General features: G+C 27.2%; 3 protein-coding genes across 8 annotated transcripts in view; 1 reads left to right on the forward strand and 2 right to left on the reverse strand.

The window, feature by feature from the left end:
- Positions 1 to 10,509: 10,509 nt before the first annotated feature.
- Positions 10,510 to 30,647, reverse strand: LOC107436514 (nuclear factor Y-box B). 2 transcript variants are annotated; one of them, XM_071186060.1, is made up of 10 exons: positions 30,421 to 30,647; positions 28,806 to 28,912; positions 27,690 to 27,775; positions 24,118 to 24,183; positions 21,771 to 21,839; positions 21,340 to 21,468; positions 19,595 to 19,673; positions 14,987 to 15,069; positions 13,156 to 13,201; positions 10,510 to 10,688 (listed from the first exon to the last, which is right to left on the reverse strand). In XM_071186060.1, the coding sequence occupies exons 2-9, from the start codon at positions 28,885 to 28,887 to the stop codon at positions 13,166 to 13,168; spliced, it is 630 nt and encodes a 209-aa protein (XP_071042161.1). In that variant the 5' UTR covers positions 28,888 to 28,912; positions 30,421 to 30,647; the 3' UTR covers positions 10,510 to 10,688; positions 13,156 to 13,165. The 2 variants fall into 2 exon arrangements, with proteins under 2 accessions (XP_071042161.1, XP_071042162.1); XM_071186061.1 differs by having other exon boundaries at positions 27,702 to 27,775; positions 30,421 to 30,636.
- Positions 30,648 to 33,924: 3,277 nt separating this feature from the next.
- Positions 33,925 to 48,559, forward strand: LOC107436516 (Secretion-associated Ras-related 1). 4 transcript variants are annotated; one of them, XM_016048264.3, is made up of 7 exons: positions 33,925 to 34,342; positions 36,801 to 36,854; positions 38,068 to 38,187; positions 40,106 to 40,171; positions 42,014 to 42,117; positions 45,476 to 45,607; positions 48,039 to 48,559. In XM_016048264.3, exons 2-7 carry the CDS (start codon positions 36,812 to 36,814, stop codon positions 48,150 to 48,152), a joined length of 579 nt encoding a protein of 192 aa, XP_015903750.1. In that variant the 5' UTR covers positions 33,925 to 34,342; positions 36,801 to 36,811; the 3' UTR covers positions 48,153 to 48,559. The 4 variants fall into 4 exon arrangements, with proteins under 4 accessions (XP_015903750.1, XP_015903751.1, XP_015903752.1 ...); XM_016048265.3 differs by having other exon boundaries at positions 34,176 to 34,332; XM_016048266.4 differs by having other exon boundaries at positions 34,264 to 34,354.
- Positions 48,560 to 70,681: 22,122 nt separating this feature from the next.
- LOC107436508 (potassium voltage-gated channel protein Shal-like) overlaps positions 70,682 to 72,089 on the reverse strand; it is a 262,174-nt gene continuing 260,766 nt past the window's right edge. For both annotated transcript variants that reach the window (XM_021146537.3, XM_043047653.2), the window contains one exon: positions 70,682 to 71,586. In XM_021146537.3, the coding sequence (XP_021002196.1) occupies positions 71,290 to 71,586 (297 nt within the window). In that variant the 3' untranslated portion in view covers positions 70,682 to 71,289. The remainder of the gene's footprint in view (positions 71,587 to 72,089) is intronic.

The raw sequence follows: 72,089 nt of genomic DNA on the forward strand, positions 1-72,089 counted from the left end.
AACGCGGAACCCCCAGTGTTTAGTTCCCAAGCATGCTTGGTACTCATTTATCGACCCACTGAAGGGATGAACGGCTGAGTCAACCTTGACCCGCCCGAGGATTGAACCAGGGACCTGTGGCACGACAGCGCGATGCCAACCACCGGGCGTCAAGTAAAGAAACATAGCTTCGATTATATTGCGTTTTAAGTTTTGCTATCAATAATCCATATAAATGTATTAAATTTTACTACTAACTATAATTCAGGGGGCCGGGATAGCCTGGTCGGTAGGGCGCTGGGCCCATATCCAAGAGGTCGTGGGTTCGATCCTCGCCGGCCGAAGACTCCCCGTGTAGTAAATGGTGACTGATGCACGTTAAATCTGTCGAGTCTCAAAGTCCTCCATGTTCCCACAACAAATCAATACCTCTTTGGGTACTGATCCAGGAGTTTCCTTGTCTTCTAGATTGGTTCAAAATTACAAGGCTACGGAGTTGAACGTAAGTAGTCGTAAACCCATGAAATTGGGTCGGCTGTTCAACGACGGTTATAAAATAAAATAACTATAATTCAGCAATACCAGGTCCATAAGATGATTCTTAATTTTCAGCAGTCTGAAATGCTAGTTCAATCCTCTTCCTCGTCGATCTACTATCATGTGACACCTCGTGTGATTTAAAGTAGCAGTCAAATTCTGCAGTCATTTTTATAATGATCATATTGCTCAACAACGATCTTGAGCTGGGCTTCTGAGTCTGCAGTTATTTCTAATTGTTTCACAATTGTCAATAACACTTTGCAACTATCATAAAAAATTATTAGAGCTAAATACGTTGCAATTTCAACTATTTATATTGAAAGTACCATTAATTCTTTTTCTTACACAATTTAAACAAATTATTTCAATAAAATAGTTAAAATAATAGTACTTCATTAAAATGTTTTGATAGGAGTGAGCAAATCCATTAATCAACTATGCGCGTTAGTTTACATGATCATAACACGTCACAGCGCTTCCTCCGTCTCTCACTACTCTCAACATATTATGCAGTATGTACTTTTGCAAAAATCAATTCAATATTTTGATACAAAAAGCCTAAAAGAATAAACTATCCAAAAATGCAATAATTTTCTTATCATTTTTTGAAACTTTTACTGCGTTATTCTCCCTTAAAGTAATTAAACATTCATTCTAATTAAATTAGATATTTTTTACAAAAACAAACTTAAGAACAAGTATAAATTTAAAGTTTATGGAAGAATCTGTACGCATTTCATACTATTTAACAAAAGTTTAGGAATCTTAAGCCGCTCCAAACATTTTCTGAATTCCAAAAATTACACTATTTGTGTCCAAATAATACTTTGTCAACAAGTAATTTTTATTAAAAAATTTTTTATTAAAATAAATTGTCGCATAAATTTTGGCAATATTTTTAATTTATCGCAAAATTAACCTCCTGTGAAACTATTGTTTATTGTTACATTATACAGGGTGTTTATAAAGTCCCGGACCCATTTTGATGCTTAATAACTCATAAAATATTAAAGACAGATTAAAATTAATAACATAAATGGTTAGATAGACTCAAACCGCAATAGCCTCTGTGGATGCCGACATGTTTACCGCTACCTGGCGTGAAATTGACTATCGACTTGATATTCTCCGTGCGCCGAAGGGGGCACACGTGGAAGTTCACTGACAAGGATCATGAAACTTTTTGAGTCTATCTAACCATTTATGTTATTAATTTTAATCTATCTTTAATTATTTTATGAGTTATTAAACATCAAAATGGGTCCGGGACTTTATAAACACCCTGTATATTAACGCTATTAAGCATATTATCTAATTGTATAATGAATTATTAAGAAAATTCAGAATATGCATTGAAAGCTTGTTTCCGCAATCTACAAACTTTTTAAAAAATGATTCTATTTATATTCGAATAAATATTTAATTATATTGAATTGATGTTTGACAGCCTGAATCAAATCAGTCATTAAATTCGTGTAATTGTTAAAGTAGTGCTTTTTCTCCTGATGCTTTTATCTAATGATATTCTTCCTTGCTTTTTTTCTAAAACTTTCTTCTCCTAGCGCTTATTTTTCTGTGGTTCTAGTATAAAGCTTCACTCATTGCAAAGAAATTCCAGTATTCCATTAAAATTAACAGTATTCCATTAAAATTAATAAAATTTAAAAAGTTTTCATTTAAATAGTATTAAATGAAAAAACTGTGTTCCATGAAAATAAATTTTTGTCAATAATTAAAAACCTGACGTGATAAAGCAAAATGGTTTTTAGAATAAAAATCAGCAAAACAAAACTATAATAGAAAAGTTACCAAATACCTATATCTTGTTTATAAGTGTTACAGCTACGTTGAATTAAGAACTACTTAAGAATGTGAAATAGAAATAATTACATATTTGATTTAGTTGGGCGAAAGAAATCATAAAAAGCCAAAATACAAAAATTTGGATTGTAAAAAGAAAAACAATTGTGTAGTAAATATTTAATATAGTACTTATTAGTAATAAAAAAAATTTTATTGCAAAACAAACAAGTTGTTTAAAATAATTTATTACGTTTTATTTAACTTCTTCACTTCAGTCTTATATAATTAACTTCTTATTAAAAAACACTCAAATACGTATTATCTTAATTCAGCTTCAAATTTAGTTCTGTACAGTTAAAACAAATCTGCTTATATTGCTTACTTTCCACAAATACTGCCGCGCAATTGAAAAAACAACGTAAGGGATTCTCGATAGATTTCGAGACAAGTAGCTAGGCATCTACTGCTAATGTTATGGACGCTAGAATAAAATTTCTGAAAACTAATTAAACAAAATTTATTTTTAAGGAAAAAAAATATTTTGTACTATGTAGCTTATTATACAAAAATGCCAAATATTTAAAAATTTCAATTTTAAATTTTTTGTTATGAATCTAATGTTGATTTTTCTATTGCATGGTAGAATACAGATAATTTCTTCACCAATCTGATACATATTTACAAAAACATCACACTAAATTCCGGCTATGAAACTATATGATTTATAAAAGCTCGATGTGACGAATATGGTAGATTATAAGAAGTCAGCTATTACATCAAATTTCCAAGTAATCATCAAAATTCTAATGTTGGAGATACAGAAATTATATATTTATAACAATTCAAAAATTACTAGCTTTTTATTGCTTCAGTGTTTCTTAAAGAGAAATGCATTTTTTCTGTCGTTTAAGTGAGCAACACTATATTTTATATATATATTATTTATTTATGGCATCAATGCAGACAGGTTCGTTTAGGAAAATCGTAGGGTCAGCAAAGAAGGGAACAACCCAGAATTGAGATGGACAGACGCAGTTTAGAGCTATTTTGGAATCCTAAAGATACTGGAACTGGTGGATTCAAAGGATTGCTAGAAAATATTTTGAAAGGAAAGACTTAGTCCACCCTAGGCTGTCATGCTGATGATCAATGCAGGAAAGAGAAAAAGGAACATCATATAACTTTATCTTCTTCTTACTGTCATAACCATTTATGTTTAGAAAGCAAACATATGTGTGCAACCATCGGCTAAGTTATCTTCCTTTGTAAGAAAGAAAAAATATTTTGCTACTTTTAGAAATCCTGCTGCTCTCTTCCAAATATAATTTTTGTTAAACACATATTAATCATAGCTCCTTATTTCCCTTCTTTACAGCTTACTTTTGAAGTCCATATCCATTGTCATTAACATCATCATTGCACTTCGTTTTTTCATATTTTGCAAAATGTGTAGAAATTTGTTTCTTTTCAACGCTATAAAGACATTTCATTGTGAATAGACGTTGTAACGGATTTTTATAAAACATAACAATTTCTTTTGAATTCTGGCTATTTGGCATATATTAGCACATTCATATGATCAAATGTTTCCGCAAAATTTTGCTGTCAAAATCTTGACACAAAGAAACTTTTAAAATTTTTTTTATTTTTTTTGGAATTTTTTTTTCCTTGCTTAGAAAACGTTTCTAAATATTTTGACACAATACCTGTAATATTCTATCGAAATTCATTGAAAAAGAAATCGTCTCAACAGATTTGAAAATATCTTTAATTTTTAAAAAGTTCAAGGACATACAAGTAATGAAATTGATGTGTTTGCTAATGCGAATTAATGGTTTACATGCTAGGTTTGTCATTGCCGGAAATGAGGTGAAGTTTTAATGTACAGTGTATTACATTAATTTCTGAACGACTTCAATGGCATGGAAATCTTCTCTAAAACTAAAGAAATCTAACTTAAATTTAATACCAAATTTCAAAACAAGTTTTTAATTTCTACAGGTTGATCGAGTATTATAACATTTGAAGACTAGAAATGAAAAACGACCTAAATACAGAAAAAAATCGAAAGTCTTTTTTTTTTACGGAAAAATGTCCTGATGACCAAGCTAAACAAAGTAGATAACGCCTGAAGTGCGAACTCCAGAAATAATAGTTCAAAAATTTCTCAAGAGATCACGCTGGTTGAATGTACCATGCGCAATGAAATGGAGAACGTTCCAAGTGCACTATCTTTTCCATATCGAAAATCTTAGCACCCATAAGACATTTTCAAGCATGTGGGAAATTGATAAGAAAAGAAAATTGGTTAAGTATGTAAATTTTTACGATAAAAAATAACAGGTAATGTAAGTGTGTGGTGCAATACGTAAGGCGTTGGCTACGAACGCGAATCAGTGAAATGGAGAACGCGCCAAGTACCAGATATAAGTGTTTTCTATTTTTCGGCTCTTCTGAAAAATTTTCTTTTTTGGATTTAGGTCGTTTTCTTTTTTTAGTCCTTATTTGTTTTAATTGATCGAAAAAATCTTTAATGAACTATAGTGATAGTGGGTAAAATCAGAATAATTGTTCCCAATTTTATCTTATGCAATATTATAAAAATGTTTCTACAAAATGTATTATTTGTTTAAATTTCGATAAAAGAAAGTCCAGGTCATAAGTATTCATAAACAAAATTTTACAGGTGAGAATAGTTATAATAATTTTATTCCAGCACAAAAACTATGTTCAATGCTATTAAAATCCTAAAATATAAATAAAATATTTACGTAATTATTTCGCAAAAAAATAATTAATATTTAGGGGAAAAAATTTTAATTATACAAGGCATCTTTCCTCAGATTATATAGAATAAGTCTTTCATTTTGCTTATTCTTTAAGTAATAAGAAGAAGAATTTTGTTGAAATGACTTTGATAAATTCTCCTCAGTTGAAAAACACTAAAAACTAACACTGAATGCTCTCATCAATTATTAAATCAGGAATATTTTATTCCTTAAAAATAATTATTTCTTAACTAGATATGTTTTAATTCTTACCTGTAATAAATCGACTGGAATTGCTCATTTTTCCAAGTACCGGAAGACTTCGAAATTCATCTTTGACTACTGTCTTTCAAATAACCAATAAATGAAAATGGAAAGGAAATTTCACAGTTCAAGTTCCATTCACAATAGATGGTACGCCCTTAAGGTGTCTTATACTTATTCCATGGAAATATCAGATCATTTGTTGCGATATATCATAAATCAAATTTAACAACTCGTAAAAATGTTACAATTCAATGTTAATGAGAAAAAAGTAGAGTTCTTTAAAAGAATTTCATGATTTTGTCAAAATGGTTTTGATAAACTCTGCTCACTTGAAGAACATTAAATGCTTCCATCAAAATTAATATCAAATCAGATTTATTTTATTCTCTAAAAATAATTATTTCTTAACTAGATATTTTTAACAAAAAAAAGTCAAAAAAGCACTTACTCACAATTAAAAAAACAATCGTTTGCTTTGTCTCAAAATTTATGCAAGTAAAATTTATTTTAGAGTGAGAAGAATCGTTTGCAAAAAATATTTAGGTTATTCTCTAAGAGTCTAATTTATTTAATTTATTATTATTTTTTAATAACCAAAGGTTCTATTCTTATCTCATATACGCTTATTCACTCTAAAGATAAGAATGCCATCATGATTCAGTGAGTCTCATGAAATAAAACGACTTCGATTTTGTGACATAACTGAGCGCAAAGAAAATCAATGAAAACCTATCATGTATATTATGAAAATCCGAGTCCAAAGACACATTAACAAGAAGTATCTACTACTCATCAATTGGGTATACTATAGCCTACGTCACAGATCGTGTTATTCCTACTAAATTTAACTAGTAAACAGCATTTTCTGCGAACCTGATTTCTAGCAACAAGTAAAAGCATCAAACGAAGTGTCTTGTTATAAGTCGCTCCTCGCCAGGTTAGAATTGTATTAGTCTAGTTCCTTTGGAAATAATTTATATTGTTGTTTTACCGAAGTTTATGAATTTAGTAAGCATATTTAAAACTCAGTTTATTAATTAAACTAAAAGGTAAATGTTATTCCTAGTAAGTGGAAGTAGTTGTGCTTTTTTCATATTGTACCCAATTACTTCATTTTATACATAGAGTACAAGCATTTTGCGTCATAAAAAAATTAAACTGCATCTTAATTTAATGAATAAAAAAAAACAACCTATCCACAAGAAAAGGAGAGTAGGAAAAAATATTTGATGGCTTAAGCAGTATTCCGTGCTATTACATTGAAACTAGAAAAAAAGATATTTACACAGCAAAGTAAAAACTCATTGATTCTATGGGAAAACTTCAGTTATAGTGCCGCACATAGGATACTATAATTAGCAAATGATGCTAGAAACACATTGTCATTTGTAGAGAAAAATGGTGGCGCAAGTTAGATATTCCAGCAGAACAAGGCCTCAGTTTACGTTGAAAAATCTTCAGACTTAATGTTTTTCGGAAAATATAGTGCGTATAATAAATAGTCTGCCCTTTCCTTCCCAATTCAATATCCAAGAAAACGAGAAGGGCTTTCCTCGGTAAAATTATTTTTACCAAAACGAAGCAGTTTCAGTTTGTGGCAGAATTGAAGGCTGTCACCATTGAAACCTGGAGAAATATTGATACTAATATCATCCAGGCTTTAGCAAATGATACGCAACATCATAAATTTCAGATCATGTATAAACATGGTCGATATATTTGCTATTAACCCTTAGCGATTTGGAAGTATTTGAAGTTTACTTCCCACCAGGTATAATTATAATGATAAATTATAAGAACTTATTATAGTAAATTATAATAGTTAGATAAAATTAAATTGGTTTAAAATATGACTACAATGAGTATGATAAAAAAATGATTTTAGCCATCGTCTGCGTGGTATTGGACTAATATGTAATAGTCATTGGTCCGTAAAGGGTTAACAGCAGTGCATTTATTTCTGCGAGACACTTTTTTTGCGCAATTTACATACTTTACCTATTTTTTTTTCTTTTCAATTTCCCGCATGCTTGAAAATGTCTTATGGTTGCTAGTATTTTTGATATGGAAAAGATATGGCACTTGGAACGTTCTCCACTTCATTGTGCATGGCACATTCGACCAGCGTGATCTTTTGAGAAATTTTTGAACTATTATTTCTGCGGGACACACTCCAGAACATTCTTCTTATGTCTGAGGCTGATATATTCAGCTCCACAACTGAGCTTCCTGTTAGATCAAGGATCTGTTTTTCTGTTAGTTTAACTGACACACACGACTGGATGCTGGGTTTAAAAGACCCTCTCTGCTAGACGTCTACATACTGTTAGGGTAGAAATTCTTAATCCAGGCGCAGCAGCAAGGTCCCGAGCAAGTACAACGTGCACAGGCACGTCATGGAATCAATTCCAAACAGTAGAACTTGTTTGGAATCGATTCCACAACTTGAACACCAACAGATCTCCATTTCAAGAAATCATCAATATGACTATGAGAACTCAATCTCACTGCAAGCCGGCTAACATGTTTGTTTTAATGTAATAATCATAAAACTGCATGCAAAAGTCCCAGATGCTTAAACTGTCTAATTCCAGTAGAGCTACAAAAACTACCCCAAAACAACTTCCTTGTCAAAGATTAATACTGTACTACTCGTTCTTAAGAATACAAAAAATGCAACTTCGATCAATTTACTAGTAGCAATTTAGAATTATCTTGAAAAACATGCTGGTGGCATTAATTTTGGATAACAATGAATTATATTCACAAACACACACAGCTCTGATGTTATACATTGACTATGCATTCGGTAACATGGCTCTAAATCCATGACATTGTGCTTTTTAAGTGCAAATTGAAAACATTAAAATCACTCACAGAATCACCACCTGGTGGCTCCCTGATAAGGATATATACCCCTAATTACGTCGCCGAACATTTTACATCAATGCGCAATATATTATAGACTAATATATAAGTTTTACTGATTGCAATCGTAGCTGTCATTTTGAAATGTCTAATTATATAATCCTCTGGCATTTTTTAATTTAACTTTATTTTGGACCATCTCAATTTTTTTAAAAATACTTTATCAATGTAAAAACACGTTATCAATTTGAAAATACATCAATTTAAAAACATTACTATCATTTGATTAATAATATTTTAAGATTAATAAATAGATGATGAAGTTAAAGAAACTTAACTTCGATAGATTTTACTTATATTTTGAAAATATTAGGCTTTCCTTTTAGATGTTTTGTGTCAAAATCCTGTATTTATAAGTTAACCCTTATTTTACATTGCAAAGTAGAGGACTTTGCATACATTTGTTGTATAAATGGATACTTGAATTCACACTTTATAACAGCTCCAAAACCAGTTACGATGATATTGTAAGAATGTCTGAAACTAACACAGTTGTGACTGCTCGCATTTCTCAAATTAATAGTATGCCACTTTATAAGATGAACTGTTTCAGTTCTAAAAAATAATATTTTTGTAATACAGAGAAATCTCGGCTAAGCAGACATACTTGGAGTAGAAAAAATTTACCATTCATGAAAGTTGTCCATTTACGGGAAGGATACATGATAATAGAGGGAACACCATAAATTATTTTTTAAATAAATGCTTTGATATACAAATAATTAAATTAATTACTATTGACATTGATATTTATTTAAACTTAACAAAATTAGAGTTAAAAAGAAGACATGAAGAAATTTGATCCATATACATGCCATTATTTTATATTTATTCAGTTGGAAAAGAAAGATGTCATAGAAGTGTCTTTTAAGCATCTGCAACAAACCATATTTTCAAGTTACAGTTATAAATCATTTAGCATTTTGTCACCTATTTAACATTATTTTTGAATAGAAAAAATATCTCAGATCTAAAATACTAGTTTGATACAAGTCTGACCCCAATACAATTGATTATCCATTTCTTCATGATCACTCTGGACATCATTATTTGCTGTTCTAATCAATAGGTTTACAACCCCTAACATCTCTCCACCACTTTATAGGAAACATAACTATAAGGCCTTGAAAGTAAACCTTCTGTGATGCATAGAAAAAAGAATGTACAAATATCTACTTATTACAGGCCTCCTCGTTGGTGCACTCTGGGTTACGTAAAATCTGCTACAGCTTTGCCGCTTGCTGATGGCTCCTAACGCTATTGGCAAGCATGAAGTTTAATGGCCTAAAGGCTAATGTAACTGACATTTCACAAATAAAATATCTACTTATTAGGCACTAGGCCATATGGAGTTATTTTCATAATGAATCATTTCTCAAGAGTTTGATTAAATGTTTGATTTATATAAACACCTCTAAGACTTGATTTATGTTCCCTTTCTTTAGCTGTGTTAAGTACAAGGGGTTAAATTGATTTGAAGAAAGAAGGAATCTTTAATGGAGAAAGCCATTGAAAGTATTTAATGCATCATTTCTACTAGGAGAGTCTCATAACTTGTGCTGTCCAGATGAAAAGATCAATAGATGCCATTGTCCAAAATATTACAAATGAGCAGTATTATCACTCCTTTCTTTGCAAAGATAAAAGAAGATGACAGGAGACTGATTTATTCTTTGATAATAAATTAGTTAAACAATATTTTGAGTTAAGGATAAGACAAAAAATTTACATGCCTAAAAAATTGTAAATATATATATCTATATAAAATTGCTAAAGAAAAAGAGTCGCTAAAGAGAAAGACGACAATGCTTTTGAGCATAGCTGACTGTCCATGTCCAGCTACATGAGCTTCTGCTTTGTAGAGAGGGTGCATAATGGTTTATTCAAAGTAGAAGTGGTTTATTCAAAGGAAAAAATATCAGTCTGAAATGAGATCCATCCGTTTTGTAGGAGTGTTGGTAAAGAGAGATTTCACTACTTTAAATTTATTATTCCTTTTTAATTGAATAACTTTTCATGTCTTAGTATATTTATCTTACAGATTAGGTATATTTTTAAGACAAGCCTTTTTTAATATGTTTCAGGGAAAAAATCTTAGCTTAATGTATTAACACTGTATAAGTTGACCCTCAACAATCATTGCAATTTAGGAGTCAACTCCTGCAAAATGAGGTAGCATTTAAACTCAGACAAGTAAACTTAATAGAAAACTCCAACACTTGCAAAAATTATAATATTAATTTATTACAGCTTATTTTTAAATTCAATATGTTTTACTATGTTACACAGGTATTCAAATAATAAATATGTTGACCACTCAGATAAAGAACAATGAGATGCAATGATAAAGGTCCAACTGCATAATTTGGTATGTATCAGCAATGATGATGCAAGATGAAAACTCTGTAAAATAAAAATTAATAAAATAAACTACTACAGTACTTATACATTGATTTAAAGGATAGAGAGGGAAGTGAATACTTTTGAAATGTTTAATGAATATTGGTTTATTTATTTAAATAATTCAAGAAGACTGGGAAAACTATGGATAAATTATATTCCTGTTAAAAAAATAACATATTATTGGCTAAAAAGCTTGCACTAGAATAGTCTAAACACTATTATGACAGAGTTAACATGCAAGTAAAAATTTACTTATTTACCTGTTTATACCTTTTTATTATGTGACAAAACACATAAAATAAATACAGAGAGTATAAGAAAGAAAATTTTTTTTCAATAAAATAGTAAAGATTTATAATGGAACCCGTTATCAGCGACGTTTTTTTCCCCCAGGGAGATAAAAAAAAAAAACATGAAAGCTCTAACAAAATGGCACGTTAGCTTGATTGTAACTTTTGAAATTTATCTTTCTAATGAAACATTTTTTGAGGCGAAAAAAAAAAAGAATATTGCAGTGGAACTTTGATTTCAATAAAATTTTATAAAACTATGTCAACAAATGAGAGAGGAAAAAAAAACAATTTTAAAAATAAATCAAAATTGTAATAAAAAAGTTTAAAAAATTAAATCTAATGTAAATGAAATTAAATTAAATGAAGCCAAATGTAAATTAAAACGAAGTTAGGTATAACTGGTTAGTTTTTAATGTCTTTTTTTTACTTTATTTTTTACTGAATTATTCTTGTATAACTAAAAAAATAAAAAAGAAAGAAAGAAAACAATCTTTAAAGAAAAGCTTAGCCACCTTCTTCGAATGAACATAATAAAATTAGGATAAAATTTATCACCATTTTTACATTTTAACAAAACTATAAATAATATATTTTTGGTACAATTTCAATCAATTATAAGTTCAACTAAAAATTTAATAATTTGCAATTACAAGTTGCCAAAAGAATTAATTAAATTAAATTCCTATCTGATACATCAATATCTAAACATAGTATTTCAGTTTATAGTACAGTAGAGCACCGGTTATCCAAACCCTTATTATCCGAACGTCCAATTATCCGAACTATGTCCGAATTCGCTTTTTTTTTTTTTTTTGTTAAGTTTAGTATACTTCTTAACTTATCGACAATTTTTCTAAATTTAGAAGAATAAAAAATATCCACAACATCTGAAGACCATATTTAATTTACAATCTTTTTCAGAAGTTTTCTTATAGTAGCCATACATACATGTACTGTTATACAGTTTAAACTACATACCCCTTTAGCCCTCTTCAACTGAAAATTATCTTCCAAGAATACAAGCCTCATTTTGACAATCTACAATGGTTGGAATGCGGAAGGTGCTTATGAATAGATAAGTGCTGAAGTTCTACAATTGGAGGATGGGTAGTTGTCACTTATGGTTAATGAGTAGTGCTTGAAATCTTAATTCTTGGAATAAAATTCTTAAGAGAAAAACAAACGAAACTGAAGTTTCTGAATCAGTAGATCTTTCGGGGTGAAAAGACGCCAGGTTATACAGCAGAAGAAATAGAAGACTGGTGTCAAGACACTGAAAACGATTCAGGATTTCAAATTTTAAATGATGATGAAATTGTTGCTGAAATTTTGAATGAAAATCGGAACTCCACAGGCTAAGAGGAAGAAGTAGGTGATCAAGTTCAAGATAGTGGACCTTCTCATATAGAAGCATGCAATTCATTAGATATTGCAATGAATTGGCTAGAACGTCAAAATGATGTTGATCCAGTTCAGTTGATTTATTTAAAAAGAATAGGGGATATAGCTGTGCAAAAAAGAGCATCTTCTTTGAAACAAAAGTTTTTGTTAGATATCTTTTGCAATGGAAAATAAAGAAAAATGTGGCAAAAATCAGTAATTGACAAAAAAATTATAAAAAAGCTGAAATATGATAAAAATAATTCAAATTGAAAAAAAAGTAATAAAAAAATATTAAAAATTTGAAGAAAAAAAAGGTTTTAAACACGGCAGAGCTATTTTAGATAATACTGCCAGTCCTAAGCCTAGAAAAAGTGTAAAGGGAAGCTAGTGCATAAATAATAATCATTTAAACTAGATTTTAAACAACTTTCCAACTATCCGAACTTTTCATTATCCGAACCACGTTCAGTCCCGAGCAATTCGGATAATCGGCGCTCTACTGTACTTTAGATTTTTTTTAGCTGTTTTAATAAACAATCTTTACTAAAATTGTAAAAATCAGAATAAAAATTAGAAAAATGCAAAAAAGATTAAAATTTACAAAACATTTGTTGTCAATAGTATTGCAGCTTCAAACTAATGTTTGAAACAAATATTATGCATGATTATTTTTATAAATAGAGGAATTTAAATTTAATAAGGAACAGAGAAATTTCATTTTGTGCATATAGGGAGAAAAAAACATTATATACAGGAAATAATGACATACAGTAAATTTTTATAATACTTACAATATTGCCACTAAGATGTGTTATTGTACAGCAAAAGATTCAAATCCTGCAAAAATAAATGGCAATAAAATACTAATATGTATAATGTATCAATAAGCAAAAATTCAGATGCAAAATGATTTGTGGAAAATCTTTAACACAAATGTGCCATGCACTTTAAATAAGTTTTTAGTACTAAACAGCTTTTCTTCGTGTGATGTTTGAATTTTGTTGGCTGAGTTGATGCTAAAAAGCACTTGTAAGCACTCACTGTTGTTATGAGCATAATTTAGCTCTATTTTTTAAATGAAACTTAAGGAAAAACTTTCTCTTTTACACAGAGAGGAAACCGGTGTCACTGTTAATGAAAATTCAGGGTGAACACTTTTACTTTAAAAAAAATTGTTTAAGTAGAAAATTGTAAAACTTTTTATACTTCACAGTTACTTAAGAAATATTTCAATTCTAGCTCTTACTACCTATAAATTTTTAAGGAATAATCACAACAGTCCCACGTAATTATTTCAATGACAAAAGTTATGTATGTACCATCAGAACAAACAAAAATCATAAATAGAATATAAAAAACAAATGAAGTTAAAACATACACATAAAAGATCATTTTACCATTTTAAAAATAAGTACCGCAAAACTTAAAAAAAGTGGATGAAAATATGTTGATCTTTAAATGAATCAATACAATTAAAAATTTGAATATTAATTATAATTATAAGTGGGTGATAACTCTCCATATTATTTTATTGAGGAATATGTTAGCACAGTATAAATTAGGGTTGCACAACCAGTGACCTCGCAGCTCTTGAAGTGCAGCCCGTGGCAGCACTTGAACATAATGAAAAAAAAATTATAAAAATTTTTTTTTTTAATATTTATTTTGAAAAGAAAAAAAAGTCAGAAATTTCGAATTGGGTATTTAAGTCATCACTTTTAAACAAGCTCAAATTGCACAGATTCTATCATTAATATGTGTTTTAACTTAATTACTCAATTTTTATAGCTTCAAAAACTGTTTAAGATTACATATTCATAAAATTTCTTATAATTCACTTAATATAAAGCCCTAACGTTAAAAATATGTTCCCAAGTAAATTTTTAATCTTATTTCCAGCTATTATACATTTGTTTTAGCTTTTATTTTAGACAACCATAAAATTTCTTAAATTAAAGTATTCAATTAACATTTAAATTATTCAATAAAATATTTATTTTACATTTATTCCATTTATGAATTAATTTATTTATTAATTTATTTATTTATTTATTTATTTATTTATTATTATGAATTTATTTTTAAATAAACCTTTGTAATATGTGATGTGATAGAAAAAAAGCCATTGCTTTTACTCCATTTTAGTGGGGGGGTTTTTTTCAATAAATCTACTTTTTGATAAGATGAAGAAAAAATTTTTTGTTAAAGTATCAATTTGGTATTCTCCAGTTTTGAATGAATTTTATATTTTTAAGTAATTAATTTTTTTGACTGTTGAAATAATTTAATATTTAAAATTGATGTTTGTATAAAAATTACCATAATTCCCATCAACATGTATAAATACTTTGGCATGCAGCCCGTTGTTGGTCATGCTGAAGGAGAGGTCCTTCACTCTAAATGGTCGTACATTCCACCTTATTATAAACAGTTTCTCTCGCTAGTAAAGTAGTTTTGTTATAATATGTATACAGATTGAAAAGTGATTTTCTATGCACAAAATTCCAAAAAGGTATTTTTTCTTTTTTTTAAAAAAAAAGGCATATGCTTATTTCTGAAAAATCTTTTTTCTTTAAATTAAGAACTCTTTTGAGGGAAAAAAAAGGGAAATAAGAAAATTACCTGAGCAGGATATGCAGTTGTATAAATAACATTTTGCTGTCCAGACTGATCAGTTAACATAGCTGCTGTAAGAGTCTGGGAAGCTAAATAAATAACAATTAATAGCCGTTATTATACAATAAAAATATACAATATGCAGTACATATGTGCAGTGCTTACGCTAAGCATTCGCTGCCTGGTCAGATGCAATAAAATCCTAAATTTGGTAAAACAAATTGCATTTTTACAAATAAATTTTTTACAAAAAAGAAAAATATACATTCCCTTTGATTCTAAAAATTACAAAAATATGAATTTTTCTCTGAACAAATCTCGTATTTTTTATTCAATTAAAATAATTTCGCATAACTAAGTGTTCATTCCTTAGTTTATTGCATAACTAATTAGAATTTATATTAAGTCCAGATAATGTAAGCAACAAGAGAGATTATGTAAGCATCCTTTTGATTATATTTTTTTGTTAAGTTTTCTTTTATTTGGGTAATTTACTGGCTAGAAATTTGAAGTCATTAGCGTGAGCCCTGTATGTGTGGTATTAAAATACGAATAACAACTTGTGAGAGAAATCTGTTATTACATAGCAAGAATTTGGAAGCACATGAATAAAATATTTTTTAAGTAAATAATGATTAAAAAAAATTGTAAATAAATAAAACCCCTTTGGCAATGAACAGCAATTGTATATGGCCAATTTTATCAGAAATTAAATATATTTGTTTCAAAGTGAAATAGAAACAAAAAAAATTATGTTTAATTTATTAAACTTTTTTTAAAAATATGTAATTTAACTTAAATTAATTCAACATGTTATTGAAAACATGAAAGAAAGAGGAAAAATCATTGAAAAACATTCTTAAAAGAAAAGAAAATGGAAAAATTAAATCCTTTTATTATTAGTATACGATATTATGTAAAATGAATTTTATATATTTTAATAAATAATCATTTTTTTAAAAAAATACAACTTTTTATAGTAAAAGGGTACCAACAAGATACAAATTAAGCAACTTAAACTTCAGCTGGTTGATACTAATAATCTTTAAAAAAAAAGTTAATCAATTGTTTAAAAAAAATGATCTAACAATAAAATTTTAAATCATTCACTACAAAATTATTATAACTTTATAAAAATTTCAATAGTTTTAAGCGTTTTTTCAGAATATGAATTAATTTACATGGTCCAAAAATTGTTTAGAGTAGCTGTTCATATCTAATATAGGAAGTTACAGTTTTATACAATCAAGATCAAAACAAAAATAGATATGAGAACAAAATTCTAAAAAAATAGATCAGATAACAAGCCCGCGAATAGTTGATTTTAATATTGAAAGTATTACATAAATTAAATTTTGCAAATAATAAAAAAAATAATCAACATAATAATAGACATGTAAAACAGTCACTAACAAATATTGAGTAAAATTAGGTACACTGCTTTAGACTTTTATCTAACTTTAGAAACATTTTTTGATGAACTACAGCTTATAAAGATGCATGAATTAAGATATTCCAGCCCAATAGACAACATAATAAATCAGCACAAGAATAGAAAATCTCCATCACTTGGAACCAAATACTTTGTGAATTTTAGGATTCATTAGTTCAGAATTTTTCTTTTTCAATTTCTATCCATTTGTATAAGAAATCAATGACATAATAATAATTAAAAATTTTGTATTAAAATAAATTAAGAAAATTAATTATTTTTATATAGCTTAGAAGCATAAATTTTACTGTAATTTGTTTCAAATGATTGCATTTATTTTTATTCCATTTATAAAAGTTTTTTTACTGTAAGTTTGGAAAAAGCTATAACTGCTATTTCAAAATAATGCTAAAACTTAAAATAAAGGAAGGCTATTTTTCCCCCCACCATTCAATTAAGATTATTCTATTAGGATTTTGATCAAACCCTTCATAATGGCAATGTTTTAAAAACATTGTAAATATATATATATATATATCATGAAAGATAAATATAAGAAGGACAAAAAGTAAAAAAAACAAAGAAAATTAAGAAAAACAATAAGTTTTATTTACTGCGCATAAGCTGCAAGTAAATAGAACTCATAAAATATGTTCAAAATGTAGAGAAAACATGGGAAAATTACAGAACAATGAAAAAAGGGAAAAAGAAAAATAGTAATAAAAATAATAAAAAAAATCTGGGGAAAAAAATACGAAAAAAGGAGAAAAAAATTAATAAAAATCCGGAAAATAAAAGATATAATCTTTTCATTAGCTCACATGATTATATCACGCAATTATAGGCGGATATAATCGTGTGAGCTGATGAAAGGATTATATCTTTTATTTTCCGGATTTTTATAAAATTTTTTTCTTTTTTCTGAATTTTTTTCCCCTCCGGATTTTTTTAATTATTTTTCTTTTTCCCTTTTTTCATAGTTCTGTGATTTTTCTATGTTTTCTCTACATTTTGAACTTATAAATGTGTATATATATATATATATATATATAAAAAAAGATGAAAATCATTTTTTATCATTTAATGATAATAATGATAATGTTCATCATTTTTATCATTAAAATGATAATATATGATAAAAAATCAAATGGTTTAAAGAAAGTAAGAAGTAAAATTTCACTGAGCATATTAAAAAAGCATAAAAACAATGATTTATTTAAATATAAAACAATAAATATTAAAAATTTGCAAAGAAATTATGAAAAAAAATCCTGAATTTAAATAAAATTAGAAAAAAGTGAATAAATTTGATATTATTCGAACATTCCTCACTCATTAAGTCATTTATACTTTCTGAGAAGAAAATAATAACACCAAAAAAGATTTTATGAATATAAAGTAGAATGAATGAATACAAAAGTTTCTACTCTGCCCATTTGTCAAACATTTGACTGAAGAATTGAAACTTATTAAGCAGATGTTAAATTAAGTAAAAGTTAGGAATTGAAAACATTTGCATTTGCCTTTATGACCAAGTTAAAAACCTTAAAAATATGATGGTCTTTTTTATTAGTTTAAAACGAAAGTAATGCTTGAAATTGAGAGGACTTTTTAAATTTTTCAATTAACAAAAAATGCACACATAATTTTTTTTAAATGCAACTGGCAGTTTTTTGTTTACATTTTAAAAACATGGTGGATTTTTTATGATTGCAAATTTCAGGCAAGAAGATTTTAAAGAATCTACGGTAGAGGGAAAAACAGCTCATAAACTATGAAAAAATCAAGTTCAAAATTTAAACTTAATATATTTATGATATGATTAGAAATTTCACACACAATGTTCAAAGAATATTTCTCTGGCAAAGAAAATTAAATGCTTAAAATCACAATAAATTAACAAACAATAAATTAAATTAAATTAAATGATAACAAAGAGAGAATTTCACAGATAACAGTTAATACAGGGCTCGAGAAACCGCCCATCCGCCCGTCCTCGGCGGTCAAAAATTCCCCGCGGACAACAAATTTCTCGAATCCAGCGTCCGCGCGGACGGCCATTTTCCCGTTAATGTTCGTGATGCATTTTCAATTTTTGTTATCTTACAAGAGTCTAGCGCCTCACTTCTAAAATGACCCTCTAATCTCGAAATACAGCAACATACTGCGCATGGTGGAATTGATGTTTTCTCTGTCTGGGAGTACTGCAGCGGTTGAAAGGGGCTTTTCAGCAATGAACTTACAAAAAAACACATTACTTACTGGTCTTAAACAAGAAGCGTTAAACGCATTTATGAACATCTACCTAAATGGAAAACCTCTTTCAGATTTCTGTGCAGAAACCTCTGTAAATCATTGGCTTGATTGTGGAACTGGCAAACGTCATATTTGATTCATTTAAAAAACGCAGTACCATCGGATAAATTGACATGATAATTGACAGATAACTTGACCTTTGTTATTTAAATTATTTTATCAAAGAAATAAATTGTTTCATAATAGAAATACTAGGTTTTACTATTAGTAACCTAGTATTTCTTTTATTACTGTATAATGTAATCCTAGTATTTGTAATCCAAGTAACCATCAATTCATTGTACAATTTATATAAATGTTTGTAATAAATAAGACGCATTAAACGCATTTATGAACATCTACCTAAATGGAAAACCTCTTTCAGATTTCTGTGCAGAAACATCTGTAAATCATTGGCTTGATTGTGGAACTGGCAAACGTCATATTTGATTCATTTAAAAAACGCAGTACCATCGGATAAATTGACATGATAATTGACAGATAACTTGACCTTTGTTATTTAAATTATTTTATCAAAGAAATAAATTGTTTCATAATAGAAATACTAGGTTTTACTATTAGTAACCTAGTATTTCTTTTATTACTGTATAATGTAATCTTAGTATTTGTAATCCAAGTAACCATCAATTCATTGTACAATTTATATAAATGTTTGTAATAAATAAGAGAAAATTATATTTCTATATATTTAGAAGCAACGAGTTAGTTTCAAAGGAGGTAGGGTACATTGTTGGACAAGCCGTCCTCGGGGACAGGTAAAATTTCTGAGTTTTTTCGAGCCCTGAGTTAATAAATAAACATTTCAAAATGTAAGATTAATATGACAGATAAGTAAATCCTATGTAAAAGAAGATAAGACTACTCACAATAAGATCCATCATCAAGTTCATCCATAGATGAGTCAGTTGCAGTAGCTGTACTTATAGTTTTTTCACCTTTCATGGACTAAATTAAAAAATTATTATTATAATAATGAATTAGAAAATAAACAAAAGTTAAAAGATCTTTTCACATGCACACAGTATTTTTTTTTCTTAAGCAAAGAAACAATTTTTATTATTTATAATTAGTACTAACTTAATTAAAATTTAAATTACTATTAGAAATGATTGGGTAGCATGCTGAAAATGAACAATTAGAAAATAAAATGTTATATTAATTCTATTTTCTCTAGTAAGAGACTATATTTATTAATTTAATTTCAAATGTGTTCTGTCATTAAAAGTTCTTTTTTTAAAAAAATTATTAAGGTAAAACTAATTTAAATTTGAGAACATTTATTGAATATTATACATTAGCAACATTTTAACAAAGAATAAAAATAGATCTGCTAGCTGTTCATTTTTTTCCCTAAATATAAATTTTATACAAATTCTTTATGCAACAATTCCCTTTTAAGGAACTTTAAAATTCTAAGCAATAATTGATAAAAAAACACAGGGAGCACAGGGGAAAACATTTTGTTTGTCACAATTAAATACATAATATAAATTACATATCATTGCTAATTTATTTAAAGGATTATTGAAACAGGTTTAGTACATAATTATATGAAACATTTCTCTTTACTTTGTATGAAATTTCAAAATTTAGCTTAAAAAATAATTATTTTTTATTCATTTTATTTATTTACTTATTAGTAATTTTCAGTAATGCACTCAAACTAAAGCACAATATATAAATAACAAAAATTTAAATCTAATAAAATCATAAATTTTTTTTAGTCTAATTATTATATACTGTTTAATTTAGATGAATGAATAATTGATATTCAATAGGGAGTCTAAATTACTCTTCCAACAAATAAAGAAAACAGAGCTAATCAAAAGAACAAAGATTACGTGCACATTGAATTTGATAAAAGTCAACAAATTAAAAAAACAATAATTTTCCTTAAGGACACTAAAAAAAGTAAATAAAAAATTGAGAAAAAAAATTTAGTTATCTAAGTCTAAAGGAAAAAATTTAAAACTAAAAATTAAAAATATGAGCCTTTTTATAGAGCCTTAAAACAGTTTTACACATTAAAAATGTTTAAAGGAATTTATGAACCCATATAACTCTTAGATTAACTGCAAAACTCAGCTCTTATTTTGCTGCATAATAAAGCAATTCTTTTTAAGCAATGCAACTAAATAATTTTTGCTAACAATGGTAATTATAAAATTAAACTTCAGGGATACAAATTAACTACATCAATAAAATTTTTAAAAAATAAATCTTGCACTCTAAGAAATACACTTCAAAATAACAGAACTTGTAATTTTCAATAAATTTAAACTGTTTCAAAAACTACAACTGATTTCATGGTTAGATCTTGGCTGATTTGACATAAATTTTGTTTTGGTTAAAAATATCCCGCTTGATTAAAGAGCTAAAAAGGAAAAAAAATTTATAGATAAATTTGTTTTATCGCACCACTAAAGTGATTTACAAATATTTCTAATCTTAAATTGTTAAAATGAAATAATGCAAGATTTTTATGTAACCAACTTACAAGGAAAAAAAAATTTTATATAAAGAATTTTTCAGAAAATAATTAAATAAAGCAAAATAAATTTAAGAACATTTAATGAATATTAAACACTAGCAACATATAAAACAAACCTACCTCTCTATATTTTTGTAAATACAACTTTAAAGGCTCAACATAATTATCAAAGCCTAATGTTGACATTGCAAACAAAATATCTTCTCCATTTATGGTTTTTCGTTTTTCTTGATGGCAACGATCACTAGCCATGTGAAAAAGTTAAGAAAAGCACAGAAAAATTAAAGTTGCACAAGATAATGGTTAACCACATTGAAAAAATACATAAGATTTTAAAAACACATGTTACTGAAAAACATATTAAAAATAAAGCTTAATTACAAATGCTTCTAAGCTAAGAAATAGACTTTATATTAAGCTAAAAAAGCTTATTAGAATTAACTTTTAACAAGTTCTTGCTAAATATATATACAGTAATAATGTTTTAGTTAAATGCATAAATATTAAAAGAAAGAAAATATTCTTTAAAGAAAAAATTGTGGAAAAGGATACTCGCTAGTAATAAAGCTGACAAACTCTGAGACACACTCTTGGACACACTCTTTAGCATCTTTAGCAATCTGGAAAATAATAAAATTACAATTGCGTAAATGAAAAAAATAGATATTTTCAAAAAATATCTAATTCTAAATATAAAATCATAATAAATGACCCAAAAATTATAAGAATAAACACTGAGTGGATCTTCCCAAATCATAATCAAATCTGGTATAGTGATAAGTTACTCATTCAATTCACAAAATTAAGAAAAAACATTAATGATGAAAAGAGAATCACAAATTTCTAACGTTACACTTCAAATGTGAAGTGAGCTATATGCCTGCAGAAATAAGGCTGACTCTTTACAGTTTAGTAGTAAAACAACTATAATACTTTTGTTATGTTTTTGTATCAGAAAAACATTTATATACTTAACTATGTGCTAGTAGCAGAAAATTTACTAGTTTTTCAACAGTTAATATTGTAATTTTATAGAATAATGATCTTTTAGAAATAGTTTAGAATTAAATAAATCAGTTTATTACTTTACTACTACCAGTTTCACAGTATAACTTCTTTTAAATAAATTATTACAGTAATAAATTTAGACAAATGGATAAGAGATTAAGTGAAGATTTATGTTACTTAAATTGTACAAAATACATCAATACAATATCTTTAAATGCATTAAATACTATACACCCTTCTATTAAATCAGACACTTTTTCAACCAGGCATTAATCTCTTCTAAACAAGGGAAAGATGGAATGCCAAAATTCTAAGAATTATTGTTATCTTTTATTTCCGGTAAGAATTTCAGATCCTCAGCTCCCAACTTTGGCATTAGACTTCACAGAAAATGTTAGAAGGCATTTATCACAATAGAATCATACTAAAGAGTGCAACACAGGCGTGCATGAGCCCATATAACAAGTGACCCAGTAAAGTAACAAACACCAGTCACACAGCGACAAAAGCTGTTCTCACTTAGATATGATATCTGTGCTTTGGTTGATGGTGACGCATGGAGACCTTTATAAACTCATGTTAGCAGATTTATTGACAATGACAAAAATGCATTGTGTCTACTTGGAGTTACTTTGAGGGTGAATATTGCTATTATTTTCCACTTTTCTGTCACATTTGTTTCTTGCTCGTAGTCACAAAACTTTTTAGACACAACTTGTATGTTGGTAATTTATACCTGAATTCATTTCGATACAACATGCTATTATGAATGTGGAAATATTCGCAATTTAACCTAATTCACAAATATTTTGAACAAAAGACAAAATTTGATTTTGAATTTATAAATTATGCTCATTTAAACCTGACTTTATTAGCATTGATATTAATATTATATTATTATTAAATTATAGTTATGATTGATAATATTATGGCATATTTTGCTTAGACTTAATGTCAAAAGAATATTTTAGTTCTCAAGATTAGATAAAAAGCTTGAAATCCATGTATCCAATATTTGATTTTTTTATCTTCAATCATTACTAAACAGTCAAAAGATTAGACTTTAAGAAAATTTGAATTATATAATACAGTGAGTTGAAAAGTCAATGATCATCTTAAAAAAATAATTTTTAAGAAGAGGATGCTTGAATAATGCAAAAACGTGTGATGAGTAGGGCTCTTCGATGATCAAAAGTTCATGCTTCAAGTTTTTTTCTACAAGTGTATGGCTTAATGCTCCACTCAAAACCTATTTTAAGCTATATATTTTTCAAGGGAAAGGAAATTTTTTTATAAATTTGAAAGCTCACAACAAATAAAGGATTATAAAAAATGCTACAAAGAGCTATGGTCTGGTAGAGGAAGGTTCAGTTTTAAGTTATTTTAGTATATACTTTTTTTGAACAATCTTAGCCAGGCACTTTATTACTTTTTAATAAAAATTAAACTAATAAATAAAATAATAGTATAACCATAAAATTATGATAACCTTAATACCTTGAATTTTAATTAATAAATGTATCTGAAGATTTCATTAAGTTTAAAAAAAATTTAAACTTAATTAAATTTAAATTAACTTCATTAAATTATAAATTCAATTATTTATTAAGCATTGCTTTTGCTCCACTCCAGAATAAGAAGAAAAAAAACATCCTCGTCCTCTGAGGATCTGATGGAAAATGTGTGGCTTATTGTATTATTGTATAACTGAATAATCATATGTGTATAAAAATTGAATGAAGCTAAATCTTCTGTTGTGTGGTTACTTATTAATGGTGGTAAGAGTTATTGTTTGTTGTCCATCAGCAACATTGCACAGGTAATGTAATATATCAACATTGTAATAGCGTATGTAAAGTGGCTTCATTAAACAGAATGTTTAATACTTACTTTGCCTGATTTAGGAATAGCATTTTTCATGATCCTAGCAACATTTGCTATAGGTAAAAAACGGTCCTAGAAGAAAAGACATTAATGTAAATTAATAACTTGATTATACTAAGTATTAAATATATATAAAAATTCTACTAAATGATATTATTAAAAGAAAAATACAGCTAAGTAGAACTGTAAGTAGTATAACTGTAGTTTTCTAATAAAACCTAGCGTTTCTGTTTAGAATATGTATTAAAAATGCACAATGAGTGAGCCATCGGGTCACTGAATTACAATTTGTAATTTGCACATTTAGGGCAAGCCGCTTTTGAGCTTCTGCTTATCAGTCGCCTACATCTGTTTGTCGGCCTATTGGATGTGCGAATTTGTCAGTGCTTCAGTTTTTATTAGTAAAAGACACTTTTACTAATAAAAATCTGGTTTTAGTATTTAATTTGGGCAGAAATAGGCCTTCTAAAAACTTAAAATTTGCTGTCAAAGACAAGCTCCGTATAAAAACCAACCGAAGATTTCCTTCACCCCGAATACAGAATGTTACTTTCAACCTTCTTCAAACTTTTGTTTTCCTTGCTTCTCCAATTCAGGTACCTTAAGCTGTTGCTTCACCACCGCCTAATGTTCCTCTTTACACTAAACGTCTTGTAATTGTATTCCTCAACATGTGCATCAGCATGATGAAAACTTAATCATTCAAAAAAGGGTACGAGCTTTCCCACGTATAACGGTTACTCATTGAATGTCTGTCGAATCCTGCGACTGGTCTTCTAATATTGAATTCATTGAAAAACTGATGAGAATTTTGAGGTGCCAGCAGTGAACCATTTTGTCCATATTCCTTTTGACGATCTTCTGAGAGCACTTCATCCTTCCCAACATTTAGATGTCTCTTTCAAATGACTCATGATCTCCTCCAAAAATGATGAAACTCAATAAAAAGCTATTTCTATCGGACTATCTTTGTTGACAATTTTCCATTGATGAGATATCTGGTTACTTTCAGCTAAGTTTTACAGGTTGTATATCTTTATGCTATTTCTTTTAAATACTAATTGTAAACAATTAATGTAATAGGTTACTTCTACCACAATACTTCTAAGTAAATAACAATGCATCTCATAATGAATGAAGTGAATTTTTCCACCCAAAAGAGAATGAGTATTGCACATTTTGCACAAAGAAAAGGAACTTGGTGGGTTGGATTCTTTTGACTAGATAAGCTACAGTTAAAATCAAGTACTATAATTTTACTTTTATCAAATTTTCAAGATTAGAGCTGTTATTAAAAATACAGATAAGAGACAATCTAAATCTGTCTCGATAATTTTAAATAATATTTTTAAATAGAAAATTAGGATTTAATTTGAAAACTTTTTCTTCTTCTTCTTTCTGTATCTATGGACATCGTAACATATAGCAATAATAAATTCGAATTGACTGATTTAATAAAAAAAAAATTTCACAAAAACTGATTTTGTCTGAAATATTTCTAAAACATAAAAGATTTAAATTAAAATAATAATTTCTATAGTAAAGCAATGAAAATGAATTAGAATAGCAAAGCAAAAGGGAGGTAGGAATTTTTTTTCTCTCTGTTATGATGAATTCAAGATATATGCTGTTGTACAGTCCTCTTAATTACAAATCAGATAAATAAAATTTATGGGAATAAATATATGTTGTATATACTCTTATGTAAATAAAATTTATGAAGAAAAAATAATTAGAATTCTTCAAAATTATAAACTTTTTGTATAGTTTTTGGTTCAATTAAAAAATCAATCTAAAATCTTTGTTTAACTTTAATTTAAATCATTTACTTTTTAAACATCTGATTCTTTGTCTGAAAAACAATCTAAATTAACAATCCAGCTCTAGAAATGAATCTGAATAATCTCAAATTACTTTGACAATTCTGCAGCGCCGGCTGTAGTGCTACAAAGATATTACTTGAAAACATATGGAAAAAAAAGAATTTACAAAATCCAAACCATTAACATCTTTTAAGCCAACGTGACATTTTCATATATACTGCAAATAAAAAATAAGGTTAGATTTTGATAATAAATACAAATCAAGATTATTTAAAAGGCACATCATATCAGCAATCTGCATGTTTTTATCACATATCTTTGCAATGCTTTGAAAAAAAAAAGTTCAGAGTTTCTTTATTTGTTTGTTAGAAATCATAATATGTTATGTTTGTATAAATTTGTGAGGAAGAAAAAAAAATTGTAAATTGTGTTATTTACATTAGAAAGATTTTTTTTCAACTCTTATTACTCATCTCTAAAAAAAACATGAAAATTAATCTTATTAATTTGCATCATTTTTTTTTTTTTAAAAAATCAGACGCTTAAAATTATGAGAGAATCACATCAGGTATGTAGCTATCATCTTTACTTGTGACTAAGAACCAAATTAATTTATATAGTAAGCTTAGCTTTTAAATTAATCTTTACTAACCTATTGAATAACATTATTGAACTGAAAATATGGTAGATATAAGAAAAAAAATTGAAAAAAAATTATAAAAAACAAAAAAAATCTTTGGTAGAAATTTAGATACTAATTTTAATAAATATATGAAGATTTAACCATGTTCCTGAAGAATTGTTACAAGAAATAATCATAATATCTTAAACCTGACTGTGTTACTCTGAATTTTAAGATTTTTTTTTTTTTTTTAGGCTTGATGTACTTCTAAGTTTTGGCTTAATGCACTATTGTATGTGAAAAAAACCGAATCCCCTAAGCAACTGCAAACTTTATAATCTTATGGGAGTCCTGTTCAATCATTGACTGAATGATATACATTAGATTAATGTGATAACTGTAATTGAAATGTTGAAATTATAATTTTATCTATTTTCCTTCTTCTTTATTTGCACAAATTTCTAAGAAATTCTATTTTAGTGCAAGCGTTGAACCCAGTGCTATAAACAAAACTTGTAAACCAAAAGGATTACAATCTGATATTCTGAGAAGGCTGTTGATGTCTAGGCTTGTAGCTTATTGTAATGGAACATGGCTGAAAAAAAAAAAGTTTTTTTTATTAATACTTCTTTTTACTTTTTTTTTTTAAATATTAGATTAATGTGATAGCTGTGATTGAAATTTTGAAAGTATAATTTTATTTATCTATTTTCAAAACTTTCTACTAGTATTTTCTTTCGAGATTATTTGCACAGATTTGTAAGAAATTCTATTTCAGTTCACACATTGAGCCTGTGCTTATAAACAAAACACGTCAACCGAAATTATTACACTCTGATATTCCGAGAAGGCTGCAATTTCTAGGCTTGTATTATTGCAATAGAACATGGCTTAATAAAAAAAAAAATTCTTATTGATACTTCCTTTTATCTTTTTTTTTTAACTATTAAAACAGTTCACATGAAAATTTAAAAGGCCTTATATGCTAGGAATGACCCACAATGTCAGCATCACTGTTTTAAATTTATTTGAACATAATCACAAAATAATAAATAATAATAATAAATTAGAAAAAGAATAAATTAGAAAAAGAATAAAAAATAAAATTACTAAAATTGAAACTCTTAGAATACCTGTTCTCTTACCTGTTCTCTCAGGGGTTCCCCATCTTTATCACCAGCATCCATGCTGTCACCTGATATACCTAATTCATCTGGATCTAGAAAATAAATAAAAACTTTTGTTGAGTTTACTAAGTCACAGAATAATAACACAAGGAATATTTGAATTCGAAAATGAAACTCTACAATAAAAAACATTGTTTGTAAGAAGTTTTCAATTGCTGCTTTGACAAACATATTACACAATTACATAATTTATTCAACTTTGATACTTTTAATAGGATGTCTATATATGCAAGCAAATATTGGACTTCAGTAACTACTTTTTGACGTCCTCTATATAATGGGAGAAAAAACCCACCAACTTTATCAGATAAGCAATTTAATCGGCATTTAAAAGAAAAAAACGAAAAACCCATGCTGTATTGGAGCAACAAAGAAAAATGACTTTGGGAACAATTTTAACTGAAGTAGTATTTTTCGCTCAATGATTATTATTTGAGTTTTTGAGCAACTTGCCACCGGTAAAAAAACTGCAGTTTGGTGCAAGTTCACAGAAATTTTGTTTTGGGGCACATTGGTGCAATTTGAGCAGCTGTTACAACCCTGAAAATAGAATCACAGCTTCTATCATATAAAATTTGGAAATCTAAAAACTATTTAAGGTGCAAGTCAGCATTACATTTGTTACTATACAAAGGTTTGAATGAGCAGGACATTTAATAATATTAGATGCCAGTTGACCCACTAAGAAAATCTTCTTGACTAAACTATCTAGTAGATGAAAAAAAAGAAAAAAAGACCAAAATTTACATAGGTTGACGGTCTAAAAAAAGATCTGATAACCAATAGGATAACAAACTGGTAAACCTTAGCCAAAAATAGGACAGCAGAGAATGTGCTACAGAATGTGCACAGACTACAGTGCAAGTGAAGAAGAGATAAAATAGTTAATCCATTAGACTGTTTCTCAGCTTGAAAACTGTAATATGAAGTGTCCACTTATAAGGTGTGTCAATAAAGTGAAGTTTCCCTGGATTATGTAAAAATGTAAAGAATAAAAAATATTTAAGAAAAATAATGTTAAAAACATGTTATTTTATAAAAGAGTTGAGTATGAATGCATACCTTCAGTTTGGACAATAAATTGCCCACCTGGTGTCATATAAGGATCATTTAAACCACTTGCTCCATTATCACCATTATCCATCTTGTTTAGACCCAAATATTTAAAACTAGAAAAAAAAAAAGTCATTAAAAATATTAAATTCTTAATTACAATTTATCATAAAAAAACAATAAATTTAAAATATAAAATAAAATATTTTAAAGAACATTGTTTTTCTTTGTATTTGCGAACAAATACAAACTATTCTATTATTGATTCTATTAATGAAACTATAATGGATATTAATAAAACTATCACTAAAGTCAAAATTTCACAAATATATTTTTAAAATTATGTTCAATATATTTAGAAACGAAAGTAAATTATAAGAAAGAAGTTTAAGCAAAAAGGTGCGCTTCAACGAGCAAAATCACAGGATTAGTTATTCAAAGCAATGACCCTAGTTTATCACTACTTCTCTACATTTTAATAGCAGAATATTAATTCCACATAGAATAGATTACTAATCTTTAACAGTAATCAAACACTCCATCTATTTATTTCAATTCCTTTAAAGAATGAAGTGGCTTGAATCATTGATGGAAAAAAATATTAGTCAGGAAGAATAATTTCTGCACAATGCAACTGGAGAGCATTTTTTAGAAGTTTGAATTACAAAAGCAAATCTTCTTTCTCACTTGATTTTTATTTGTATGACTGCAAACTTTCCGACTAATCCCATGACTTTGAAATGTAATTGCATAGTAGGCTGAATCTATTTTTAAAAAAAATGAATTTTTTCTTGTATTCACAAGAAATTAGCCTTTATTCAATGAAGCCTAAAATTTCACATTTTCAAATGTTTCTGGCTTTCTGATATGTTCCTAATTTTCTATTTCTAAATCTCTACTTTTGAACTTAATTTCAGATTTAAATTGATGATAAATGCCCCTACGAGCTTCAAACAGTAGCTGATGACCATCATTTAATTTTTTCTTTAAATAGAAAAGAAACATTTATTTTAGAATTGAATTAATATTCTTGATGTTACTATACAAATACCTTTAAACATATTTTAAAATTTCAATAAAAAAGACAATTGCTCTTTGAATGAAATATTTGCTCAATCATAAACAACCTAAACAGTCAACAAGTGCACACGCACAAATCAAACGCCAAGATCAGTAGCAATAACCCATATGTTTGTTTAATGAAAGAATACAACGTCTTCCGTTGTAGAAATCACCATGGATTTTATTAGGTCTTCGAAAAATTATTAAATGTAATAAACATGTCACTCAAATTTCGACAATATTTGTTAAAAGAAATACATAGCTTATATTGTTACACAAGGGATTTGAGACACCCACCAAACTCATGATTAATTTCATAATAGAATTTCTATTGGATAATACAAATACACAAATGTATTATAATCTTCTATATGATAAATTAATGAACATTCAAAAGTAACTTTCAAAATAGTCAAGTTTTGTTATTCCTAGATAGTAATCTAACACTTAGATCTATAAAATAATTTTTATAATTGCCTTGAATTAAATTATGATAGCTGTTGTAGAGATGAAAGTTATAATAAATTGTAATATGTTTATAAGAAAAGGTATCCTACTTTACCTAATGAAATTAGAACAGCAAAAAAAGAAATAAACAACTAGGTTAGGTTACGTGATCACACTATAAGATATATAATTGTTAATTACAATAGTGCATTAAATTAAAACTATAAGAGAAGTTCACAGGGGCAAGTGAAAATATAAACAAACAAAATAGGAGCTTCTTCTTCCAGAAAATAGACAACTGATAAATTGATAAATGATCACTCAGGATGATTGATCAGATTGATTTCGGCCTTGGAGTTGAGTTGTATGAAGAGTTTCACTATGGCGTGTTTGTCAAAAATATTGAATAATGCCTTGAATTTAAAAATTGAGTTTTAGATTTCCATTTTAAAATCCCTCAGGTCTTTGTTTACAAATTCTTTGAGTCCCACAGTGGACTGATCATTAAGACACGGTTCCCAGCAAATCACCGAACTCAAGCATCACTGGTTACGGTCAGCGTGCGGGTGGGTGACCACTTGAATCAGTCTGCGTAGGGACCGAGGGTGTGTGGTATTGGTCCTCGTTAAACTGTTCTACAGTGAAGAGCTCGACTTCGCTTGCAGGTCGTCGGGCTACCGAAGCGGGGGTGCCATCCCCTCTGAAGAGGATCAAAATTGTGATGGCATGTCTTCGGATCATCCTCAGGGGTGTTTCCCAGACCGTCGCCAATAGCCCATCGTGCAGCTCTAGTGAGAAGTAAATTAACTACAACAACAAATTCTTTGAAAAATGGTAAATAATCAAAAAATCAGTATTGAACAACACTGCGAAATACCTTCTTGGGGGCTTTACGTTATTAAATTAGGCAAAAACGTTTTTTGCAGTTCATCACATCAAAATAGAAATTAACTCTTTTCGTCATTACTCACTTGGCAAGATGCTATTGCTCACAATCAACTCATAATTGTCCTATTTTATCTCTCTCAAGCAATTTTCTCCAATATGTATCTCTTTCGAGGAGCCTTAAAACACTTATTTTCACAGTATCGTTATTGGTATCAGTACTGCTCAATATTGGAACAGTTTTGATAATTACCAAATATATCAATAAAATACTTTATACAGTATCATTAGTATCAGTGGCGTTTATAGGCTTAGGTGAATCCCTCTACAAGTTTTATAAATGCGCACAGCAATAAACATAAAACAATTTAACAATTTTATTAATTTATTTAAAAATTTAAAATTATAATATGAACCTTTAGGTGTTTATAATCATTCAGTTTAATTCAATTTAGATTAATTTCTATATTTTAATTTAAACTATTTTATTTTACATTATTTTAATTTAAATTATTTTAATTTAAATTATTTTAATTTAAATTATTTTAATTTAAATTATTTTAATTTAAATTATTTTAATTTAAATTATATTTTAATATTAATTAATAAAAAATTTAATAATTGTGATGGAAATGCGAAATAAAGAAAAAGCATTAAATTGGAAAGGTGTAATCACTTAACAAATTGAATGAAATTTATCATAAAAATATGAGAAAATAACTCACTATCTTTCAATAGTTATATTCAAAGTTTACTTAAAGGTTATTTTTATAGGTAAAATTAATTAAAAATCTTATACATGAAAAAAAAAATGTTAGTAATTCATATAGTAGGATGCAACAATCTTTTTAAATTAAGGGCTGCGTGCCCAAGTATTTAAACATTATGATGGCAATTAAGATAATTTTCATGTAATCATCATTGTTTCAGATACTATTCCTTTTGTCAGTCAACTTAGTAATATATTTTCAAGAAATTAAATTCTTTTAAATATTATAATTCTTTTGTTTTATCATCTCAATTCTTTTAATTATTCCTTTTCTTATCAGTCGAATTTAGTAATATATTTGCATAAAATTAAATTCTTTTCAGTATTATGATTCCTTCAAAGTCGCAGAATACCAAAGTGATACTTTTCAAAATAAAATTTTTTCATTTTCTATTAAAAAATAGATTTATGAGGAAAAAGTATTACATAAAGAAAAAGTGAGGGTTTTTTATGGCATCACAAAAGTGCGTTTTAAAAGAAATTAACCGAAATGTTCTTAAGCTAAAATAAAAAATAAAAAAAAAAGATGAATATTTAATTGCACAATATAAATGTGAATGAAAGAAATTATATGGATCTAAAATCGATCAAACTAAAACAGCGCATTATAGCATATAAGAGTATATTTTTAAATTTAGGACATTTATATTTAGTGATTTCATAAGACTTTTAATGTATGTTAAGTCTTAAAATGGTTTCTTAAACCCTTTTATAAACTACAATAAATGAGAAGCAAATTTTAAAAACAATAAACAAATATCACATAATTATTTTTATTACGTAAAAATGAAATAACAGTCGATATCACACAAAATGTATAAATATAATTTTTACTTGTGTTGAAAAGTGCAGTTGGTGGTAATATTTGCTACAATTTTTTTTTTTTTTTTTTTTTTTTTTAAATAAAAATAAATGAACGTCTGATAAAGCAAAGTGATTGGGAATATTTCAAATAAAAAAACTTTTTCCGCTTGTACAAAGGAGGGAACAGAATACGTGAACAAATCATAACGACTTACTGTTTTAAGTTCTTATAAGCTATACTTATTTAACTTCCAAATTGTAGTCTTTATAAAATAATTTTAATCTTTTTAATTTTAATTGTCCAGTGTAACCAACGTTGTAGTTCATTTACGTTGCACTAGAGCTGCACAATGGGCTATTGGCAACGGTCTGGGAAACATCCATGAGGATGATCCGAAGACATGTCATCACAATTTTGATCCTCTGCAGAGGAGATGACGCCCCCACTTCAGTAACTCGACGACCTGCACGCGAAGTCGAGCACTTTACGGTAGAACAGTTTAACGAGGACCAATACCACACACCTTCGGTTTCTACGTAGACCAAGTGGTCACCCACCCGCACACTGACCGCAGCTAGTGATGCTTGGTTTCGGTGATCTGCTGAGAACCGTGTCTTAACGATCAGTTCACTGCGGGAGCCCAGTGTAACCAGCAGTTTTTTTAGTAGGTATGAATGGTGCTCTGACCTATAAATGGACACTCCCGATTGATGCTATTAATACATTTGGACTTTAATGTTATGAATGAAAGATAAAGCCCATAAGCGGCTTTCTATGTATCTAGACTCTAACTTATAGCCATTCATCCTGTGAAAGAAAGAAAACCAATCAAAAAGTTTAATCCTAGTTTACGTTAATAGATTTAGCTATACAAATATTAATTATTTGAATGTCTTTAAATCAATGAAATTTTATAGAGAATAATACAATACCAGTTTAAGTGCCAATTTTGCATTGCGATCTTAAAGTAATTTGTTTTTAGTAATCTTAATTTCGACTTGACTTCTGAAAATTATGTTTCACTAAATATTTCTAACTGTGAAAATTGAGATAGATGAGATACAGCTAAATAATTGTTGCTTAAATAAAAATTTTACTATTTTTGTTGTTTTCGGAAATGGAGAGTGTAAATTTGGAAGGGGGGAGAGGACCTGTTCATCAGTCCTGGGGCGACAGATACCCCTTTGCTATGTAAATATTTGAAGCCTCATGTTCAAAGATGACTGAAAAAACTAATTTGAGAAGTAATTCTTGCTTCCCAAACAAAGAATTAAGAGGCTAAATGGAGTAACCTGCTTCAAGGATCAATTGATAACGATACCAGTTAATGCAAACGATGATAATTTTAGCCAATCAAGTTAGTCTATGAAATTTAGAAGTCGTTCTGCCAAGCAATTGCCTTCTATCAAATGTTGTGTTGTGCCCTCTACTGGCTTTGATTGAGATGACAAATAATCAAATTTTAATAAGCATGACGTGTTTATTTTAAACTAGACAGATGAGCAGTAGCATTATTATTATTTGATGAAGTCTTTTCTATCAACATATTGCCGTGAGAATTTCATGTGGTATAGAAACGTCAGTTTTCTTGAAACTTTTTTTGCTTATTGAATAAAAACTTAAGTGCATATTTTTATTCCGAATCCCAGCCTTTGTTAAATTCCTTAAAATTCTTAAATATGTTCATTGATCATTTAATTTTTCTTTTTATTTCTAATGTATTAAATGTTTATCGTGAATAATTTTTTTAATAGATAAATTTTTTTTGTTCTTTACTTATATTTTGCAATTGCTATTTAATTTAATTTAATTGTAAATTATCTAGCATAAGGTAATATTGTTACTTTTTACTGTAAGGGTTTTGTTTTGATAGTTTCCCTTTGTGTGTTTTTTATAGTTATGCCTGAATTTTGCAAAAGCTAATTTTAAACTTTTGGTGTTTTATTAAATTTTTTTTTTCATTGAAAGTGTTCTGAATGCTCATTTATAAAGATATTAAAATTTGCCAATAAGTTATTGTGAAACCATGCAAGTGATAAATGTTTTAATCGGTCATAAATAAGCAGAGAAGTTGCACATTAAAGATTTAGAAAGAAAAAAAAAATCTTAAATGTTTTGCATTTGGATATATTTTTTTTTTTTTTTCGGGCAGGCCCTAAAATGTCTTTATAAATAAAACTTCTTTTTATAAAAAAAGCAGTTACTAATAATTAACTTTATTTAATATTTATTGCATATATATGTTAAAATACATTTTAGCTTTGTTATATCTGTTTCATGCACTGTTAGTTTGCATTCAAATATTTGTGTGCATCAGAGTTAGATAATTAACTTTTACCCTGTCTCTTATAATGGGGAGAAGAAATAAAAAATTTTAGGCTATGTTTTAAGGGATATTATCATATTGTATCTGTTTGTTGCATCTACAAAAAATATTTTAAACCTGCTATAAATAAAAAAGAATTATATATTGAGGTTTGTCCGAGAATGGCTACAAGTCATACCCTTGGAATTTGTTTTCTTCTGGGACATGTTTTTTTTATTATATAGATTTTTGTGGGTCATTGCTTTTAAGTTCCAAAACTTGGTGATTATTTTGGTATTGATGCCGATACAGATCTTCCAAAATTTGGACATATTTTCCTTTCATGTTTGTTAGATTTTACATATATTTATTTTATTTTACAATTAAGTTCTCTGTTATACCGAAGCACAGCAGTGCATGTGCATGGAACAGCAATAAACAAAGGTATATACGTTTGTTTATTGTTGTTCTGTGCACTCGTAGTGTGTCTACCACTACAAAAATAAAATTTAATTCACTAGTATGTAAGACATGTTAACTAGATTCTATGTTGGGGTACCTGTTCATAGATGAAGGTTGACATTGTTGATAACAATTCTCCCCACATTGGTCGCCTTTGGACGTGTTGTGAACATGCCTACCTTGACAAATACTCACATTTCAATATGAACACGCCTATCTTGACAGTAAGACTCACTTCGATTTGATTACTTCGATGGATGGTAAACAGTTGAGTTGCTACTTGTAACTGCGACATTGTCCACCTCCTTGCATTGTTGCTACTCGGTGTCTATCACACACAACGTAAAATGTATACACTCAACTGCTAAAGGCAACATAGGAGCGACCATGATCGTGAACTTAATGCAGCTCACACGATCAGCACTTAGAAGTAGGGTGATCTTAATACAGCTCTACCAGCTTCTCACAAAACAGCAATGTATCAACTAGTAGTAACCGTTCATTGAATTCTATCACAGCTATAATTCTGGTGGGCGAGTACTGTAGTTTGTTTACCACTACAAAATTCCAATTCACTAGTATATAAGACAAGTTAACTCTATTCTATGTTGGGGTACCTTTTCATAGATGAAGGTTGACATTGTCGATAACTGTCCCCACACTCTGTTAGTTTTCTTTGAAATGTTTTTGTATGTCTGTGTTAGTCAGATAATATTTTGTCACCTTGTATATTGTGTAGGTATCTGATATTAATATCTTGATTGACCGCGAGATTGGAAGGAAGTTTTAAGCTAAACTTTGATGTCTTTTTCCTCTCTTTTTAACTTTGATTATTAGTTAAAAATTCTATATGCGACTATTTATTGATTTGCAGAAGGAGTTTAATATTTAAATGGCTTTTCTTATTAAATTAGGTCTAGAATAAGTTAAATATTATAGTAGATATATTTCAATTTCGGTATCCTTTTTCGCATTTGTTAAGGAGCCAAAATGTTTTTGTTCTTGCAAAAAATTTAAAAAAAAAAAACTGATTGACTGTAGTGGCTGCAAACTTTATCCTTTCCCTGTAGTTAACCTCTTCTGCGATGTTTCTTTTTTAGTTTTTCTCATGCCTTTGCCTAGTTCTTTCCAAGATTTAGCAGTTATCTTTCCATAGATGTAAATCTTCATTTATGTAAATCTTCATTTATGTAAATCTTCATTTATAATGTCTTACTTATTTATTGCCCTTACTGTTTGACTAATAGACCTTTTTTTCTTTGAATTTAGAATAATTCAAAATGTTTATTGTGGATTGGATGACTGGAGTTCTTAACTTCTTAGGTAAGTGTTGATAAGATTTAATGCCTATTGTTATTTTCTTCAATGCTTCACTGTAAGCAAAGTTTTAATTTTTATAACGGGTGGATGAAGTTGAGAATTGCGTGATTTTTATTCAAAAGTAAATTATATAATATCTGTGTATACTTTTTATGAAAAGGGCTACTAGAAGCAAAACTAATTTTGCTTTTGTAGACTATGATGATCATAATGAATTCAATTTTTGTACCATTTTATAATTTAATTATTTTTAATATTAAATATTATTAACTTAATAGTAATAAGAACAATATCAATTTGTTTTGTACTAAAAGGCAACATACAATAAATTATATTTGATTTTTAGAAAGTATTGCATACTATTATCAAAGTCTGATGGTCTTTAAAACATTTCAAAGCGTTTTAGAACGTTTGATGCTCTTTTTTAAAAAATGTAAACTGTAGCTGACTTTTAGTGTTCATAGTAAGAAAATTCATTTTAATATTCTTTATGCTGTTTATAATTATTGAATTTTTAAACATTTGCTTTGAAAATGCTGTTCAAGGAATTTTCATTAAAAAATTTATTAAAATTTTTTGGCACATTAAATGGTCATAACATAATTAGAAAGAACTTATTTTAATTTTTAAAGTGTGACATTCTTCAACCAATTTTAATTTTTTTATTAATAACTTTTGATTTCAAGCATGCCTGCTAGACAAGCCATTGTTAAATATAAGTTTTTAAATGTAAGAATATTACAATTATATTGTTCTTAGCTTAAGGTTAAAGTGACAATTAATTTTAATACATATATATTTTTTTAAAGTAAGCTACCATGAGTGTATTTCTCAATATTTGTGCCATTGCTGGAAGGTTAAAACAATATTTCTTGAATGTTCTCTTTTGCACAACATAAAAGTAAATTGATTTATGCTATAATGCAACTATGTTCCAATTTTGAACCTATTTGAGGCACTCTAGTTAAGAAATTAAATTTATGTAAAGCTTTGTGGCCTTTCAGTCCTAAAAATAATTATTAAATTGGTAAATTGTTAGGTCAAAGAGCTTATTTGTCTTATGATGTCTCAAAATCAGAAAAAGAAAATATTTGGTTTAGTAAAATTTTAATTTTTTCGAAGGATTTTTTTTAACTTTGTTATTTAGATAGTTAAAAAGTTTTATAAGAAATGTATGTTTTTGTAATTTTATAATTTATTTCAATTGTATTTTTAGGCTTATGGAAAAAGAGTGGTAAGCTGTTATTTTTAGGCTTAGATAATGCAGGAAAAACAACTCTTTTACACATGCTTAAAGATGATCGCATGGCTCAACATGTACCAACTCTTCACCCAAGTATGCACTTTTCATTTGTTTGATTAGTTTTTTTTTCATTTTAAAAATGTTTTATATTTCTTTAATTTATTTTTTTTAAAAGTTTCTTTATTAAAAATAGATGATTAAAATTAATATAATAGAATTAATTTTAATTTTCTAATTAAAAGTTTAAGTTAATTAATTTTAATTAATTTTAATTAATTTATAATTAATAGACAAAAAATGACTTAGTAAATCATTCTCCCCTTCTCAAAATAGGATGAATAGAAGCAAACGTTGAATTTAAAGAGTTTTGCAATGATTGAAAACATCTTTTCACTCTTTTTGGGATTATTTATTAAGAATAATGTAGTGTTTGACTAAGTGGTTTTTAGGGTAAAGCAAGCAAAGCATTTGCCCAAGGTCTCCACATTTTTAGGATATTCAAATTTCAATATTTCTAAATGTTTTCATTTTTTAAAAAAAATTTTAATATCATAAACTTGAAATTGTTCTCTGTTATTTGAATCATTAGATAATTTAAGCATATAAGCTATTCATTTTAATCAAAATCACAGAAATGGGAAGAGATATATTTAAACATTTTTAGATTATTTTAATGGGTTTCTTAAATGCAAAATTTTTAATTTCTGAAAGTCCCAATCCTGATATATTATTGATAAAAATTAATGTTTAAGATATTAGGAAAATAAAAAAAAAAGAAAAAAAAATAAAGAATGTTAAATTGTTATTCTTAAGAATGCATCACAAATTTAGTCTAGAGGCTTACTGTAGTAAGTGAATATTTAGTAGATGTTGTAATTTGTTTTCTCAGACACCTTCCAATGTCCAAGATTTTGGATCTGTGCTGCAAAATTACTGTACAATTAAATTTTTTTTTAATGCTGTTTATAACTAATCATTTAGAGTTTTATTAAAATTGTTATACTTTAGAAGTAACATTGCAAGTAATTATTAAGGAATGTTGGATAAATAGGTCTGAGGTAATTGTAAAGATATGATAAATTAAGTCTGAAATGTATGATCAGTTGGCCATTTTATTAATTTTGTTATAGGGATCTTAAAGCTGTCTCATGTACTAAAATTTATAATTTGAGAGTAGTAAAAATGTTTTATTCTATTTTATCTTTACTGATATGTCGAATTTTTTTCATTATTACTTCTCGGCGATACAAAAAAAAAAAAGGAACAACTTGCAGAATATTCACTTATTTAATGATTAAAAATGAAACTATTTTTTTTATGTTATATATTCTGCACTCAATTCTTGTATTTATAATCGAAATATATGTTGAAATTTTTCTAAAAGTGTTCATCTGAAAAACACCGAAATATCTAACACACCGAATCGGAAGAAACTTTTATCCTAGCAAAATTTTAATAAATTTATGCTTCCCTTTAATTTAAAAAGTTTTGTAAATATTTGTTTTACATAAGTTCAGTCAGAAATTATTAAATTATAAATTTAGTGTGTTTAAACAAAATTGCAGTTTTCATTCTTAAATAAACATTGATTGCATTTTCATTACTTATTATGGCGTTCTTTGAATATGTTCCTTATTATTTAATATTATGCAAATGTTATAAATAATAATTTTCAAAATCACTCGGAGAATGTTTGTTGATCTATTTTAATAAATTACTTTGAAAAATACTTCAACTCTCTAAAATTTAAATCCATTGACAAATTTTTACGACATGTATAAAAAATTGTTCTAAATTTCCAATTTAAAAAACGAGAAATGTCAAGTCAAAAACTCAGGGATAGCTAGATGGAGAGGCGTTCATTGATTGGATAAAACATTGTTGTTTTGATAAGATTTTAAATCATCAAAAGTTACTTAGAAACTTTGTTGATACTTTATTGTTTTGCTATTTTAAAATGCAGTTATAATGAGTTATTTTTATTTCTAATTAATTAATTTTAAATTTTTAGCATCTGAAGAATTATCAATAGGAAGTATGAGATTTACTACTTTTGACTTGGGTGGACATAGCCAAGGTTTGTTTCATTCAAGTGCTGTTTTTATAATATTTTAATTTTTGTATCTTTAAGCAATATTTCTCAGTAAAATATGTTAAGTCGGACTTCTATATAACGAACTTCCATTTTGCGCATTGCTCTATTTCGAGGAACCAAAAACATTTTGGAAATTTCTTTGTAAAATAGCTTCCAAATAGCAAAGTGAATTTTTTATTTAACAAACATTTCTTTGCGACCCACTTCCCTTCTTTCCCAAAATATTGTAGAACATTTCAAACTTGTTAACGCATTTTATAGGGGAAATGACCTTGAATTGATTTTCGCAGCCACTTAACTTTTAGAGAAATCAATAAAATCCCTTTTTCTTTGCATTTCATACAGGAATTCATGCTAAAAATCAATTTACGAGAAACCATAACAGAAATTTCTAAAGCATGGAACTGAGATGTTACAGATCTTACTATTCGTAACAGTTTTTCTGAAGCTGGATTCTTAGTCAGCTCGGAGAATTCGGAAGTGCAAAGGATTAGGATGATATTCCTCTAGAAGAACTTAAAAAAATCTGGGTACAGCTAAGAGAGAACCACAAAATTAATGATGTACTGATTAATGATTTTCTGTTTATTGATTCTGCAGCTACAATCACAGAAACATTAACTGAATCTGATATTTTGGACAGTGTGAAAAATAAAAACAATACAGCATTAAATTGTGAGGAAGATGACGACTGTGTTTTATCGTGATTCTTAGTCAGTTCGGAGAATTCGGAAAGTGCAAAGGATTAGGATTATATTCCTTTAGAAGAACTTAAAAAAATGTGGGTACAGCTAAGAGAGAACCACAAAATTAATGATGATGTACTGATTAATGATTCTCTTTTTATTGATTCTCTTTTTATTGATTCTGAAGCTACAATCACAGAAACATTAACTGAATCTGATATTTTGGACAGTGTGAAAAATTAAAACAATACAGCATTAAATTGTGAGGAAGATGAAGACTGTGTTTTGTACACACACAAGTAAACCTAGACACAAAGAAACAAGAGCACCACACTTCACGACGACATGGGCTGTATTTATTAAAAAAAGAGAAGTAAAAATGTATATATATTTTAACAGCGCCATCTATTATTAAGTAACAAGGCAAGGCGCTAACAGACGGATGTGATGGAGAGATCACCGAACCTTCGTATGATGAAATTTTGAAATCATTTGACACAATTCGATAGTAGATAATAATTTACAAGATAAGGGTGAATCAATTGCTTTTTTAATTATGTCTAGTGTTTATAAATTTAAAACCTGTTTTGTGCTTAAGTATTTCAAATGGGGATTTTCTATTTAGCGAATTTTTCATATAAGAAACTTTTTATCGGGATTTAGCTATTTCGTTACATGGAGGTCTGACTGTATTTTTATTATTTAATAATATAGTTTGCTTAGAATACTCACAAGGAATAAAAAAAATATGCATTTAAATAATATATATATATATTTAAAAAATTGGTTGAATATCAATACTGTTCCTTGTCTCCAATACTCATTTCCAAAATTTTAAGTAATTTACTATTGTATAAAAGTATTTCAGAGATAAATACATACATATTCTGATATGGAATGACTGTTTACTCGAATATGCATAATCATAGTGCTTAGAACAATTTGTATGTTTTGTTCTACACTTTTTGTATTTGTTCCTAATGTTTGTGCATGGTCTTTTGTGATGGTCTCTGTGGGGTTTCTTCTTATAGTAAAACATATTATTGGTATTTTCTTCTGTAAAGTTTTAATGATATCATTCTTAGCTTGAAATAAATCATGTATTCTTTATAATTTTTATATATATTTTTGTTTTCAGCTCGCAGGGTGTGGAAAGATTATTTCCCTGCTGTTGATGCTATTGTTTTTCTAATTGATGCAGAAGACAGAGAAAGGTTTCCAGAATCTCTGGTTGAATTAAATGTATATTGATTTGTTTTATTTCCTTTTCTTAGAAATTTAATTTATTGCAATTAATATTGCAGTGGTTTCCAACTCACCTTGACTCATTCCCCATTAAAAAACTCAAAAGCATTTATGCATTGTATTTAGTCAGTGTTAGATTTTTCTTAACATGTTTTAAAATGTAAACAAAGGCAAAGAAAATTTTGAACAAATTTATTATTATTTTTTTAAAGTTTGCAAGTTATTTAAGCAAAATAAATTAAAAATTCAGATGGTTTGACTTCCTAGAAAAGGATGTTTCTACACAAAAATTTCAGACTTCTGTCTTAAATTTAAATTTTGAAACTTTTGCTAAATCCTGTTAACAAGACATTTACATGCATGTGATTCTTCCCAATTTTGAATGTTTTGAAGTCAGCGGAATCCTCTAGTGTTGAGATTTTAATGTAAAACATAGATTTCCATATTTACTTGATTTAAAAGTTACATGTTGGCTTTCATATTCACATGGTTAAAAAAATCGTGCACCTCGATTAATATTAACGCAAATTTAAAGTTGAATATCATGAGTTGTATTTTTGAGTTTTTAAAATCTAATATGGTAATTCATAATTGGGCGATTTTAATAATCTCTTGATATTTTTCATTGGTAGATAATTTAAGTATTGGTCTTATTTCTAAAAAATTATGTTAAACATGAAACAAGTATGGTATATAAATGGATGTTGAGTTTTTACACATGAAATTTTCTGGGTGTTTCTCTTTGTATCACAATCACCTATGTCCCAGCTGAGCCCCCTGAAAGCATTTCTTTCTTTTAGTATAATTTAGTGACAGGTTAGTTTTAGTCGCCCTATCTCCTTCTTAGCACCTGGAGCCATGGTCGGCACCATTAGTGTTGCGTCATTCTGAGAATGTGCCCAACTCGTGTTCATTTGTGTTTAACTGTTGATTTTGTGTTTTTACTGTTCATTTATTTGGAGTTAAATACTTTAGTTGGACAGTAAATTTTTAAGATTTTTCTATTGTATTTTATTTGAAATGTGTTGATTTCCTTTTGTCAATTTCAAGATACTGTTGCCATACAATAGAACTGCCATTATTGTTGAGCTGAAAATTTGTAGCTATAATTTTCTTAACTTAGCTTTGACTTTCTGATCAAAACATCTATTAAAATTTTGCTGCTGTTTCTTAAAACTCCTGACTAAAATAAATGCACTAATCTTACAGCTAAATCAAGGTTGAATAAGTTTAAATTAACAGTCAACTCAATTAGATATAAATTTACGTGTGAAAGATGCCATCAACTGAATTTTTTTTAAACAAAACTTTCATTGCTTATACTCACAAGCATTTTGAAACATTTTTATTGCCAATGAACTTGGAAACATTTTCTCTTCAAAATGAATAACTTACGCTACACCTGTTGTTCAGTGAAATGAATAAGTTAATAAAGTATGTTGTGAATTAGTTCATACCAGACTTGTTATTGCCAAGAAAGGCACAGATTTAAGTTATTTAAAAGTTGATAATAACAATTTTATAACTACTATTGAAATTAGTATGTCACACAAAAGTTTTTAAAAATTATGACAGTATAATAAAAGGAATATTTTCCTGAATGTTAGTTCTGCACTATTTAGAACTGTAAATTGTTTAATATGAATATTAAAAGAAGATAATCTTAAAAAATAATAAGTTCAAATGATGATAGAAACATTGGAAAAGGAAAGTTAGTGTAGATTAGTGAAAGTTGAAAATTAAGAAGATTGACATAAAGATTGAGTTAAAAGGAACTAGTTGTAGGCTTTATATAGGACAGAACAGAAAGAATGATAAAAGTTACTGTTGCTTATAATATCTGAAAGAACTGATCATGTGCAAAATTTGAAAACAATATTGAGACCTATTGTGTGTGAGTCTAGAACTCAATTCCAACCTTAAAGATAAATTCTAATTGGATACTTGTGTTATCGAAATAAATTAAATCTGGTATAGTAGAATTAGTAAATTTAATAACAGAAATGACTTGAACCTGTGAATTTTTTTGGGGGGGGGGGAAAGTGTCTGAAAATTAAATGTTTTTCAATTTTACTATAGTTTCAAATGCCAATTGTTTATTTGAGAGTTAATTGAAAAGTTTTTTCTTTTGTTTTAAAAATTGTTTTAAGATAAAATTCAGATAGTGTATAGGACAATAGATTTGTAACTAAAATGTTTGGAAAATGTAAATTACCCTAAAAGTTTAAATTCGAATACTACTTCTGTCCTGTATTTGTACTATCAATACAAATGAAAACAATCCCCTGATGGAACTTTCTGCAACTCTGGTATGCTGTTGACCAAATTTTTGGGACTAATTTCTCTTCAAACATGTCTTTAATATAGAAATCTATTTTAAGAGTGGCTTGAAGTTTTTCAATATATTAAAGCTACTGACGAATTTCTTAGTCTTAACACCTAATTCTGGGAAGTATTCCAGACTTTTCATTTTCTGAAAATACTGCCAGATTTGCAGGAAGTCAATCTAACATCGATTTTCCTTTTAACATAAAAATTTTCCCCTAGTTTGAAACCACTGGAATGTTGAATTTTTGTTTTCAAATTAGTTTGAAAAAAAAAAAATTTCTTTGGTATTTCATATTTGGAATTTCTTTGGTATTTGGAATTTCATGTTTTATGAGTTTCTAGCTGTGTGCATTGAAAGCAAGTTAAATCTCCTAAAAATGTTTCTTTTATGTCAGTGTTTACAAATAAATTTGTTTAATATTTACTCAACTCAGCCCTATCTTTAAAAAAAAGTAATATATTATGTCATCGCTTAATCAGAATTTGGCACGATGTTAACTGGGGCTATTCTAGAAATATTTTAATTTTTTTCTGGCAAAATTTGCTCAATTCAATTACTTCATAAAATTTTTGGCTTTAAAAATACTTTTTAAAAGTAATTTAATTAAAATAGAAATTCTATATAATCCAAATCAGTTTTCATTAGTTGGAATTAAAATATCAAACTTTTAAAAAATCTAAAAGCAGATACAAGTACAATATTAAATAACCAATAAAATTACTAATTTTATATTCTGTTCCTTTCTTTAAATCTATGGCGATACTGCCTTTTAATCAAATAAAATCCAAAACTGTTTTCCTAATATTTTTAAAGGTATTGTACTGTTAAATGATTAACTATCGTCAAAAGTTGGTAAATGCAAGACAATGAGAAAATCAAAATTGAAAATTTAACTTCTAATTCAAGCAGGATAGTGAGAGCCTGCAAGGAAAGGTTTAGTGCCATAAATACTTTGTTTTAGTTCTTAAGTATAATCTTGAATTGTTTAAAATAATGTATAGATGTATTTCTTTTTTCACTTTCTAGAGTCTTTTAACAGATGAGCAACTTTCAAACTGTCCAGTGTTAATTCTGGGTAATAAAATTGACAAGCCTGGTGCAGCAAGTGAAGATGAAATGAGAGCTTATTTTAATTTATATGGACAGACTACTGGAAAAGTATGTATTTTGAAACTTTTTTAAAAATCACATTTATTCCTTCATTTTTATTGTATAGAAATATCTATTCATAAAAGCTTGCATATAGAATTTATTTTGTTTTAAAAAGTTTACTAATTTAGGGGATCAAAAATGCATCAGGTTCTTTAAGTAGTCTTTGTTTCAATGGATCTTGACATTAACTAAGTCATAGGAAACAGTTTTTTTCTCCAAAGTTCAGTATTATAAGTACATTGCTTTGATTTTATGAAGATATCTATAAGAATTTATTCTTATCCATTTGTATCTTGCATATAGAATTGAGTTTACATCAAAATGCTAACTGTTTCAGAAGATTAAATGTGCATTAGGTTTCTTCTGTTTAACTGGTTCTTTATATCAACAGGGTCATAATATTTTTCTAAATTAACTACATTGCTCTGATTTTATAAAAATTTCGATTTACAAGAATTTGTTCTCAACCATTTGTATTTTGTTGCTTTAAAGAGTTGAATATTTTATTAGATTAAAAGAGTATTAGACTCCTTCTAACCAGTTTTTATTTAACTGCATCTTATAGAGAAGAATAAGTAATAGAAATTAAAGTGAAAAAGTAAAAAATAACGTAAAAATTAGAAATTAAAATGCTGTAAATAGTTATAAAAAGAATACGCTGTTCAGTAGCAAACACAGGATACATATTAATTATCATAGTTACAAGGTCAGAAGTGTCAAATCTAGTCAGACAACTTAAATGCAATTGTATAATTTTCCCCATATTCTTAGCTTCTACAATAGGAAGCATTTTACCCAATGTATAAATGGATAGTAATGAAGACTATACATTGGGTAACACATTGGGTAAAATGCTTCCCATTTGTTTTGCTTTTTGTCATTTTCTATTCATTTGGTTTTTGTTACTGTTACAAAAAAAGTAGAATGTTGCCAACATTTATTAAAGTGCTTCAGGTTGTGGTTGGCATTAACAAATTTATAATATAGGCACAGGCAAAGATATTGTTTTACCTGTTTTACCTTACTAACAAAAGTGGGGCTTTTATTGCATAGAAGCCAGAACATTTCCAGCCAGGTAAAACATTTTCTTTGTTTTGTCTGAGGTACCATTTGTTTTATAGTGAAAGTTGTCCTCAGATTTTCTAATTTGAAAAAGTTGTCCCAAAATTTTAGCTTTTGTCCTAATTTTTGTAAAAAATATGAATTTTTTTCATTTAAAACAAAATTAATAATTCCGGTGTTCATAGTTGTCTCCATATACCTGATTTTTGTGTGCGATCAGAACATCCCATTTTCTGCAAAAAAAAAAAAAAAGAAAAAGAAAAGTGTATTTTAAAATCTATTTGAAGAGTCAAAAAATGGATTTTGGATCGAACACCTTTTTAATTTAATAAAAATCACAAGACTTGTTGGCTCAAACTTTGGGACCGTCCACTAATTACATGCATAGTTCAAAACATGTAACCTTACCCACAGGATTGAGATTTTTGTAAATTCAATCATTTTAGGAAAAAGAATACTCAATTAAAAATTCTAAAATATCAAATTTATATGGCAAGGAATTCAGTGGTTAGATACTTATTTATTAATTTCAGCAAATGCTGTAAGAATTATTGTAGGGTTAAGTAGTTTCATAATTGATTCAACTAGAGCACAATTTATAAAAAAAAATAACCTTAATTTATTGAACCACTATTGAGGAGGTCAAAGTTTAAAGTACCAACCTGTTTGATTGTGCTAAGAAACAAAGAAATAGTCAATTGAATATTAGAAATACTTTCAAATTTCCTCTATCAATCAAGCAAGTTTAGATTTTTTCAGTCCAGTTTTAATCAGTTATTCTTTGGATTTTGATACTTTTGTTTTTTTTTCTTGCTTTATGCCTGATTGTTTACTTTCTGACAAGCATTCTAAAAATACATACTTAGGATGGTGGTTAAAGTTATTTAGTTCTTACCCTACTTATTGCTTGCTCAGTGTCCCACAGTGGACTAATTGTAAAGATACGGGTCCCAGTAGAACACCGGAGTCAAGCACCACTGGGTGCAGTTAGTTAGCGGGTGGGTGACCACTTTGATCAGTCTGCAAAGGGACCGAGGGTGTGGGGTATTGGTCCTTGTTAAACTGTTATACCATAAAGTGCTAGACTTCGTGCGCAGGTAGTCTGGCTATCAAAAGAGGGGAGCCATCCCATCCCTTCTGCAGAGGATCAAAATTGTGATGGCATATCTTCGGATCATCCTCAGGGATGTTTCCCAGACCGTTGCCAATAGCCCATTGTGCACTTCTAGTGTGAAGTAAACAAAGTACCAACCTATCTTGCTTGCTCAGTAAAAGTTATTTAGTTTTGTCTACATTATTTTATAACTGAACTAGCCCACATTATTTTATAGCTCAACTTTGTTTTGTTTTCCTAAATAGTGTAATTCTTTTTCAGAGTAAAATCCCAAGATCAGAAATACCAGGCCGTCCATTAGAATTGTTTATGTGCAGTGTACTAAAAAAGCAGGGTTATGGTGAAGGATTTCGCTGGTTAGCTGAATACATATAAAACTGACTTGAGTTTTAAAATCTGTTTAAAGGGAAAAGAATGTTCATTTTATTTAATTGGTCCACATATTTTATTTCTTCAGCATCTGATATATAAGCATGTTCCAGTATACCTATTCAGAAGTTGCATTTAAAACTTTTCGGCATTCCATCTATTACATTTGATAAATATTGTACTTGAAAGGAAATTTTATGCTTGATAAAATCTTGTATTTGTTAACAAGTAATTTTTCATGTTGTATTTATATATCTGGGTCAAACTCCTCTATTTATTTATTTATTTGTTTGGATTTTATTCAAATTGTTTTTTTTTTTTTTAAATATAGTTCAAACATTTGCTGTAATTTTAAATGTTATAGTATTGCGAAACTAATCATGAATATGTTGAAATAAAGACACTTATTTGTATGTTTTTAGCCTTTTTTTTTTAATCACTTAACATTGAACAGCTTTTTCATATGGCAGGAAATGGGAAAATGTGAGTAAAATGAGAAGTTTGGAAGCTAGCATTAGAGTTGCTTTTTAGTTGATAAATGCTGTAGTTTACAGAGCATTAAGATAATATTTCTGTTTAATTTATGGCATCTGCTTGTGAAATTTTTATTTTATATTGTAAAGTTGTTATTTAATATGAAAGTAAAGTAAAACATTGTAAATAAACTATAACAAATTTTATTTATGCTGAATGAAATAAAATAAAATTTTGGAATGTCTTATATCGTCCTGGGTTCATAGATTGAAATAGGTAATGCAAGTGCAATGACGATTTAACACCCATCAACAATGTTTTAATATAATATTCTACTCCATTCCTTATATATTCTTTTTTTATTCATTTGAAACTTACGAATTAAAAACAAAACTCTATATTTTCTTAAACTAATGTTGAATGCAATGAGCTCGTTATTTAAAGATAAAAACTGGTATAATTATTTCATGATTACTTTTTATCATTTAATGATGAAAAGCAAATTGGATAGTGTTATAGTATTGGGGATCACTGTGATAAATAATATAATGTATGTGGGATTGCTGTGATAGATAATATAAGACTTTGAATTTTTAATTACGAGGTTAATTATTTTTAAGGATTAAGTGGTACCTAACATAAAGGTATTCTTAATATACACATTAATAATAATTAACGTATAATAATTATCATTCCTTTCATATAGGAATTTCTATATCAATAAAAAGGAGGGGAATAGGGCTTTGGTAGGCATTTAACAGACAGGAACTTTTATTTTCAAATTTTTACTCCTTGCTAAGTCAACTTTTTATGACAGGATGTTTTTATTAAAAAGGTAAGTAATGTTATTAACAGGGTGCATAGCGTTTTTAAAAAGTGCTTATTTTTGATTTACATTTTTAAAAGCCTTTAAGGGTGTTTTTTTTAAATTCAGGGTTTATAAAAGTGTTTTCTATCTTTTAAAAAAAATTTTTTTTCTTTGCTGTGTCGATTGTCGCTCCAAATTACAAAAACTGAATGATTTTCACAATTTTCTCTGCACTTTTTTTTAAAAGCTAGTTATTTTATCATGATTATGTGAAGTTTGTGAAAATATTATTGATTTTACGTTCATAAATTAAGAATAATAAGAACGATAAAATAAGAACGATCGAAAAAAATAGTTTTTATTACTACTATTTTTTTGGAAAGCGATTAAATATATTTTTTGAGTTCTTAAAAAGTACTTAAAAGGTGCTAATTTTTTGTTGAAAAATCTGGCTACGCCCCTTGTATTAACACGATTTTATGATTTATGTTCATCTTGGTTAAGCAAATCGTCTGTATTCTTCAGAAAATATTTGTAATGAAATCTTTCATATATATATGAAATTATGTGGCTAATTTTTAATTTTAACTGATAGCCAATATTCACTTAATTTAAATGTAAACGTATAACTACTTTTTAAATGGAAGCATTGTTCATGTGGCTTCAGTATTGAAATTCAGGGGTTAATGTGCGGAATACAAACGGAATTTAATATTTTAAAATATGTTACTTTTACAATTGATATATTGTGGATTCTAACTTTTTCATTAAAGATATCACCCATATACTATGTTTTGTTTTTATAAGTGCCTATCCTATATACATCTTCATTTTATTTATTTTAATATTATTATTATTATAAATCTCCATCTACAGAAATTTAAACATCACACAACTCTCTCGATCGTTGCTAATTTCAGATTTAGAGGATTAATTCAAAATATCACATACTCATTTATCAATAATTAAATGAACTTTCAGATAAGTAGAAGTTTTTAATATCAGGATTAAATAGAAATGTTTCTAGCAAATTTTCAAACATTTCACATTAAGAAGTAGATCAAGCTACATAAAGAGAAAATCTCTAATACATTTTAAATATGTATGTAAATATCTGAACTTAATTTATGTTGAACAGGGGCATTATGTTGAGCACAATTTAATATAGCGGAGATTAATGAATTTGTCCACTTATGCATTTTCTCTAGTCTTTTATTAAAACATTTCTCTTTATTTGCTGTTTGAGTCTTATTTTTACATCCTATTCATAGTTTTACTCTGCAATTTTATTCTTATATATTGGATTGTGCCGTAATGATTATTACGCCAGTGTAGCATCAAAACTTGCATGGATTTTATTAATTCTGTATACTTGTGATATGTTTCTGTTTCTTACGTACCGCTCACCTGGGAAGTCATGGAAAATCATGAATTTCAGTATTGAACAAAATTCGTCATGAAATGTCATGATTTTAACTATTTTTTAAAAAAAAATCATGGAAAGTCATTGATTTAGGTCTCCGAAAAATCTAATTTTTAAAATGGAATTTACCCCCCAAACCCCAATTTCACAGTGTTCCGAATATCTGAATTTGTAACAAAATCCTCACTCAGTCATATTTTATTAAAATATAAAATGTTTTTATCCTGTTCTTTAAAAATTATGGTGTTCTTTAAAAAAATGAAAGAAAAAACATAATTTCTAGAGCGAATTATCTTTTAAACTTCTGTGATTTCAGAATTTTTATTATTATTTACTTTTTTGATTTTATCAATTTAAAATTCTAGCTGAAGCAAGCCTGTCATTAGCAATTTTTTTTTTAAATTCCGAAATGAGAACAGAAAAATCAGGACTATTTTTTTCCTTTTTGATGAACAAGAAAAGTATATTTAGAATATAATTCTGCAGAAAAAAACGGAAAAAAAAATTTGCTTTTGTATTTTTTCCAGCTATTTTATTGTTTCAAGTTTTTTTTACGCTGTTTTTTAAATTTAAAATCTATTAATATGAAGATGAAGAGTATAACAGTTTTGGTTGTACCTATCATTTCAATTAATGTTATTATAATGCTTTTTTAAATTTATTGTTGTGTTTTTGTTGGAGAAAATAGTAAGTTCGTTAAGTCATGAAAAGTTCTTGGAATTAGTCATGGAAAGTCATGAACTTGAAAATCTGAAATGTAGCAGGTACCCTGTAACTTACTATTCACACATTTTTCTTTTTAATATTCTTTCATTAGTAATGTTACGTAAAGTATAAACAAAATACTTTTCCAAAGTAATTTTTCTAACATTTTGTCGAGGCTTTGATACTTTTGTAATTATTTTATCAACTTTCCTTTTATACCTATCGTAAAGTTCTTGACTTTGTGCACAGGTTGTTGGGCTAACAAAGCAAGGGAGCCACCTCCTCTGCAAAGGATCAAACTTGCGATTTGTATGTCTTCGGATCATCCTCAGGGATGTTTCCCACACTTTTGCCACTATCCCATTGTGCAACTTTAGTACCTACCTATTTCTTATAAATGAGTGTGAATTATTATTTTAGATGCATGTGAAAAGAAGAAAAAAATGCACTAGGGTAAAGAAAATTGAATAAGGTTTTATTTTGCATAGAATTTGAAGCAAAGTACTGAAATTTATACTTTGATTATTTATTTTACATAGAAGTTCTTGAGAAAAAATACAATATAAGGAAAAAGGGATCCAATATTTTACAAGGGATTTTATGAGAGTAATTAATTCAATGAAACTTTCGCTGAAGAAACATTCGTTCATAAATATCAAATTTTATTCTCAGCTTTTCGAATTCTTTCAATTACGTTATGAAAAATTTTTTAATCTTTTTTTATTTTTTATTAATATTTATAGTGGCAAGTATATTTAAAACTATGCTTATATTATGCAATTTTATTGTAATTTAGATACACGTTTAACTGGAAAGTAAATGAAAACTCTTATTTTTCACTGCTTTTAAATTACATACTGCTTATTTTTGTAAATGAGTGTTCTTACTCTGTGTTTCAGAAAATTTTGCTTAAGAAATCAGGCTCAATAGACATAGCATAATTTTGTATAGCTTACCATCATTGTATGGAATGCCGGCATAGTATAAAATGCTTGGTGTTTTTAGGTAAAGTATGAAATAGAATTATTATATTTACTTTGCTTAGTCATTGTACTGAATGTCTGTAGGTTTTTCTTTAGTCATTCTGTAAAATGCCTAAGCAAGGTTTAAAATGTTAATAATTTTATACTTATCTCGACAATTCTAAGCATTTTATACAAGTCTATGCTTTCTATAGAATACCAGATACCATATATTGACGGTAACATATTCAATTAAATATCCCATTTAAAACAAAAACACATTTTTAAGCTTCTGGGAGAGATAATTTCCCATATTTGTTGTAGACAAATCGGAATATTTTGAATTTTTTTTATTATTATTTGAAATCAGACTAATGTCTTTTGAAATATCAAGTAAGACCTATCAAAGTAAGATTTTCTTAAAAGCATAACCTGATGGAAACAAGGATTATCATCTGATGCTGATACTTATGCACTGTTTACATTTTTTTTCTCTTCATATGGATTCCATTTGCAATCTAAGAATTTTTCGGTTTGTAGAAAATTTCCTCGATTAATAAATTTTGATATTGAATTTACACGTTTTCTTAATCCTGTTTACGCTTTTTATTTATAATTTCAGGAATTATTTTTGTTAAATGGTTGCTAATGCCGTAGCTTTATGTTACTAAAAAATGCAGCCAATATTTAAAATCAATTCTTGCTGATTGAACAGGTCATTATTGTTCATTAGCTTGTGCTGTGAGAAATTCATATGGATCTTAAATTGAAAATTCGGAAATGTTACTGCATTTTTATTCGCCGAATAATAGGTTTTAATATTTTTATAATCTGGATTTCCAATTTGTTTAAAAACTTTAAAAAAAAGAAGAAAAAAAAAACAATTATAGGCTGTCCAATTTTGTTATTCGTTGGAAATTTCTAGAGCTTACAGCTAGATTCTCAATAGTAGTGCTACTCGTAATTTTTATTGGTTTTGTTCTTAAATTTTTCTTTCTTCACAACCAAAGTTAGCTGCAAAAAAGTAGCTCCATTTTTATTCTTATACTGTTTATCTTTAAAATTTTTATTATGACTCTCTTGCACTTGTTAAGCAATGTATCCAGCTTAATAACTTTTATACACCAATCGTTTTAGCAGTTTCATTGTCACTGAAATAAGTGTTAAATATCGACAAAAGTGTTAAATATCGACTGCTATAACACTAGGTCATAACTTAATTGTGAAAATGGGGTTCCCCCCCTTTTGTCTTTGTTTTTGAAGCAAACAAATAAATTGTTAAAGCAATATCTAACCAAAACATTTAGAAAGTAAACTTGCAAATAATTTTTAATGCTTTTTTATTTGTAACATTTAGCTGTGACTTAGGAAGCAGCGACTTCTTAAGGCACAAATTTGTGTACCATTGCCTGGTCAGTGAAAATCTCATAATCGCACTATCGTAAAATAATCGAAATAGTTTTTATGTATCTGACGTCATTTTTATTTTTTAAAATGTAATACCTGATACGAGAATTAGGCCTTTAGTTTCTGACAATTGAATTAAGTAGTAGGTTCTGACTATTGAACTTGATTTAAATTACAGGTAATTCAACTTCAATAGTGAAGTTGAATTAAATTGTTTTCATGATTAAAATGGAATTGAATATTAGCTTTTGACAATGGGAGTTATATTCAATCGTTTCTGACAGTTGAATTCAATAATAGTTTCTGACAATTGAAGTTGAATTCAATAATAGTTTCTGACAATAGAAGTTGAATTAAATTATAGTTTTTTTTTAATTTTAAGTTCATTTAAATAATTGTTTTTGATAATTGAAGTTAAATTCAATTACTGTTTCTGAAATTTAAATTTGAATTCTATGATAGTTTCTAGGTATTAAATTTGAATGGAATAATAGTTACTATAAATACATTTAATAACAGTTTTGATAATCGAATTAAATTTTATTTTTCGATTTTCATTGTCTTATTTCAGTTTAGACTAAAATTATGAAGGGAAACTTTTAAGACGTTTGTTGTATTTAGTGAGTTTATACTATTATGGCTGTGAACGGTGTTGGAAAAAATTTTAAGATTCGAACATTATTCGTAAGCAGTTTGTATTATACAAGTTTAGCGAAGCTAATGTAAAGTGCATGACGAAAATTCGTAAATATGATTTTGAATATGAATATGCAGATTTTGTATACTATCATATGTATATTAGCCAAGTATATATTCATGTATTCTTTATATGCTGCCATGTTTATAAATATTTAGCGAAATCAGCTATTATATTAAGCAAAGCGCGTGTAATTATGTTTAAATTTGCCATGATAGTGTATTAATGTATTTATATGATAACATAAAGAATTATGAAAAATTCTTTGTAGTGAAGATACTATTTTTTATCGTTTTTTATACTTACTGAAAGCTTTTAGTTCCTAGTTATCGTTAAAACTATTTTTTTCATACATAATGACTAAATTTTGCCTTATAAAAAATGAAATTTCGTTGAAAATTTATTTAAAATTTATTTAATTTAAATTTATTTAATTTAAAAAAGGTTTTTTGAAAGTACGAAAACTAATTTTTGAGACAAAATTTCATATTATTTCTTATTTCTGAAATGAAGAAATAAGCTTATAAGAGTCATTTTTATCAGTTGCGTTTTCAGTTTTATTTTTATCAGAATATTTCTAATAAAATTCGTATTAGGTTTTACCATAGAACAGATTAATATTTTGATTATTCATAATTAAACTACTGTAATTTTTAAAAAAATTCGTTTATAGCGCATGAATTAATGTACTTTCATTGTAAAATATATTTTAAAAAGGAAAGTAGGTGATAGATAGTAAATTCTTATTCTAATACGTGTTATTGAAGTAAAGGAATTTTGGTAAACCTAAATTTAAAGTCTTATTACTTTTTAAACTGTATTGACTGTATATTATCGGTATTTAACTCGCCAAATAGTCGTATTCGTAAATTTAAATTAAATGAATTTTTATCGTTCGTATTCATACATTTAGTATATATATAGATATAATATTTTTTTTTAATTAGGTAAAATATTATCTATCAGATATCTTTCAAACAGACAATATTTGAATGTTTCTTCAGTTTATTTTATAAAAATTCAATAAATAACGACAAATAAATGTATTCCTTACTGTATTGCTTTGGAATATAATATGCATTCATCATTTGCAAGATATGTATGACATAGATCTAAATAAGGACAATCTATTTCGTGCTACAGTTTTTTGTCGTACCCAGTACAGAATTTTCATTTATGTGAAAAAAGCAGTGCTGGATGCTGTAACAATAAATGTAAGGGCAGTGCTTTTTGAATTAGATGGGACATTAATTTTATTATTTTTGATTCTCAAGTATATTGAAATAAAAGCTTCAGAGCTTGGATATTAAATATTCAGAGATGTCAACCTGTATAGAAGCATTTCCATAGTCACGGAGATCTGTAAAAATGGAGATAATTTGCATAGTAATGGACATATTTTCCATTCTAAATGAAATAGTTTTTTTTTTATAGATATACTAAAATACAAAATGAAGCATAGCCTTGATAACTTGTAATTATTTAGGTATCGGAAAATAAGTATCGGAATAATAAAGGTATCGGAAAAACAAATATCCGAATAAAGATTAAGGAAAATAAATATCGAATTTAATAAAGATATCGGAAAATAAGTGTCGGAATGATAAAGGTGACGGAAAAACAAATATCCGAATAATAAAGGTTTAGGATAACAAATATCGGAAAATAAGTGTCGGAATAATAAAGGTATCGGAGAAACAAATATCGGATTTAATAAAGATATCGGAAAAAAAAGTGTCGGAATAATAAAGGTGACGAAAAACAAATATCCGAATAATAAAGGTTTAGGATAACAAATATCGGAAAATAAGTATCGGAATAATAAAGGTGTCGGAAAAACAAATATCCGAATAATAAAGGTTTAGAATAACAAATATCGGAAAGTAAGTGTCGGAATAATAAAGGTGTCGGAAAAACAAATATCCGAATAATAAAGGTTTAGAATAACAAATATCGGAAAATAAGTGTCGGAATAATAAAGGTGTCGGAATACAAACATCGCAATAATAAATGCATCGGAATAATTGCCTTAAATTTTATGTAAGAAGAGAGCAAATACTAAATAAGTTCGTGTATATGTGAAAAAACAAGAGTGTTTCCAAATTACAAAAATGCTACTTTTTAATAAGAATTAGGTCTCTCACAAAACAAATATTTAAAAAAAATATAAATAAATAAATGAAAATTAGCTGGAAATAAGGGACCAATAAGAAAATGTGTTACTTGGACTTATATGCAATTTGAAAAAAATTCACAATCCCGTACTCGGAAGTAATATCCTAAGAAATTACTAAAAACCTATAGTGGTTAGCATCCCTGAACATTTCATAACCAAAATATATTTTTTTTTAGTTCTTTGATATTGAACACATGATTCTGTATTTCGTTTTCTGTACCACTAATTAATATACACTGGAAATGTAACAAAATGTACAGTATGAACATTTTATAAAACGTAATGTCTCACTATGAAGGATATATAATGCAATAACAATGGAATGTGAATGTTAATTTTATACTTTACAATGAATAATAAGTGGAGTATTAAAATATATATTCATATTGTGAATGCATACATAAAAAACAAATACATACAAAGGAGTAATAGGACGAATACAAAAAAGCTTTTCTTGTTTACCTACATACTTCCAAACAAAGCTGTTTTTGAACGAAATTCATTTAGTTTATGAGATATATTCATTTGATAACGAGCGTTCGCTTCAACAATTAGGATAATCAAAATATTAGTGGTTCACATTTTTCTAATATTTGATTTCAATGCCTTAGTTGTAATAACGTAATATTACCATGGACTGCAAACCTTAAATGATTTTTTTATTTTTCTTAAAAAAATATATCAGCAGTCAATTATTTGAAAATTCCCAAACTTTTAGTTTTTGAAACGTCATGCATTTGTTTTAATAAAGTTTGGGTTTATAGTACTTGTTTTCTAGGTGACTGATATTAAGTTGTAGTCTTAAAGAAATTGACTTGGAAAAAAGCCGAAATTTTTATCGTCTTTTTGGAATGTTTTTTTACTAACATGTTATAAGGATACTATGCTCCTACATTAAGTTGTCTGATTTTTAAAAATTATTGCATGGAAACGGTTAAAAAAAATTTGTCTGCTAATTTATGTGACAGAGTATTAATTTTCCTCCCAGGGTTCCTAATTCTAGTTCAAATTTCTTTCGATAGATGGCGAAGCGTATGATAAATCTGTAAATTAAAGATAAATAGTTGAAATTCCAATTCCAATTACGATATGTCATTACGGCTGATGGCAGACTTATCGAAAGCTTGTAAAACATTTCGATTTTCATTCACGACTTGCCTTCAAGTTTTACTATCTGCAGCGCTATCTGTTGGAAAATGTTTGAACATTGAACTAGAAAACTAGGAGAAATAAGTTATGCCCTGTCACATGAATTTGTTGCAAGAATCATTTTTGTAAAAATTTTTTTTTTTTAACATAAACTGTTTTTCTGTTATAAATTTTTAAAAATCGTCAGTCTAATTCTGGAAACTCTGTTAACAAAAAAATTATCGCATTCTAAATTTAACTATACCAGTGTTTTAGAAAACAAGCACCCTTTTTTTTAATTTTTTTTAAAATAATTAGATTTTATTGGTCCATTTAACATACTCGAATCTTTTGATTGCAAGTATGGATTCTATGGCACACGCCAATCACATTCATGTTTTGTGTTTCTTTATGTTCAGTTTTTTTTTCCTAAAATATTGTGTATTTGGACAAATAATGTTAAATGTATATTGACATTTATGCTGTAGTTAGTTTTTATTATTATGTACATATATATACATACATACAGTATGCTATATGTTTAGTTTGTTGTCATCATTTCCTGTACCTGATTATATCTCTAAAATTACACTTATCTATAGAAAACACCCAGTCTTGAATCGTTTAAATCCTATTCATTTTTTGAACTTTAATACCTAAACCCTGATAAAAGTTGTAACTTTTAGTACCTAAGTAAATATACGATTTTGGCTTACCTATGAACCAATCAGGTTGCTCTGCAAAACGTTGGAAATGATTGAGTACGTTTAACATTTTACAACTACATTTTACATTTTTACTGAACATCGTTCGGAAATTCTACTTTAAACTAGCGATTTCTATGTTTATTTTAAACGTTATAAAGAAATTGATGCGTTGATGTTAAGGCGTCTTTGTGTTTTATAGAAAAAGAAGCCCCCGAAAGCTTTTTGATGTCGGGTGTCTGCTCTCTTGAAGCAAATGGTGTACTTGAATGCAGTCTTTAATAATTTTATTCTTTTTTGTTCAATTTTGAATCGAAGTATTAATTTGTAAAAATAAAAACAAAATTTCATGTAATACATGTTACAGTCAATGCCCAGTGTCATAATTTCTTGTAGCAATCGACTACTTCGTGCTTCGGCCAAAGTTTAGAGTCCGGCAACTCGAACTTTAGCCAATGACTGGAATTTCATCCATTCCCGAAATAGCCAAATAATACATTAAATATCTGAACTTTAGGTTATGACCACGACACATATACATTAAAATACATTGGAAAGTTTAACGCCTTTATTGTCAAAAATAGTTTTTAATTATTAGTTCATCTAGTGTTAGTTAATGTTATTGATTATTTTTTGGACTCCAAAACCATTTTAATAGTGTATGTAAAATTTTATTTTTAAATAACTATTAATATAAATGTCACTTAAATAAGTTAAGGTTACCTATTCAATTTGTGTTAGGAAAAGCACTTAGCTTAACTAGTTAAATTAGCACCAATTGCAGATAATAATTAATAAATAGATGTTTCAAATCCTCTACACATCAAAATTTTCTAGATAATTTAAAAAGCATTTTTAGTTTTTGCGGTTAAGTAGTTTAAATATTTTATATAATGGGAATTATTCACAAATATATAAGCATAGTAAAAAAGAACTTTAGTTTCACATCCTATAATAATCCCTTCGAGTAATATTTCATTTTCGCCAAGTGTGAAAACAAAGTATTAGCAAACATATTTGTTGCTTGTTTGTTCGAATAAGTTCGTCATAAGGTTCTTGAAAATTTTCTACGTTTTTATATTTGTAATATTTTTTATGCACTTCATCTGAAAACCAGAGTTAACAAAAATATAGTTTCATTCCATAGTTTCCATAAGAGTTATTTTTAATTGGAAATTACATGTTCGCAATTATGATTAAATTAAACTCGCATTTGGGATAGTTTTTTTTAATAGAAATTTTGGAGATAATTTAAAAATTAAATAGGTTAACAGAAAGCTAATTAAATTTAAAAATTATTTTAAGAGAACCATTTTTTATAAGCACTTATAAATTTTGATCCAAAGGAACATCGGTTCTTATTCAATAAGTTTTAAACTTCGAGGACTGTATTGTGTACATGTGATTATGTTAATGCAAATTATGACGTCGTTAAATACTTAAACCTTAAAGTATATTTATAAACATAATTTTGAATAGGTAAGTTTTCTCTGGAATTTGAAATTATTTTTTCTTATTTTGCGTTTCTCTTCAATTTTGTAAAACTTCTTTTAATAGTAATGATACGTTTATACAATCTCTGCTATAGTTTGAACACGGAATATTAGGGCTATATAATTAGGGTTATTAACATTAACATTAATTTGTTTTGAGAAGTAACTCAAAGAATGGGAGAAGTAAATTAATTTTGCTAGTCTCAGTCAATTTGTAGAGTCTATTGAGCAATTTTAATGGATGACGTTAAAGATTTTACACGCCGTTTATTCGCATAGTAAAAAAAATGAATTAATATTGTTCAAATTGAAGCAATTTGCATTGAAAATTTAAATTGAAATCAAATTTTGATTATTACATTTTGAAATGATAGTATATTAATATTAAAATCATTTAATAATATTATGGAATAAAAAGTAAATTGAAGTATTTGTAAGCCAATGATTTAACACGCCGTTTATTTGCTTATTAAAAACGAATTAATATTATTCAAATTGAATCAATTTGCATTATTATTTAAATTGAAATCAAACTTTGATTATTAAATCTTATAATTATAGTATTCGAATATTAAAATCATTTAATAGTATTTGTAAGCCATTGATTTAATACGCTGTTTATTTGCATTATAAAAAAACGAATTAATATTATTCAAATTGAATCAATTTGCATTATTATTTAAATTTAAATTAAACTTTGATTATTACATTTCATAATTATAATATTCGAATATTAAAACCATTTAAAAATATAATGGAATAAAACATAAATTGAAATATCGGTAAGCCAATTCAGAACTATGTAGTACCAAAACAAAGTTTTTACAAATTGTTTTTAACGTTATTAGTAAAAGGTAGGATTTAAGATTAGGTAACTGGAAATGATTTATGATTCGAAAAAATTCTTCACTTACAAAAAAAAGTTATTTTATTTTTTAAAAACTATTATGTTTTCAATTTGAACTAAAATTAATTTACCTAAGTTTGAAATGTTAATTTTAAATTTTATTTTATTTTCATAAGTCTTTACAACGCAAACATATGGGGCCCTTAACAATTTTTAACTATGTGAGAGTTCGTAAAGTCATTAAATAAACCTTTTGAACTCAAAAGGTGAATCGAATGGAGGGTCTCTAACATCTTAGTTTTATAAACGAACCATATATTTTTTAAATTTTCAGTTCAATTTATTTAATTTCTGAGTTCTTTTTTACTATACAAATATGTGCTCAATACTCTAAAGTTGAAGTTTTTTAGTAAGAATATCTAAAATGTTTATAAGAAATTCAGAGTAAGCATTATACACGTAATTATTTTCTGAAAAAGTGATAATCTATGATGGAAAAATACTATGAACTATTTGCATCTGTTTTAGGCTAATGAAAAACTTCTATTACTATAGAAAAATGTCTAATTATTAATAATATGTACACATTAAAAAATTATTATTTTATACTTTCTAAGTTCGGACGTTTCGTACTTATCCGAAGTTTTATAACACAAACAGCAAAAATATTCTGCGACTGAAACGAAAATAATTGTTATTTTTGCACAAATTATTTTATTTTTTTGTTCAGATTATAATCCATTAGAAACTAAAAATTTATTTATTTTCATAATACAAGTCGCACTATGATATATTAAATAACGATTAAAAAAAAGGAAATGTGAATAATATTTTTACATACATAGATTTTTTAAAAAATATATAATTGTATCATGAATATTCAGCGTAATATCATATTTTTATTTAAATTCAAACAACATTTAGAAACAGAATTTTTAAACGGAATTAATTTTTATGATATTTTACCTAGAAAATAAGTTTTGAAGCCGTTTTTTGATAAGTAGATTTTAAATTAAATTAATTAAGCATAAAATATTGTATAGTTAAATATAAATTAAAAGTGTAAAATATTATTGCGCAGTTAAATGTGATTTTAAAAGCGTGAATTTTAGAACGTCATTTGAGTTAGAGAATTAGAACTAAAATACATTTAATTTCCTTTTAATTTTCCAAAATTAATTTTGAAAATATTTATGTAACTTGGGTTAGATCACGAAGTCGAAAAGTAATTAATTTAATTAAAAAAAAGCAATCGTATTTTTATAAAGTATTTAATTTTTTTGTTGTCCTATACATGTTATTTTCAAAAATATAATTCATCAGTTATAATATCAGTTTAATTTAAGAAATCGTACTTAAAAGATATCTAAATAAAAGAATTAAAGAGCTTTTTGTCGACATGCTACATTTTTGATGTTTCTTTAAACCTTGAAAAATATAAAAAAGAGCAGCAATTAATGATGCATGACACAATTAAAAGCTTATTGTAGAAAACATTTTTAATAATTAATAATCTAACTTAGGTTTAGTGTTTTCTTAAAAAGACTTTTGAATCAAAGTTGTAGCGTAACTTAGGTTTAAAATTTTCTCAACATGACTTTTAAATTGAAGTTGTAGCTTAACTTGCTTAAAATTTTTTAAACAAGTTGTAGCGAAAAAGAATAAAACATGCTCCATTTAATTTCGTCATTATATGTTTAAAATTTTTTGCTCCAATTTTCATTTTTGCTGCTTGTTATTGTTTCGTAATAAGCCTTCCAATAAGATTGTATTGGATTTTAAAATTAAATTTGTCTGTCTTATGGAAACAAAACTCAAACTGCATATCTCTATTTGCGTCTTTTCACGGTTTTTAATACAAATTTGGTATAACATAATTTAAAAAAAAATTGAAGACGCTTGATCATTCTAAAATAATATTTTTTTTTATAAAATACACAATATTTCCTCGTTTCGGTACACTTTATCCGAGATCGGTTTCATATTTTTCTTATAACTTCTTCTGAAATTATAAGATAATTTGTATTATAGAAGATAATGTATGATAAAAAGATAATTATATGAAAATGAACATTAAAAAAAAATTATTATAATTAAAAATTATACGAAAATTTATAATCAAAAGATAATTTATAATCAAAAGATAATTTATAATCAGAAGATAATTTATAATCAAAAGATAATTTATAATCAAAAGATAATTTATAATCAAAAGATAATTTATAATTATAAGACATTTTACGATAAAAATCATTATAATTTAAAACTAAAAGGTAATTGACAATGATAAAAAATTCTCCGTAGAAAGATAATACATAATAGGGTTTTTAAACAGATAAATATTTACAATAGTTTAATTTCTATATTAAGAAAATTTACAAAGTACACAAATAATAAGATATGATAATTTTCAAAATAAAACGAATCTTGATGTGAATTTGGGTTATAAATCTAAAATAGTGCACATTGATAAGCAATTTTACAATGGAAATATATTTTATAACAATAAGGATATGCAAAAATAACAATAATAATTTCATTTATAGATATAAAGTAATTTACAATACAAAATTAAAGTAATATTAAGGCTTACAAAAGAGGTGATTTAAGGATTTATATTTATCGTAATTATAATTTATAATTATAATTTATAATTATAATTTATAGTTATAATTATAACTTATAATTATAATTTATAGTTATAATTTATAATTATAATTATAATTTATAATTATAATTATAATTTATAATTATAATTATAATTTATAATTATAAGGTCATTGATATTTATACGATATTCTATAACAACAGGATAAGTTATAATCATGATAAAATTTTTGGCAATAAAATAAGACAATAAGATTTATTTATTCGATAAATTGAAACAACATGCTTTTAATGAAATATATTATTTTCCAAGAAAACTGCAGTAAAAAGAAATTAGCTCATATACATGAAATTATGTAATACTAGGCTTTAATGCAAATTTAAATATATTACTAAAACATATCGGCAGTTTCTTTATATCTAGGGCGTAAGAGCTAGTCGTTTTGATTGTCTGCACGTGTTTTGACGTTGATAAAGTTATAACAAAATTCAACAATAGTTTTTATAGCTTATTGTTTTGAGAATTATTAATGAATTAATTAAATTAATATACTAATTGGAGACACACATATATTTTTACATGTTCCATACAATTTAGAAAACATATAAATTTACAAAAAATTTTTATAAAGTATTTTTAGGATTTTTTTACATTATAATAAGTTTTATATTTGAAAATATGAAAACACACAAGTTATCTTATGTTACATTCTTAATTTTTACTGCAAGTATTTTTTTTTTCAGTCACAATTTCATAATTTTTCCCTAGATTTAGTTTCAAGTTAACTTCAATTGAAATATTGAAGTTTACTGAATTTATTTAATAAAATAATTTTGGTAAATTAGGGTTTTTTTCCCCTTTTTTAATGTTTTTTTTTGTATACAATATGAGTATTTTGAGTGCAACTTGCACATAAAAACTTATGAAAAATTAAAGGCATTTTTTGACCTATTAGTGTAAAATGCATAATTGATTTGTCAGCATGTGTTTAATTTTCAATGATTATAGCTTTAAATGAAAAAATAAGTGTTTTTGTGGCCAAAAATTATCAGCTTATTATTTTTTAACTTATTTATTAATTAACTTAATTATTAATAAAAAATATTTCCTTTTTCTTAAACTGTAAATTTTTATAATATTTTTCAATAAATGCTATGTAGAGTTTCATTCATGTATAAATGCTTTATTGCTGAGTTTTAGTATTTAAATTATTTTCTTTGAATTTTACAATAAACATTGGAATACGCGATTTTTTCAAATTTTGTTCGCCTCTATAACATTTGATCAAAGGAATACTGCTTTCAAACCATTGAAAGTTTTTTAATACTTTATTTCTGATAATAGAGTATATAAGATAAAATTTAATATCTTATGTATTAAAATGTCAAAAAACTAGTAGAATCGAAATTATAATGGATTTTTAATTTACTTTTAAAATTGTCGAATTGTATTATTAAAATATAATAAATAAATATAATTTTTGATACATTTTTAAGAAAGTTCAAAACTCTTAAATACTCTTCTATAGTAGCACATACAATAAGTTAACCAACAATATATTTGTGAAAAAAATTGGAATATTTTTTATGATAAAATTTTAAAAAATTACAAGAAGTATGTTTTAATATCCTATAAAAGCAGCTATAGTAGTTGAAATAAATAAATTGCCATCATAAAGATTTAAATTCTTTTTTGTTTAAATAGCGCTTCATGTTTGCATATTTATGCTTTTATTAATTTATAATTGAGTCAATAAATGAAAAGTATAAAATATATAGATTCGTTAAGCAGATTTTTTTTAAAAAAATTATTTTTAATGGCTTTGCATCTACTTTTAAAAAACTGCGAATATTATTTTAAAATTAAATAAAAATCGCTTAAAAATTAAAGCTAAGACAGTTGCGATTTTGAACTCACGTGTGAGTTGGTTTGCCGCTTTATTTGGAACGCAAAAAAGAAAAGATTACATAATAATTATTTGATGACATATTATTTGATGACATAATTATTGTTTGAAGATGTAATAATTGACGTAATAATTATTTGATGACATTTATTGAATATTTGATGACAAAGTCGATGATTCATTCATTAGAGTAGTCATTCTTTAGCTTTAGTTTCTTTTCTTCTTCTATATTTTAGTGTTTTTTTAGGCTTTGCTGACATTTTTCAAAAAAAAAAAAAAGTTTTCATAAGTGTGCCAAATGTTGCTCGATTCTGTTGACTTTCGCCAAATGAATGGTGGCTGGAAGCTTTCTAGTTATGCTCAAAACTTTTCAAATCAACTCACTCGTCAAGTTGCACAGTTAGTAAAAAAAAAGTTTGATGCGTAAAAATAAGACACCAAAATAAAGTTTTTAAAATATAGTTAATATTTTTGCCTCATAAACATAAAACCGTTAATTATTATTTTTATTTATTGTTACTGCTTGGAAAAAATATTCTGAGTTTAAATGCGAAAAAAAAAACTCTACAGATGTTGATTAAAATAAATTTTATATCAGTAATATTTTTAAATACTTTTGATAAACCGTTGAAGTGTAAAATTTTAAAATTAATATTAAAATACGATACATATTTTTTACTTTCCTTAATTCTTTAATAAAAGCATTGTTTTTAGCCGTTATCAATATGCATTTCACTGTTTTATAAAACTGTTATCTAAGCATTTTATTTGTAAGCATTGTAGTAGAACTAAATTATTTAATCTGAAAGTATTTTCTTTCTTCAAAGATAAATTAAACTCAGTAAAAGCATTTTTGAATTTGAAGTAAACATTTTATTTAAATTCTTTAAATGTTAAAAGCTTTCGCGATCAATTTTTACGCGAGATATTTTGTAATATATAAAATATTGGAATAATTATATTTTTGAATTTTGTTACATTTAATTTATCTCCTTTTAAATTTTTGAAATTATACTGATTTAATAAAATAAAATAAAGATTTGATTATTTTTAAGTTTTTTTGTAAGAAATAAAAACTAAGCCCTATTTGGGAGAGGGTATGAAGATTTTTTTTTTACATCTTCATAATATCAAACAAATTATGTGGCTTGCATATGCAGCAGCAACGTATATAACAAGTTTATAAAAAGTTTCAAGTGGTATTTATTGATGTTGGGTTATATGCACAAACAGAACTTCATAAGCTGCTGTTACATACGCTTAATTCTCTTAATAAGAATAACTTGGATTCCTTTTTTATTTTTCATTTTATAGCACGCCAAAGTTGTAATAATAGTTCTATATAAAAGGTGTGTTTTAATGAATACTCTTAATATATACTTTTAAATAATTTAAAATGAGCAAAAAATGCATATTAAGGATTGCAAATTAATCCAATCAAAGTATGAAATAGTTTTGAACAAATTTTGAGAAACAAACTTGAAGAAAAAAACTTCAAAATAAGTAAAAATGGAAAAATGCCAAAAGATGCTAAAACTAAATTTGTCTTATGTAAACAATTTAAATAAAAGTTAGAAACCAAAAAAAGAGCAAAAACGAAATTCTAAAGATATGTATGTTAGCAAAAGTAGTACTTCATCAGAGGACACATTGTCTGCTCTTGTATGTTAACAGACCGTGTGTCCCCATATGAAGTGCTGTTTTTGTTAACATACATATCTTTAGGGTTGCAAACTAATTAACCAAGGAAAAAATAAAAAAAACTTTCTTAAAATCTCTCAAATGACTAGGAAAAAAGGGGAATTACAATATCAAAAGCAGTTTGATTGCATGATGAAACTTGAAGGTAATTATAATCATCGTATTAAAATTACTTTGTTTCTCCGGACAATCAAACAGGTTTTGATGCTTTCACTCTCACTTTCCTTAGTCAAATTATCAAGATTTTGTTTCGTTTTTGCGTTTCCCAAATTTAAATATTAATTTGAGACTCCTTATATTTTCTTCATTTTTGACAAGAATTCTAAAATTACATATTAAGGTTGGCCATAATGAAACACCCACCTTGTATAGTTTAATCCTCACGTTTTTAAATAGTACGTGGTTTGTTACCCAAATATTGCTTTGTGTACCAAAACATGTATATGGTTGTGCTCAAAATAATCAAATCTTTATCTTCTATAAATATCTAAAATATTTATTTTGGAATTTTGTACTCTTAAGGGAAGGTTATCAATGAAAATAATTTTTTTGTACATTTTAAAATGATATTGTACATTTTAATATAAACTTTAATTTAACAGTTGGTCAATACCAAGAAAAAAAAATTAAATTGAATTTATAAATGTTAACACATTTTTGTAAGATTTTAGGTTTCGTTACAAGTTTTAGGATATAAAAAACCGTTTAAGATGTGTGTATTACAAAAAGTTTCGTGAAATAGATTAATTTTCGTGATAAGGTATTTTAATTACGCAATTGGAGTCTCGCGTGATGACGTCATAGGTAAATTTTCACGCCATTGGTAGAAAGAGCAAAATAATTAAATTTCTGCAACATAAAATATACGTGTATTTTTTTGTGCATTTTCTAAAAGTTCAGCAAAGGTTGAGATTTGAATCGCTCTAAGGCAAGGACACCAACTTTAGATTTTTCCGTACCTAAATATAAATATTTATTCACTATTTATCTAAATTTGGAAATATTTTTGCTTTTGCAAAATTCATTGAATATTGAAATTCCGATAACCATCTAAATATCTTTTCGATACGTAAACAGAGTTTAAATAGCTATCGGGTACATAAAGTACATTGTTCTTCTAATGCACTCAAATTAACATTTTATTTAGTTTTGGTGCATGTAACGATATTTATTTATCAAACTTAATCAAATACGCAAATGCTGAATTCAGGTAAAAATAATGGATAACCAATATTTTTGAAAAGATCTAATAATCTTACTTAAAACTACATTTTAAATTGAAGCTATTTCTGAAGTAACACTACTTAGTAATTCAAATAAACAAACGAAATTACTATTATGTTATGAAATAATATAAACTAAATAATATAAATGAAATATTCATCCAATTCATACAACCATATCGATGCTTGCTTAAGAGTAATGGCAGAGATCTTCTTTAGATTCATGGAAGAGATGACTAATTTATTCTATGTTTTGGCAATGAAGATAATACTTTTCTAAACCATATAAACAAATTTATGCCTCTAACCAACATTTTAATATTATATTTCGAGTCATATAGTTCTATCAATGCTTTCAAGAAGCCTCTTCTTCAAAGCCATGATAGAGAGGAATAATTCTTTCTGTGATTTTGTTCGAAAGCATTGCGTTTCTAATGCATCGTAACTTTAATATGACTCTTCTCTATATATCAATTTCATTTTGCTATCCCTTCAGCTGTATCAGTGCTTTTTGAAAAGCATCTCCTTCAGAGCCATTGTAGAGATGAATCATACATTCTTTGAAGAATACTATGGTATCGAAACACATAATGCAGGATACGACATCTCTTCATAGTTCTTCAGGGTCGTTTTAAAAATGAATCATGCACCCATAGAGGAATTCCACAGAGCCAAAACACATAACGTATGATTCATCATCTCTATGTAGTTCTTCAGGACCACGGTAGAAATGATTCCAGAAGAATTCTACAGTACTTAAACATAGAATATATGATTCATCTCTACATGTTTCTTCAGAGCCATGAATCTTAAATTCTGGGTTTTGATACTTAAAATATTGGTTTTTGAAAGCACCGAAACAGTAGTACGTCTTTGAACGTTATTTTAATATTATGTTGTTTAAGTTTTATATCTTCAAGCACCCATATTATGTTAATATGAATCATATGCGATTTAAAAGCTTTAAATGTTATACTTTTTAATGGTCGGGAATTAATGACTATGGAAAAAAAAAACGGTTGTAGTTTGTAGTCGAGAATTGATCACTATAGAAACAGAACCGTTGTAGTTGGTAGCCGGGAATTAATCACTATAGAAACAGAACCATTGTAGTTGGTAGTCGGGAATTAATGACTATAGAAAGAAAAAACCGTTGTAGTTGGCATCCTTGCGCTAAGGTTAATTGTCTCGTATTGGAATAAGTGCTGCATCTTCGCCTTACATCATTGAGCTTCTAAGGATCGAACAGCAAGTATTGGACTTTCACAGCTGTAACAGACATCAAAACCATTTTCTATTTGTTGGACAAGTCTTTGAACAAACAACATGAAGGGACAAAAGTACACATAAACGTTCAAATAAATATCACTCAGTATTTCATTTTGTGTGTATACGGTGTGTGAATTTTTGCATAGGGAAAAAAATACTGTCCCGGATGAAGAGTCAGAAGTAAAACCATCACAGGTTTCATACTCTTTAAGGCCCCTGTAAAGGCTCAGCTTTTTCGACTGCCAACTATTGTGACAAAATAACTAACAAGAAATTATTAATTAACTAGAATTAATAATAATTAACAAGAATTAATAATAATAATTAATTATTAATAATTAACAAGAATTAATTTTTATCACTGCAAAATGATACTTTGACTGTGAAATTTCATTCTTTCTGCCAAATGTTTTTATACTGTAAGAAATATTTATATCGTGAAAAATATTTATACTACGAAAAACACCTTTACTGTAAAAATTATTTTTGTTGTGAAGTGAATTTTATAATATAATAAATCGAAATTAAATTTTTTAATCTAAATTATTTTTCATAAATGCTATATTCTGATTATTTCTGCAATGTAAATATTTTTATTAATGTTATTTAACTGTTTTTTATAACTTAATGGTGTTTTCGCATAATGCAAAAATGATTATTGGTCATAAAATGGAATTTTTAAATTTTATGTTCATAAAAAAAACGTATTAATAAATAAATTCTGTGACATATAAAAAAGTGGAAATTGGTTTAGATATAATTTTTCTTCTAACAAAAGGAAACGTCTGTAACAAAATAATGAAAGATGATGATGGTGTTATTTATTTCTTTTTAGAATAAAAAAAATAACATTTTATGAGAATTAGAAGTTGATGTCTGAATAATTTAGTTGCCTTAGGAAATTAAAAAAAGGCTTAATTTAATAGTTAATTTATATTTTTAGTCTTTGTCTAAATAAAATTAAGATTAGTCTTTTTCTGTTTGTAGAAATACTATCATTTTCATTTTTCTTAGACAATTTCTGTACTCAACATCAATACAGACAATCATTAGGCATTTCGGCAAAATTTCTAACTTTGAAAGCCCACGATAGGTTCGTAACTTATCAAAACCTAACCAATATGTATTTTACCATTCAGGACACAAATCGATACTCATTTGTTTAAACGCAAACCAGCCCAATAATTTGACTAGATTTAAAATAATTGCATTTCGTAACTACTATTTACTAACAATTGGGATATAGGGACTCGATACGAGCTTAACTATTAGAGGTTTGGTGTCGATGGCGTTGCTGATAATACTGCACCAAACAATCAAATGATCTGTGGTTCTCCATCCGGGACAGTACGGTGGAACGTGGTATACGTCCTGATACATCGTTTCCATTCTGTTTTGTTCGACTGTAAACCGACAAGGTTTATTTTGATGCTTGGAGTAATGGTTATAAGGCCAAAGGGATATATTTTCATCAAGATCTTGTTCTGGTGCGAAAACTGGAACCAGAACCAACGGATTTACCTCGGAAGGCCACGTGGAAGAAGAAGTAGAACCTTTTTCCTTTGTTAAATGTTTCATTTTTGCTAACCTAAGAAGGCTCTTTTCAGTTTCATTATAGAGTGCTGATCCTAACAGTACCACTTCCAATTCCTCCACCACCAACACCGCTTCCGGTGCCACTGGTGGTACCAGGTGGACTGCCGACGTTTGAGGGATTTCGGTCAGATTCTGGGTGAGGCAGGGTGACAACCGTAGCAGTGCCTGAGCTGGACACGGTGGTGGCTACGGTGGCGTTGCCCAGGCTAGGACGGTGGAAGTGGCCGCCGTCCGGTGAGGTCCGGTTCTGTAACCGCACTTGGACATCGTTTAGCTCCTCTTCGTGGTCAGATGATGTTGTACCCCGGTGATGCTGTACCAAATGGAGAAAGTAAAAAGAACAAAAATTAGGTTGCACTGCATTAATAAGAACAGTTTAAATCAATCTACAAAATGAAAGGACAGTTGAAATTGGAAGAGTGCATGATATATCGAAAGTAAAATATAAGTTAATACGAGTTTCAAACAAATTGAATGCTTCTTTTGCTACTTAACTTGTATACAACACGTTCTGAAATATTAATTTAAAGAATTTCTGCTGATAAAATCATGTTTTTTGATCAAGCAATTTGTATATAATAAAAATATTGTGCTTTCTTGTTGTTGGAATAAACAGCTTTTTTTTTTACATAAGAATATGAAAGAAGTTTATCAGCATGAAGTAAAAGGTAAATACAATTAATGTATAAATACACTTGCTGATTCTTCGATCAGACTTTAGAAATTTTTAGTTATAAATACCAAGTCCTTTTTAGATATCTATACTCATATATGTGTCGATAAACGTAGATATCGATATATTTATAAATAAAATTA

This window comes from Parasteatoda tepidariorum, chromosome 10, assembly GCF_043381705.1.
Source record: "Parasteatoda tepidariorum isolate YZ-2023 chromosome 10, CAS_Ptep_4.0, whole genome shotgun sequence".
Classification (NCBI taxonomy): Eukaryota; Metazoa; Arthropoda; class Arachnida; order Araneae; family Theridiidae; genus Parasteatoda; species Parasteatoda tepidariorum.

What these genes read in the sequence shown, in the direction of transcription:
- LOC107436514 (XM_071186060.1), bottom strand. Translation starts at nt 28,887, where the DNA reads ATGGATAATGGTGATAATGGAGCAAGTGGTTTAAATGATCCTTATATG. An exon ending in GAGAACAGGTAAGAGAACAG is followed by an intron (nt 24,184 to 27,689) that starts GTATTCTAAGAG and finishes CTTTTCTTCTAG; the next exon opens with GACCGTTTTTTACCTATAGC. An exon ending in ACTTGATGATGGATCTTATT is followed by an intron (nt 15,070 to 19,594) that starts GTGAGTAGTCTT and finishes TTATTTATTTAG; the next exon opens with CTTCCCAGACTCTTACAGCA.
- LOC107436516 (XM_016048264.3), top strand. Translation starts at nt 36,812, where the DNA reads ATGTTTATTGTGGATTGGATGACTGGAGTTCTTAACTTCTTAG. An exon ending in CTTGGGTGGACATAGCCAAG is followed by an intron (nt 40,172 to 42,013) that starts GTTTGTTTCATT and finishes TTTTGTTTTCAG; the next exon opens with CTCGCAGGGTGTGGAAAGAT. An exon ending in AATCTCTGGTTGAATTAAAT is followed by an intron (nt 42,118 to 45,475) that starts GTATATTGATTT and finishes TTCACTTTCTAG; the next exon opens with AGTCTTTTAACAGATGAGCA.